We start from the raw sequence: 72,089 nt of genomic DNA on the forward strand, positions 1-72,089 counted from the left end.
GAAAAGGCACATTGTGCTGCTGTAATAGTTTTTAAAAAAGTCTAAACAGTATCAGCTTATGTATGGGTTGTAATTTAAAAAAAGTCAAAAACCGCACTCAAAATGCAATTTAGCGCTTTTAGATACGCGATTCCATGTTTTTCTTTAATCCCTGGCGGGACCGGGCGTCCATAAGAATCAAGTTATAGGTTTCATTGCGCTTTGACAGAAACCAAATTATATCGTTTTTAATTTCTTTAGATACGCGATTCCACATTATATTCCCTATTAATCAAATTCTAAAAGTATGCTTGTTGACTCCGGTATCGAGCGTATTCGCAGAAAAGCTTAAAACTACCACTTTTTATACACGTTATTTCACGTTAGTTAAAGACTGCGATGCTTAAAATGTTTAGGGAGAAATGGAATACTGGTGTGTATTTTTTCTTTAAAGTACCGAGACCAGCCATATACAGTTTACATACTGTATGTTTATGTTCCAAAACTAATATCGTTTATGGATTTCACACACGTTATGGTAAAATTCCATATAAATATTCAATACTTAAACGGGCACAGTAAAGACATTAAATATACATATACATACTGTATACAGTACAGTATACATGTTCCTAAATCAATATCTTCTATGAGCATGTGAAAGGCATGGTGAATGTGGACCAGGGCAATACTTTGAGTTTACAGCTTGTCCAAGGTCATTCATTATACTGTAAATACTATTAGTAATATCTTCGGTAAAGACTTTGATGGCAACAGCTCAAACATGCTCCCCCCCTCCCTCTCTCGATTAATTTCAATTTAAGGTGCTTTATTAGCATGACAGATGGGTACAATCAGTGTTGGGTATTTACTTTGTAATCTGTATTGCTTTGAGATGCCACTTTTAAAGGTGATTTATAAAATCAATGCTTTAACTTCCTTTAACTCCGCAAGTCTGAGTTCTTGTGTCCGTCCTATCCGACCCCGAAAGTATCACAATATGTATCTTTATAGCAGGTGGTGTACAGCTTTTTAGTATAGATTACACTTTTCTAAAATGTATTTAAAAAATAAAAACGATTACAATCTAATCTTTCCACGTTTGATCCCAAGATCCCAAGAAAAATAAATCTAAACGTGGAGAAAGCTATGCTGAAAGTTTATTAAGATACTTAGAAGACAAAGATATCAATTTATGTTGCATTTGTCTGATTGTGAATCAAAAAACACATATATTTAAACACGCGTTTGCGATTTAAATCAAAACGCGATTTAAATCAATATAAATGTTTATATTGTAACGCATAGGTGACTATTCATTGTTATTAAAATGACTTAAATTCGATCATGTTGTGATAGTTAGAAATATAAAAGTCAAATAATTGTCCATAATATTGCTATTCTATTTTTTCAAAGAAATGTTTGTTAAAAGAAAAGTCGCAGCACCAGCTGGATTTGATCACACAACCTGCAGGTTTAGTAATCAGGCTCATAGACCAGTGGGCTACTAGGGAAGTCACATGAAGAGAGAGGCGAAACAGCCCTACACAGCCCTGTCGCAGTACACGAATATAATCATATCATTATTAATTTTTTTAGATGCGCGATTCCATATTATATTAGCGGAAAAGCTTAAAACTACCACTTTTTTACACGCTATTTCACATGTTAGTTAAAGACTTCGATGCTTAAAATGTTTAGAGAGAAATGGAATACCGGTGTGTATTTTTTCTTTAAAGTACCGATTCCTGGAATCTGACTGGCTGACACCCTTCTGAAGTGGTTCCATAATATCTGGTATACGGAAAAGAAAGTGTTGATAAAAAAGCCTGGATTCTCTTGTATCTGATACAAGTATCTTTTAATACAGTCTTTGATGTGCTCTTGAGGATCCTTGTGATATTTTGAGCTCTGGTTGAAGGATAAGTGTCGCAGTTTAAATAATTTTCGTAGTTAGAAATTATGAAACGCTCTGTTAAAAGCAAGGGAGTTTTTATGTCCGTTGCAGTAAAAGAAAATGCCTGACAAAGTAGGGCTTGGACAGATTCCAAGTGCTTGTACAAATGTGCTAAAGAAATTAGCAAAAAAAGTCATTCCTTTATCGTATTGGCTAGCTAATGTCCTGTCCTCGTTAGTTAGATCCACGAAATGCTGTGGTGTTGGTCAAAGATAAAACTAAAAGTATTTTCGTTTAAAATGACGGTTAAAAAGAATGTGGACCAGCGTAATACTTTGAGTTTACAGCTTGTCCAAAGTCATTCATTATTAATACTATTAGTAATATCTTCGGTAAAGGCTTTGATGCATAAATATTTCTGATAAAGGTAGGTTGTGTACTTTTGTCCAACTGAGCAATCTTGCTTTCATTAAAATATACCATCTTTTTAATGACTGATGATTAACATGCTGTAATACACAGTTTAAATTTAAAAGCTCAAATGCTGTACATGAGAGGTTAAGCTTTATTGGCTCCTCCTGGTGGTTTTACAAGGTGATTCCAGATACTTTCCGGCATGACATCAAATGACGCGATATACAGCGTGAAACTGGGTTTTGATGCGACACACCCACCGGTGTATACCGCGAAATACCCCACCCATTTTGAATGGCTGCATCTGTAGCATGAGACAATTCATACTAGTTAAATGTAAAGATGAATGGACAATGAAAAAAGTATGGATAACGAAGTATCATTAATTTAAAAGACTATGGAACAGCCCAACAATTGAACAGTCGTGTATTTGTATCACATTATAAATGAATGTGACATTTTTTATATGCACTTTTTGTCACCAAAAAATTGCTTGTGAAGAACTGAAAAATAACAGTGGAATAAGTCACAGAAAAGTCATAGTGATGCCAACATACTCTCTGTAGAGGTTGCAATAAGAAAAAGAAGAAGAGAGCAAAACCTTGAAAAGTTGTATGTTAATTATGTAAAAATTCAATTTGTGTGGTACTTAAAATGTATGTCCACCTTTGTTTTGTACAGTATGTATTTGAAAACAGACTATAATGGAAGCCTTAGCAGCCTAGAGATGCCAAAAGTAGTCATCACATTCAGCTGCTAAACATGGACTCCATTGAGAACATTTGAGTTACTTTGTCCAATAGCTGTAAAAGCATCACAGTAAAATAATTTGTTGGAACATTCTTCCACAGATTGTACACCTGTAATGGGCTGCCATTCTGTGTATCAGTATTTCTAATCTATTTCACAGAATTCATAAAGCCTTTAGGACTAAAAGGGTATGCTTTTGCTCTTATGGCACAAATGTTTGCTCAGCAAACACAGCAATGCTATCTCTTAAAGTTTCAGTACCACCATTCTAACTCGGGCTTTTGAGCATAAAGCAACAGCTATAGATTGTCTTTTCTCTGAACTGTTTTAAACTACCACATGGCTGTATTGGCTGATTAAATTGCTTCACAACATGCATGGTTGATTTCTTTAAGTGGGACCTTAGAGAGGCAATGTAGCAGATGATGCCAAATTAAAATCTAAAACATTTTTAAATGGGGTAGGTAAAAAGTTCAACACTCAATCAATATCAGGTAAACTGCTATTATATTTTTCTGATTGTCATAAAACTGCATAATTTCCCAGCTCTCTATAAACTTTGTTTTTTTAATAGAAATTGCAATTGATGCTACAGATTGTATTGCTTGAGTTACTATTTTATTATTATGTACTGTATTTATTTAACTAATGTATAGAATGTGAAAAAAATATAAATTCAGTATATCCCAAAGTAAGCAATACAAACATTTAATGAGCAATACTTAATTCCGTATTATCAGGCACTAAAAAAGGTGATCCAATGTAGGATAGCTAGGAGCTGCATGTTCTGTAGTCTTTTAATATTAGTTATTGCTTGCTAATGTGTTTAGCAATGTGATCTGATGAGGTGAGAAGAAGAATGATGAATAATCATAACCTGAAAGTGTTTGTAAGTTTGTTTTTCTGAATATTTTTCTCTTTTTTTCTCTGCTACTTGTAACCAATCTATTGTTAAGATGAGCTCATCGTCAAAACTAAATTTCAATGTAAAATAGGGAAATATAGGAATATTTCCCATAAAAATGCCTCCCTCATTACAATGTACTAAATTAGTGTTTTAGAATCACAAGATACTGACATTTCAGAGATAAATTAAAAAGATACTCTATAGAGTTATGAAAAGTGGAACCATATTTCATTGCCGAAACTGGCATAAAGAGTTTGTAAACTAGAATGCCTTACATCCCACTGTGCAGATTTTCAGCCTGTTAATTGTTCTTCAAAGATGAAGATTACACTCCTTCGACATGTTAATAACATGCTGTCAAACATATAGTACATAAACAACTGCATTGAGTGTTTTACTGTTTAAAAACAAGCAAACAAGTGATTATCATATAATTATTTGTTGCAATATGACAACTCTTGTGTTGCTAACATTTTGGGCTTTGCACCACCCAGGATAACTTCTCCCTGTGGGTTCATCATAATCATGGGAATATTTACATGTTAACCTCCAAGCAGTCGCTATTTGGCTCCAGAAATCTCTTCCAAATGAGCTATTGAAATTTGTGGGAAGCCAGGGCAGAGCTTGCTTCCTGGTAGACTCCAAACAATTAAGAGAGGGACTAAGATGAAACACCCTACTTGCCTGGCTTGTGAGTACACAGCATGTCTGCTTTTTGAAAGCCATTAATAATCGGGTCATTGGGACTCCACCCAACAATCAGACTTTCCCCATTATTCCTAAAAGATAATGGAAGGACTAGAGAAGATTTTCTTAGGGGTTTTCCAGCTGTAGTTTGATTTGTAACAGGTATTGTACTCTTAATAAACTAAAGTTTCATCCAAAATCCACAACTGCAGTAAATTTGAAATAAACGGCAGTTTTAATAAGTTATTAAGTTTTAAATAAAGTTATTTTTGTTTATGAATAATGGTTGTGTTATATCATGGATAAATTTAGCAAAACATTGGATCTGCTGCCTAGTATACAAAGGTTTAAGGACTTCTCTGGGACAGTAATAAAGAAGACTTTATAAATAAGTATAAAATACTATTATACTAAATTATACTAAACATACAGGATTTTTTATTGTGATAAATCTATGACATTGATGACGTAAAAAAATTGGGTACTGGAATAAATTTCTCCACTATTGTATGCATGTCTTTATGTGCTTTTTTTCAGTATTTCAAAGAAGAAAAATAAACTACACAGATGCTTGCAGCAATATAACTGATATAATTAATGATTTTAAAAAAATGAATTGGAATTTTTAGATGATACTCAGGTGTCCTAACTGCCACCCAGTGGTGATATGGTGAAATGTAATTGCTGATTTCAGAACATTAGAACATAAAAGCCAGGGCCATTTAGTCCATCTAGCTCATTTGATTGCTAGCAGATAATTGATCTGAACTTTCTGATTACTTCTAATCCACTGCATTAGAATTGTTAAAAAAAGCATTAGAATTTTGTTAAAATTATGATTTTTGTGATAAATGTTACTGTTAACATGACCACATTATTTCAGAAGTACTAAGATTCACATCAAAATACATGCATCTCCAAAAGCATAACAATTTGGAAGGAAGAAAAAAATCGATAATACAAATTGTACAAACTTCATACATTCAACAAAATAAAATGTAACCTTAAAACTGATTACCATGTATTACTGCTAAATAAAGAATGCTGAGAGTGAGAGTGTGTTTGTTCTAGTTATTGATCCTAGTCATTAGATTGATTTCCATGTTACATTTACATATTATGTTTTTATAGTTTGGCCCTTCTTGTGTATGAAATGCCCCTTGTTTTTGTTATGTAACGACCAAATATAGCCTTACACCATTTTTATTACATTTTGTAGACTGAGTCAGGGGTACCATCCACCTGTCTATTCTGGCTGCTTGATGAGGTGTATGCATGACGGCTTGTGTAAGAATGATGGCCAATTTCAGTGTCATATCGAATGGCAAGACATGGGGACAATATTTTAAATTAACCAATGCAGCAAAATCCAAATTTCTGTCATTCTGTAGAAAATGAACACCAATTTGTTCTACATCTCATTAGACTAGACATGCCTGTGAATAAAACCTATGGAATTTTAAGTGGGACTGTTATTTCAGTTCTTCTATTGCTTCATGTTTGGTTGGGTGTTTTACTGTCAATCAGACATTTTCTTGTAATTGTGTGAAAAATACGGTTCTATGTATAATATTTCCTTGTCCTTGTGTGAGCATTTGGTAGAAATTCACATTCACACCTCTACATGCTTATAATCTCTAGTGTGCTTGATTCCATAGAAACTAGAATGAGCTCTGGACTGATAAGATGTTGTGGCTCTGGTATGGACTTTTCCTTTTAACTGCATGCTTATTCACTGCCATTCTAAAGTACTGTAGATTAAAATGTGCATGAATAGACTTAAATGTTTGCTTATTGCCTGATTAACTCTGCACTGAATTGGAAATTTTGCATCTTAATCAGAATATATGCTCACCTATTATTTGAAGATATATGCAATGTTTTATTGTAAAGAAAGATCTATCTACTCACTGAAACATATAAGACTTCAATTTCAATAAAGCACTTATATATAATCAAAGCGAGAGGCTGTGTTTTTTCAGGTTTTTATCTTAGTCATGAGTAAAGGTGAGAAGAGTATTTCAATACAGAGTACTATACTGTTTGCTACTGTAGCTCACCAATCTGGTACTGTAAAAAGCCTAAAATTCATTAAACCAAAAATGGATGAACCTATTAAGAAAGTATTATTTGACTGGCAGATATACCACTATTAAAAATGTTCAATAAGGAGGAGCTGTATATAATCTCACTGTATATGCCCTTCAGACCATATTCTTCCCATAAGCATTATGTTAGTATTAGACACTTACTGTAAATTCAGACTGCTGGCACTGGTGTAGGTTTTGTCAAGTAAATGTTAATGAAATAGAAATTGTCCATGCAAGAAAGAAAATTTAAAATATAAAAATGCACTGTAACCTGCCTGTTGCCATGTGAAAACTGGACTGCCATTGGCCCAAGCACTGTACATGTCATCTGTAAATAGAATTTGCCTTTCAGAGAAGGTGAAATATAGAGTAGGACTATGCATAATAGATTTGTCTGGGAATTTACATCATTGTGTTTACTGGCAGTTCTTGTTTGTCATATATGAACCTCTGCAGAATGTGGCCTGACTTATCCTTATAAACAGATAATCAAAGAAGCACTCTCTAGGAGCTGTTTGATGATCTGAATGCAAGAAACTGTGAGAACTAAATTGCTTGAATAAGAGTATCATTATGAACAAACAGTGACAAGATACCAAGAACCCATTCTTCCTTGCAATTTTGGTACATTTACTTATAATAACTTGTAATAAGTTTAACAATACAGTCATGTTCAAGGTATGTATAAAAAAGAACTTCAAAGAGAAAGCATTTTATTGTTACAACTTTATAAACCAACAGCTTAATAATCAATAAAATACATCAAAGTAAATCTGTCCATATACTTCAGTGGATATTTATTTCCTCTTATTTAAAAATGGTGAGACTGCCAATTTAAACTAAATGACTTTTGTTAAAATTCACAGTTTTGGTATTCTGTTATTGAAACTGAGATTAAAATGTATTTTAGTCATCTAGAGTAAGTCCATTGGAAAACAGCATTTTATCATTGTGTTACCTCATCTGGACCAACAAAACAAACATACACACATGATAACTCATTTCAAACAGCTGCAGTTAATACAGAACAAATAATGGTATCAATACTTAGCACAGTTATGCTGTTGAAAATGTTGATCATTGTGGCTCTTAGATCATCAGAGAAACAAATTTCTTTATGAAGTTCAGTAATCAGAAAAAAACATGACAGTGAATGTACAGTAACTTTTATTTTATTGACTATAAAATACACCCACTTAGCCACTGAATGATTGAATACAGCCACTCAGGTGGTGATTTGTCAGAACCCAAGTGCAAGAGACCAGAGAGCGAAAAGTGAAAGGTGATTATAAGAATTAAATACTGGCCGGCCCAGGCTGGTCAGTAATTGGTGGAAAAAGTTATCCCAGGAGAAGCCAGGCTAACTGCATCCCTAGTGAAAAGAAGCCCTTCCGAAATGAAGTCTCGGGTCCAGAAGGGACACAAATAGCGAGACCCCAGGAAAAAACAAATGGACCAAATTGACTTAGAAAGGCAGCCCTCAAAAGGACCAGGGGTGCAGATTGGCCAACTCAAGGGTCGAATCAGTGAATAGCGAAAAGAGAAGTGAAGATTTAAGGTGCTAGCTAGAATAGAGACTGCTGCCCCAGGCGATGCGGGGCACAGGCTAGGAGCTGCTGTAACAGGGGATGCTGAGAATGGCTGAGAGTGTGTGGCCGCAGACCATTTTTTTGAACTGGCGCGCAGCAAACTCAGACGGAAGTAACAAAGAAGCAGAAAAGATTATGATTGCGACTGTGAATGTTGGCATTTTCCTGTTAATGTTGACCTTCATGTGTATCTACGGTTGTGGCTCTAGTCTTACAGTACTTATTTACTGTCTTTGACATAAGTTAGCGCACTATATTATGCTTTCATCATTTCCTGTTTATAATGTGTAGCGTCATTGGGAGGCGTTGTGTAGAGAGACAATTGTATAATATTTCTGTTCCGTTCCGTTCATGTAATTTCAATTTATTTATTTTCGTTAATCACCGTTATGTCTAAATGTCAGTTAAGCTAACATTCAATGACAGCGCCTGCGAAGAAAAAGTGTAGCCTTTAAAATGGCTGAATAAACTCATAAACATGGAACTATGAAATTCTTCGTCAGAGAAGAAGGTGAAGCTGAGTGACATTTTTACATATCAGGACAGTCACGACGATGTTGTTTGCGAAATCTGTCTGAAACTAATGCAGGAGGCGATATCTGTACTGGGAAAAGATGGGAAGATTGGAAGCTGATTCAGTCTGATGAACATTATAAAAACGAAGTCTCGAAACTGGCTGGAAGACTTACATTAAGACATGCTCATGAGAATTAAATCGTACCAAAACAATGGAGAGAATATTAATCTTAACAAGGTGTGCACACGATGGTTGTCATTGAAAGATAGACGCCAGAAATGATAACTGAACAATATGGTTGTGTACAGCACGAGTTAGATTTAAACTTCAGGATAGAAGTGAATAATTTTCAGTGACATACTGACTTGCTATCATTTATAGTGATTAATGAACTGTTGAAATTAAAGATATGCAATGCATGATTTGCATTATAGTTGCAATTTAGTGAATAAAAAAAGTCCATAGTAAAAATGTTTGCATTAGCATGCACGGTCCTAAGTAACTAAGTAAGTGGTTTATTGCAATTCACATCAATCAACTGTTGAACAAATATCAAATGAAATATCAGAAAATAAACATTTGCACATTGTAAATGGAATCTTCAAGATCTTCATCAAAGTTCTTTTGGGAGGTGCGTTTCACACATAATTAATGACATTACTGAACAGCAAACAATCAATAAAAAATTCAGATAATTTGGCAAAACAAAAAGGCCTTCATGGGAGTCGTTAAATAACACAATTTTGAAATAAATTATTGGTCAACTTAATAGGTTGTACTTGAAAACCTTTTCTACATATTGTAGGTACTTCCTTTAGTTTAGCTGGCAAACTATTGCAAACTTTCACAAAATCAGCAACAGCAGTACATGTCATTATGCCCCTTGGGCCATGCCTTTGGCCTTTTCGGTCGATCACTGAGTTCTCACATGGGACCATTTGAAGCTGTTTGACGCCCTGTGGATCCTGCACTACAGCTTTTTTATGCCACTCAGGTTATTAAGTCATCCGCTTAGCAGGAAAAAAACAGTGAGGGAACATAGGGTGCCATGCGACACTGGAGCACAGAGCAAAGACTGGAAGCCGGGGGTGCTGCCAAAATGGAATAGCCAGTTAGAAAACAGGGAGTCTCATGTATGAACCAAAATGCTAGCTTCCTGGGAAAGGTGTCAGCCAGCTTGAAGGGCAGACTTGAGGCCCCTGAGACTACTGTGCTGAGTGAAGGCTGGCTGTGTGCGCTGGGTGATGCTGGAGAAAAGGCTGGGGCACAAGTGACACTGGAGCTGAAAAATCCTGCACGAAGCAAGGACTGGCTTGATGTACCAGGCAATGCTAAAGTAGAGGCTGGTGCGCCAGGCAACGCTAGAGCTGAGAACTACTGTGCAGAGCAAAGGCAGAAAAAAATAAAAGGAATATAAAGGCTTGGGTATGGAGAAACCGAATAGCAAGCATCGAGAAAAAAAATACAGGGAGCCCCGGGTTCGGAGAAATCGAATAGCAAGCATGCAGAAAAAAAATACAGGGAGGCTCAGGTACGGAGAAACCCAATAATGAGAAATTTGTGCATAGTAAAGTGCAGGCTTCAGAAAAAACTGCCTGGCAGCCTGTGGGTTCGAATAAATAAAAGGGAGATCCGGGTATGGAAAAACCGAAGACCGAACCTTGGAGATAGGGAAAAAAGATTAAGCAAGGCTCGAGTATGGAGAAACCAAATAGCGAGCCTTGTAAAAAGGGCTGTCATGGGGCTGCAACATCAGTGCAAACAAGACTGTACAGTATAGCTCAGTAAACAAAAGAGTGGAGTGAGACAGAAGTGCAAATGAAAGGGTGCTTGTAAAAAAAATGACAGAGTGCTGTCAAGCGATGACTCGGCTATATATAGAAAAGCGAGAACTGAATAATGGACTAATTAACAAGGATCATGGAAACGGGATCCACTCAACACAGTAAAAACCTTGGAAAACTGTGAGCCCTCGTGAGAATGTGATGGTTTCCCAGGGCAACCACTAGCCGAAGGATGCCGTCATGACACTCACATGTTAAATTCCCATTCCATACTAGATGAATTAGACAATAAACAATAGATTAACATATTGTCAATGCTATAAACAGTCCTATACGGTATATGCATATCCCTGTCCCTATGGTTAGGTGTGTGGCTGGTGCAAAAGTTAAGATTAGGTTAATAATTGTGGTTTTTGTCACTTTCGTCACTGAATCTACAGTAAAGGTTGGTCATTATAATTTATTTGTTGATTTATTAATAATATCTATTATTTTATTGACTATATATCTATATATGACATTGATATACAGTATATATCAATCCAGAATTACAGCAAAAAAACAAATAAAATTGATTTTTTCTTATATATAAACTATGGCAACAATTCTTGCTGACAGACCAAATTTTTAATTTTACTATCAGTTGCACTCTTTCAGTACCTTCTTTAATCAAAGCACAGAATTACAGTTGAATGCTGCACATCTACTGTATGTGTCTTTTATTCTCATATCTTGACATCTTGGCCAATGTGTGTATTATCATCTTATCAATGATACCACACAAATATTAAATTGAAAAAAAATCGAGAAAGTGTGAGGTTTAGAAGGGTATACTCAACTTTGGGAAAATAAAATCATCTAAATCAGTTGCATGCTCAGCATTGTAGCAAAAATTATATTAATGCGTGTCTTGAAAATGTCCATGTAGAACTCAATGCAATTGCTTTAGTTTTCAGTGTGCTGTTTTTTCCAAATACAGTATGTTAAAAAGGGTTGTTCAGCAATCAGTATATAAAAATGACTAGTTCCCTTAAATGTACAGTATATACTGTACAGTATTTTAGGTGAAGGAGGTTGGAATGAGGGATAATTTTAATTTTTGGTGAATTATGATCAACATTTAAGGTTGAAAATCCTTTCTTGTGTAATAACACACTTCTAGGTTTGTGGAGTAATTGAAATAATAATTGGATGGGTTGCTGGAGCAAAGTGCTTTGATCTCATTATACAGCAGGAGAAATGGGTCACAGTACAAATTATGTCTGTTCACTCAACATGGGCATACAGCTATGTACAGGTATGTGTGCTTGACCAGATTATGATGAGAAATGAAAGATGTTAGCGTTTAGTTGTTGAATAAATGACCTATAGTTCTGAGTGCTTGCAGAATCAAAATGACATAATTTAGAGTTGTCCAAAATGCTTTATTTTTTGCTTCTGAGAAAGCATTAGGGATTTTACAAATTGACTAGAAAGAAAGAACACCACTAAGTATTTCAGATTTACTTTTACATAGTTGTTGTTACACATACTTTTGAGGAGAAATATCTTAGATTTTCTGTGAAAATATCTAAATGGAATAATAAACTGATTTATTTAACCTTTATTTCAAAAGCTATGGGCAACCCAATTGGTTTGAAGGTTGACTCCTTAGGCAAAGGAATGTGGAAGTTTGAACCTCTAACCTGTAACCTGTAATAAACTGTTAATACAACTGTGAGGAATCGTGAAACCAGGGATTAGACCAGACCAACACTGGTGTGATTAATTGCTTGACCCCAACACAGCCCATAATAGAAACACTGGACATTCACCCCTAAACATATGTTTTTTCTCTCTACATAGAAGAGAGCAAATGGTGGTTTCCCCCTATGGTACAGTAAATCCCTTTTTTCCCTGTTCTAACCATAAACCTCATATTAGTCTGACTCCATGACTAGGTGACTTCTCCTGTGTTCTTCAGTTCTCTTCATGTGACTTCCCCAGTAGCCTGCTGGTCTACGTGCCTGACTAGTAACTCACAGGTTGTGTGTTCAAATCCAGCTGGTGCCGTGACTTTTCTTTTAACAAACATTTCTTTGAAAAAATAGAATATCAATATTATGGACAATTAATTGACTTTTTATATTTCTAAATATCACAACATGATCAAATTTAAGTCATTTTTAATAACAATGAATAGTCACCTTCTTTCCTTCTGACAACTGTCCCTGCTTCTACTTCCTGCTTCTATCGTGTGTGTGTGTGGGGGGGGGGGGATCCCTTTAGATCTCCCTTCAGATTTAAAAGGTTATTAATCATATCTTCGGTGTCGCATCTTCCCAGTGTAGCTGATCTTTTGCAGCCTGGGTAAACTATCACAAAGCTTTAGAGATCTTAACATTTTTATTATCAACAAATTGTAAATACGACGTTTACATTGGCATTATTAATTTTTCACTTGGGTGTATGGAGGATTGTCAGCTGTCACTGAGAGTAGACCCCCTCTTAGGCTGCGCAAACGATCTTTTAAATTTTTATAGAGAAATGGAGGCTGTACAGTATGCGTTACAATATAAACATTTATATTGATTTAAATCGCGTTTTGATTTAAATCGCAAACGTGTGTTTAATTATATGTGTTTTTTTATTCACAATCAGACAAATGCAACATAAATTGATATCTTTGTCTTCTAAGTATCTTAATAAACTTTCAGCATAGCTTTCTCCCCGTTTAGATTTATTTTTCTTGGGATTTTGGGATCAAATGTGGAAAGATTAGATTGTAATTGTTTTTATTTTTTAAATACATTTTAGAAAAGTGTAATCTATACTAAAAAGCTGTACACCACCTGCTATATAGATACATATTGTAATACTTTCGGGTTCGGACAGGACGGACACAAGAACTAAGACTTGTGGAGTTAAAGCTGCCTTTATTTTTCTTCTCCGTCACCACCTGCCAGCCCGGCTCTCCCGCGCCCCCGACCAGAGACAGACAGCCCCCGCCCACCAACAGCGCGAGCCACCACACCGCCCATGCGCCCGAGAGAGAGAGAAAAGAGAGAGAGAGTAACACCAGGGGTGCAGAAGCAGGGAACTATTTACAAGGAAAACGGATATCTCCCCAGACTATACGCCCTCTTCACCCTCTGAATGGGCGAATGCACTGCAATATGTTTAGATATTTAGATATTTAGACCCGGTGCGGCACCAAGAGAGCGTCTGCATTTATAACTTAGTTTTTAAAATTAGTCAAGCAATATGAAGCATCTCTTTTTACTTTTAAGTCCCTTAGTTATCATTTAGCACAGCTTTCTCACCACTTAGACTACTTTTTGATACCATCCTTAGACAAAGCAGAAACTTGTTGTACTTTCTAATGACATACAAGTGGAAAGATTACAGATTTTTATCGTCTTTAATTTTGTTACGTTATACATTTTAGAAATGTTTCATCTATACAAACACCACAAAACTATTCTCGATTGTATTTCTGAATGTTATGTTACACTTACAATAGTTCAGTGTTTTAAATACATCGAATTAAGAAAGTTAGGTGTTAGCATAAACTATTAGTAATCAATAATATTGAATTTAGCACTGTAATAAGTTGTTGCACTTTCCCCCGCATCTTGTTAAAATATATTTTCATTGTTCAAATATACATTAAATCTGACTATCATATAATAAGTTAAATACAAAACCAAAGAAAAAACAGGGTAAAATATAATTCAAAATATTTTGCTAACAATGTTAACTGTTTATAAATAATAAAATGTATTAACTAAGGAGTAGGATGGCACATTTGTTAGTATGATTTTTGCTTTGTTTCTTTTTCATAAATACAACAGTAGTACCTGATGTCTCAGTGGCTTTCAAAATTAAATTATGCATGCAAACCTGTGAACTGGCCTGTGATACTGGCCATGTAATACTCTGCATTGTGAGAAAGCACAGAAAACAGGCAGTTAGATTGATCAGATTAGTATGAAAAGCCATTTAGCAAAGAGGGAATGAGAAGAGTGACAAACTAGTATACTTTAGATCTTTTTTTCTGAACCAGGGAAAATCTGATCATGTTTCTCTATAACAATAATAAAAAACTTTATTTTACATATCACCTTTAAAAGTGGCATCTCAAAGCAATACAGTAGATGTAAAAACAGTTAAAAGGACCACAGATTACAAAGTAAATACCCAGACAAACGCAAACGTGTTTTTTAATAAAATGCTTTTATTCATTCAGCAGAGAGAGAGAGAGAGAGAGAGACATCCAGCAGAGATTTTCATTGATAAAAAGTATTTGTTTTTTTTTACATTCCTCTTGTCTCACAGGAATGTTTTGTTTGTGGACAGACTGTCCACAAACGTGAGACTGTCTTTATCAGACTCACGTTCCCGAATGTCCCCTGCCCAGGTCAACAATCCTAGGAAGAACACGAAACAGCCTGTTAATAAAATTGTTGCAATTTTGTTCGGTCGGTCTTCCTCCCAGAGCTGACACGTATTATGTGTGGAGAGAAAGCTGCTAAACAGCTCAACCTGTTGCCCCCTTCGAAAGACACAGTCACTCATAGAATTATTGATATGGCAGATGATGTCAAAAGTACACTGAACGCGTTAAGATGAGCAGATGCTTTTAATTGAAATTAGATATGTCTGTATGTGTCGAAGTTTAACAATTTTGCACATTTACTTTAGATACAAGTTTGAGGGCATGTCCCATGAGGACTTACTATTCTGTAAGCCATTACCAACAAGAACTACAGGAGAGCACATATTTCAGCTTCTGAATGAATTTATCGAAGAGAATGGCATCAACTGGATAAAATTCGTCAGAGTTTGTACAGACAGTGCTAGAGCGATGACAGCCGACACAACGGTTTCATCACACAAATTAGAGTTTGCTCCAGATATGAAGTAGACGCGCTGTAGCATCCACTGCAAGGCCTTGGCTGTCAAGGAAATGCCTGAGGATTTAAAATCTGTTAGACTCTGTTGTGAATTGTATCAAAGCTCAACCAATGTATTCACATCTTCTTTGCTCGACTAAGCAGGCTCACCCCTCTCACTGAAATGGTACAGATGCAGCCATTCAAAATGCGCGGGCGATACCGCATTATTTTCCGGTACGCTGTACGCAGTCTACCGCGAGTTACCGGTAAATACCGCAAGTTACCGGTAAATACCGCTAGCAAAATAATAGTATCCGGAATTTCCGCAAGGTGGAGCTAATAAAGCTCAACCTCTCATGTTTGAGCTGTAGTCATCAAAGTCTTTAACGAAGATATTACTAAAAGTATTAATAATAAATGACCTTGGACAAGCTGTAAACTCAAAGTATTGCCCTGGTCCACATTATTTTTTTCATTGACCGTCTTTGTAAAAGTAACACCACAGCATTTCACAATCACGCATTTTTTTCCAATCATGCAAAGTACAGTAATTTTTGAGAATCGATTCACCATGCCTTTCACATGCTCATAAAAGAGATTGATTTAGGAACATAAACATATTACCGTATGCAAACTGTACTGTATACAGTATGTATATGTATATTTAATGTCTTAACTGTGCCCGTTTAAGTATTGAATATTTATATGGAATTTTACCACTGAAGGGAAATCTTAGTGCCTGAGCATAAAAAGAATAGGAGCATACTGCAACGCGTGTGAAGGCCATAAACGATATTAATTTTGGAACATAAACATACAGTATATGGCTGGTCTCGGTACTTTAAAGAAAACATACACGAAACATGGTTTCATTATGACCAGAATCGGTCTTGAGATATTTTTAACTTGATTTACAGTATTTGAGAGGTATGTCTTGACACCGATACTACGTAAATACTGCTCACGTACTGTATATGTTTCTAGGTTTATATTATGCATTTCATACGGTCAAATTACTTTTGAGCAACTGATAAGAAGCGCGAAACGGTATGCCCAGGGCGTTTTAGTTTCGTTTTGTGCGGGGACTGCTTTAACTATATCGTCGTGGATTGATTAGAGATATCAAGTACATACAAGTCATTTTTTAAATGTTGTAGTTCGTCTTGTAAAAATGTTACGAGAACATCATCTGTCAACAATTACACAGGTTCTGTTTCCATATTGCGGATTTTGGTTACGTTATATTATTTTCTAATTTCACGTTGTGAATATATGATTTGGGCAAACAGAGCCGCAAAGAAGTACATTATGGGTTGTTGTTTTTTTTTGCAGTTTTATCTAGAACAAGCGATGCTTAAACCTTTGTCTGATTCTTGTGAAACTATCCACACGACAGTGACCTACAGTAGGAGTTGACTTCAGTGATGTCACTGATGGGATATTTCTAAAAATCCATCCTCTGTAAAATGTCTTCTCTAGTTGTCCTGCATATGTATTCGCTAATGAAGCTGTGTGTTCTGAGCCTGGTTCTCTACATTTCTGTATGAACCAGCTTAGAGGGCTAAAGACAGCTAAATGACTTTATTTTTTAACAAACATTTCTTTGAAAAAATGAAACGTTTCCCTTGGTCAGAGATTAAATAAAACCTCACTCGCACCAAACAAATTTATATTTCTAAATATCACAACATGATCGAATTTAAGTCTTTTTAATAACAATGAATAGTCACCTATGCGTTACAAAATAAACATTTATATTGATTTGAATCGCGTTTTGATTTAAATCGTAAACGCGTGTTTAAATATATATGTTTAAAGGCGATATACTGTATAAAAGCGCTGATTCTTATGGAATGTGTTCCGCCGGGGATTCAAAAAATTTATTTTTTTTAATCGCGTATCTAAGGAAAATTGCAGTATAACTTTGATCATGCACAAACAATGGCATGTTACATTATAATTTGGGTGTCTCCTCTTGCCAGAAAGCTCTAAATTGCATTTTGAGTGCGGTTTTTGACTTTTTCTAAATTGCAACCCATAAATAAAGCTGATACAGTTTAGACTTACTGTATTCTAAACTGTATTACAACAGCACATTGGATAATGCAACGTAAATTGCACAAATGCACTTGGAATCTGTCCAAGCCCTACTACGAAAATTATTTAAACTGCGACACTTATCATTCATCTTTAAATAAACTTTATTTTATATAGCGAATTTTAAGCGAATAGGTAATTAGATTGCTCATAAACCTAATCGCTTTTTCCACATAAACACAGCGTGATTGCTCTCTGAAAATGCTTTTCCTTTATATTTAGGCTCAGATTTCAACTATAGATCGTATTATTATAAACTTTCTTGGAAAAATGTCTTTTATGTAAACCATGTTTGCTATTAATTCATTTAGGGCTAAAATACGTTCAATGTCTTCAAATGAAAGAAGGGTTCCTTTCGCCGTGGTCGGGTTGACATTGGAAGCTTGCCACGCCCGGACTGTTACACCAACGCATTAGCATGTTAAAGCGATTTCAGTGAAGAGCCTAGCTACTAGTTAACACTGTACTTCCTACTTTGAAAATACCTGTGAAACCGGTTTAATTCATCACAGCCAGCACTCTGGCAGAGAGGGGGTTGTACTCGTTAATGTCCGATGACATACAAGTGGAAAGATTACAGATTTTAATCGTCTTTTTTCTGAATCAGGGAAAATCTGATCATGTTTCTCTATAACAATAATAAAAAACTTTATTTTACATATCACCTTTAAAAGTGGCATCTCAAAACAATACAGTAGATGTAAACCACAGATTACAAGGTAAATACCCAGACAAACGCAAACGCGTTTTTAATAAAATGCTTTCATTCATTCAACAGAGAGAGAGCGTAAAACCTGGGAGTAACAGCTGTTCCTTTTTCTGATCACTCGCTCTCTGAGATACATGGGAATCCAGGCTTTTTTTATCAACACTTTCTTTTCCCTATACCAGATCTTATGGAACCACTTCAGAAGGGTGTCAGCCAGTCAGATTCCAGGAATCGGTACTTTAAAGGAAAAATACACACCGGTATTCCATTTCTCCCTAAACATTTTAAGCATCGAAGTATTTAACTAACGTGAAATAGCGTGTGAAAAAGTGGTAGTTTTAAGCTTTTCTGCTAATATAATATGGAATCGCGTATCTAAAGAATTTAATAACGATATGATTATATTCGTGTACTGCGACAGGGCTGTGTAGGGCTGTTTCGCCTCTCTCTTCATGCGACTGTACCAGGAAGAGGATTTCTTTCTATTCGAAACGTGTATTTTAAAAGTTTAAGAAGTAAAAACCTTACAGCGTACACAGATTTCTAAACTGATCAGGATCGTTATCTTTGTCTTAGGCATAATAATGTTCACCGCTCTGTCCAGCAAATTAATAATAAACTTTATTTTATATAGCGTTTTAAACGAATAAGTAATTAGATTGCTCATAAACCTAATCACTTGCTTTTTCTTTTTATTTAAGCTCAGATTTCAACTATAGATCGTATTATTAATAACCATAATAACAACCAACCAACAAAAACAACCATATAAACATAATACCAACCAAAAACATAGATAACAACCACAATACAAAATCAAATATATCAAACCATTATACTCTCGCAAATTCCTCCAATTATCATAATCCCGCCCCTTATGCAAAACCAAGCCCTCCTCCCATCCCAGTTTATCCTCTTTATCATAAAAAAAATCCACCTCAATTTTCAACATAAAGCATTACACAAAATCAATACCTCAACACTCCATACTCAACAACGATAATTCACAAACAGCCAGAACATGTAACTCCACATTCCCAAACAGACCTTATTTCCATAGCCCCGCCCCTTATGCAAAACCAACATCCCTCCCCTGTTCTCTCTCTCCCCTGGCGTTTGTAATCGTTTTTATTTTTAAATTAATTTTAGCAAAGTCATGTATTTTAAAAATCTTAAGATTTCTATATTTATGTCTTTATTTAGTGGTTTCATTAGTGACAAAGGCTAAACTTTCTTGGAAAAATGTCTTTTATGTAAACCACGTTTGCTATTAATTCATTCAGGGCTAAAATATGTTAATTGTCTTCAAATGAAAGAAGGGTTCCTTTCGCCGTGGTCGGGTTGAAATTAGAAGCTTGCCACGCCCGGACTGTTACACCAACGTATTAGCATGTTAAAGCGATTTCATTGAGGAGCCTAGCCTTTCTTAACTAGCACTGTACTTACTGGGTTTTTGAGGGGGGGGAGGTGTCTTTCGCTGTGAAACCAGTTCAGAAAAAAGACGATTCAATTTAATAAACGATTAAGGGTATTTACCTTGTAATCTGTGGTTTACATCTACTGTATTTTTTTGAGATGCCACTTTTAAAGGTGATATGTAAAATAAAGTTTTTGATTATTGTTATAGAGAAACATGATCAGATTTTCCCTGGTTCAGAAAAAAGACGATTAAAATCTGTAATCTTTGCACTTGTACAGTATGTCATCGGAAAATACAATCAGTTTCTGCTTTGTGTAAGGATGGTTTCAAAAAGTAATCTAAGTGGTGAGAAAGCTGTGCTCCTCAAAGCGCTTTACAGGATAAAAACAATAACAACAATAGTGGCTGGGCAAATGATTTTTTTTATAGAAATACAAAATGAGATACTGTATAATGATGTGCATGAACAAAGTTATACTGCTATTTTCCTTAGATACGCGATTAAAAAAAATAATTTTTTTTAATCCCCAGCGGAACACATTCCATAAGAATCAACGCTTTTATATATCGCCTTAAAACACATATATTTAAACACGCGTTTACGATTTAAATCAAAACGCGATTCAAAACAATATAAATGTTTATTTTGTAACGCATAGGTGACTATTCATTGTTATTAAAAAGACTTAAATCTGATCATGTTGTGATATTTAGAAATATAAATTTGTTTGGTGCGAGTGAGGTTTTATTTAATCTCTGACCAAGGGAAACGTTTCATTTTTTCAAAGAAATGTTTGTTAAAAAATAAAGTCATAGTTCCATGGGATTTGATCACAGACCGTGTGACATGGGAGTCAGGAACCTAACCCACAGCGCCACCGGTGCAGTCACGTGGAGAGTGCTGAAAAAGCACTACAGAAACATTATCGACAGACAATGTACAGCGTGTACTATTCTTGTGTTGCGGTACATGAATATAATTATATCGTTATTAATTTCGTTAGATACGCGATTCCATATTATATTCCCTTTTAATCAAATTCTAAAAGTATGCTTGTTGACTCCGGTATCTCTTTAGTTAAAGACTTCGATGCTTAAAATGTTTAGGGAGAAATGGAATACTGGTGTGTATTTTTTCTTTAAAGTACCAAGACCAGCCATATACTGTATGTTTATGTTCCAAAATTAATATCGTTTATGGCCTTCACACGCGTTACAGTATGCTCCTATTCTTTTTATGCTCAGCTACTAAGATTTCCCTTCAGTGGTAAAATTCAATATCTACAACGGGCACAGCAAAGACGTTTACTGTAAGTCTTTCTACGACAGACCAACGGACCACGAGTGCCCCTGTCGGTCAACCAATCACGTACCGCAGTACCGAGCGTCATCTTGCGTCACAATGCGCAACGCCACCTGCGGTACGTGTCTGTAACGCGCTCTTTGAATGGCTGCATCCGTAAGTGCTTTTTTATTGTTTTTTTTTTAATTGTTGTTGTTCCTGTTCTCATTCTGTAAAGCGATTTGAGAAGCCACCTTTAAAGGCGCTATATCAAATAAAGTTTATTTTTATATGTATTATATGTGTGTGTGCACATACTCATGTTGGTCATTGAGATTTTCTGTGGTTCCTATGAGAAAATGACTTGCAGGTGGTACTTGGATGCTTTGGTTTGATCAGGGGTGGTACTTTGTCCTAAAAGTTTGAGAACCACTGATCTAGAATATGTCAGTATACACGTCTATATATATGTAACCATATATCAGATCTATATGTAACTATAATAGTATATTATGGCCAGCAGCCACATCACCCCACAACTCACAACTGGGAACTCACTGAAGCTAAGCTAAGGTGAGACCTCCTGGGAATCCTAAGGTTTCTACTGGAAGACGTGTTAGTGGGGCCAGCAGGGGGTGCTCACCCTGCAGTCTGTGTGGGTCCTAATACCCCAGTATAGTGATAGGGAAGGCATCGTCCTTCGGATGAGTTGTAAAACTGAGTTCCTGACTCTCTGTGGTCAATAAAATCCCAGGGTGTTTCCTGCAAAGGGTAGGAGTGTAACCATGGAATCCTGGTTAAATTTCCCATTGGCCTTTACAAATCATGGCCTCCTAATAATCCCCATCTATGAACTGACTTCATCACTCTGTTCTCCTCCTGATAGCTGATGTGCTGGTGCACTATGGCTGCTGTCACATCATCCAGGTGGATGCTACACATTGGTGGTGGAGCGGAGTCCCCATTACCTGTAAAGCCCTTAGAGTGGAGTGTCCAGAAAAGTACTATATGAGTGTAAGGAATTATTATTATTAATATAGGTTTTAAAATATTTTAAAAATGACATTAATGTTTGTTTTTTTTTAAATCTAGAATGCAGTAACACAATTTCTGTCAGCTTTCCCTGTAATTAATTTCTGTTTGGTTCTGTAGTACTCATACTATATACTGTATTTCCATGCAAGCATAATAGATTTCAGACACCTCTGTGCACTCTATGAACAGTGATAGGAAAGCATATTTCCTCTCTGCTCCAATACATAAAGCAACAGCGTGAATATAAAGCTCTCAGCTAATGTGCAGTACTGGCACATACTATGACATTTTTGACAGTGATGTGCTGTCTGATTTCATTGAATGCTACGGTGAAGGACCTTGCTTTTACCAGAATGATAACTGTATTTCCATACTCTTGTGTCAACAAGGCAGTATTTTGTGTAAAATAATGTTCAAAATCTGTAGTTAGCAATTGAGATCCATCAGAATATACCAGAGAATTTCTAGAATAAAACCTTAAGGACAATAAAGAATGACAAAGAAAATCTGTGAATTTCAAAACAATCTGAATGAATAGCATGAAATTGCATGTAAAAAGTGACAAATTTCTGTCTTTTTGTTAAAATCTGTTATCTCTGCCAAATAAGCCCCTACAGCCAAATCTTAAGTGCACTACATTTATTTTTTTCTAACATCTTTGATAATACACCATATTACATAACACGGTTTACCTTTTACAGAATTAGAAAATTGATAGAGTATAGGGGAAACATTAAAAAACAGCACAGATTATTATTTTTGAAACAAATATCTCCAGAAAGTTCTTTAAGATGGTCGTTTAATAAAAAGCAATATTATTATTTATGTATCTTGGACAAAAATGCTAACATAGTCTATTTATTTGAGTGCACATTTATCTTTATCTTGGCATACAATTCACCAGTGAGGACTCAATGAGTACAGCAACTGGAATTCTTTAAAATGGCCAAACAAACAAGTTCTAAAGTTTATGTTTTGCTAGGGGAATAATCTTATTTATAGTTCCCGAAGAGTGCAAATTTGATTTTTCAGAGGCCAGGGACAGCATATATGTTTGCATCTGAACAATCAGTATAATTAGGTTGCCTTAGGGTGGAAGGTTGTAAGCCTTATGTAAAAAAGGAACCTACATCTTTCTAGTAAGTAGGCTGCCCCCTCTGAGGATTACTTTTATAAAACAGGATCCGTTTTCTTGTATACATGTATTTAATAAGCAATTTTTGGTTTATTCCCTTGTAAGTGTAGTGAATATGTTTATGTACGGTATTTATTGCATGTACAGTACATTGCATTAATATACATGCTAAATAAAATTTAGAAATGCCTATATTTTAAAAAATTGTAAGCAAACAAGTGTTTTTTCAGGCTCAGAAAAGAATTAGGAAATACCATAATTCAAGCATAACAGTAATTTTAGAATTGAAAACATCATATTCCAATAATCACAGTGCAACTTGATTATTGTTACATTCATGGCTTAGTTCTATATACATTTACTGCTCTGCCTAAGTAAAGTACCAGGTATCAACAATCTTTACAATTACATCTGCAATGAAAATTAGAACATTTCCGTTTTCATGATGTAGCCAAGCTGCTGTCCGAGAAAGGCATGAAAAGGGAAATCGTAGCAGAAAATTTGGGAGAAGTCAGTCACACAGCTTTGATTTTTGTTACCTTGTAAACAGATTGTTGACTATACATGCGCTGTAATTTTAGGGCTAGTTGGTTGTTTACTAAAATAAATTCCAGGGAAGGATAAATGGTCTTCAGTACAGAACTATATATTAGCTTGGATTCTGCATTAAAGAAAACGGACCCAGTCCATTTTATTGTTTTCAAATACAGTACCATATATTTTCATAGTATTACGTTGATAAAGATGTGGTGATAAAATATAAATGGCTTTTCAAGAACTGCAGTACACAGGAAAACTAAAGAACATTATTTTCTAAATGGGCATAACAGGAATATTTCAAAGGAGCATTGAATAACAAATAGCAAAACAGAAAATATAATATTATTTTCAGTTTCAAACGTTTCCTGAAACTAATGACAATGTTTATTTATCAAGCTGGGAAAGAAGGGAGATAATTTCTTTTTTAGATTTTGGTAAAAAAAACAATTCCTACGTATCTTTATCTGAGTTCCAGGTACAGATTGTTTATGTTAAATGAAATATTGAATGTGGCTTTGCAGAAAGTTCTGGAAATAATAAACAGCACTGAAAGAAAGCTTTCTGGTTCCATATGTGAATCAATGAATCCTTATTTCAAGACTGCCAAAGATAAATTATTAATCTAGATACAAACTACACAACAGATAGTTTTAATATGACAGAGTGTGATTAAGACAAAGATGTGGAGAATGCAGTTTAGGATACTGCATGAAAAAAAACTTCATTATAAACAGGGGTCTCAAATGCAGGTGGTAAGCATACAGTAAACTGGCCTGCATATTTTTAGTGACTAAAGGTTTCTGACCCAAAATCTCCAAAATAGTAGCAGCAGGTTTGTTTCGTAGTGAATCATTGAAGTTTGCCATACAGTAGACAGTTTTGTTCGCAAACAAAAATGGAGCATGAAAAAAGAAAGGACCAAGAATGTGACCAGTACTTTCCCTATGACAGTACCTCACATACTGCACAGTACATTTTACCATTTACCTTACTATTCCTGAAGATTTCTGTGGTTTTAACATTATTTTGCTGTATTCTAACATCCTGAACCAAGATTAAACTAGAACAATTTTATTGTTAAAACCACTTAAAAGTATCCATTATAGCAAACATTGGTATACTCCACCGCTTACTGGAGCAAAGCTCAGGGAAGGCATATTAACAGAGGCTATAGAAAAATTAATATTAAATGATGATAATAATAAAAAATAGATATATTGCTTTAAATTTTAATAAGGGTTAATATTTTGGCTACCTTTGCCTGTTCTAAATTATATATTCATTACTTACACAATTTCTACTTTCTTTGAGTATTACTTTTCTCTTAAGGTGTTAGTGAACACAATGACCAAACATTATTCAAAACTAAGAAAGTCCATGTACATGTTCTCAATACATAGGTGATATCTTCATGGACATTTAATAAATAAACTGACATTAGAAGAGAGGCTTTCTCACAGCATTGTGCTACATTACAATTTCCAAAGAGTGGAAAAGAAAGACATTTTTCATCTGATTTCAATCTCCCAGTGTGAATGGAATGGAATACATGTGTTTTTTTAATGAACAATGACCTCAGGAGGTGCACCCCCATCCTCACAACCCTAGAACAGTTACTGAATTTGGAATTGGAGATGCTCTTGTGCAGCTTCTGCTGAGAATTTCATATTTTACAAAAACATATTTTTAGACACTTTAACTCAGAAGTTGGGTTCTTAGTCTATATAAAAATTCAATTTTTCAATGGGGTAATACTTAATATTATTCATTCTGGAAATAAAGAAATAGGAATTCTGACATACACTTAATGTATTGACTTGAAATGAGCAAAGTATGATATATAGCTATACTCATACATTATTTATGCGACCTCCGGTTTGGGAAAATGATGGAGGCAATGACAATTTTCAGTAATACTGTACATGACCACAGAGGAAACTGCCAGTCATTTCACAGATGCTGCAGTTTGTTTTTTAAGCCTCAGATTTTTTACCAGAAAACTTACAAAACTGAGCAGAGATATGCACAAAGAGACTTGATTACTACTACTAACATAGAATTACCACTGTATAGCTTTGAAGTGGCTTATCTTCTGTACCAACTCTCTTTACCATTATGGTGCTACTTCATATTTATTTGACATTTGCTATAGAATGGCCAATCCCAGTATATTCAACCTTGATTTACAATGCTCCTTTTGATATTACATTGCCATCTTAAAAAATAGTTTCTGTATCTGCATGATAAATAGTGGCCTGCTTGATAGAAGTTGCACATTGACTGTGACGTTCAGCTTTTATAATTGGTAGAGTCATTCAGAAAATCCAGGAAAGCATTGTTGCAGTTTTATTTATTGTGTGAGGGACAGGCCAAAATCTAAAAGGCAGAGGGTCACCACACCAGTTGATGGATATCATATGTGTCTGATTCAACTACATAATCATCTTCAGATGTCAGTGGTTACAGTATGAGAAATTCCAGGAAGCGTACACATCAGCAAAATGACTCTAGTTCACCATCTGTATGACAATGATTTGCATGTTTGGAAGTCATTCAAGGGTAACATAATGGCAGCTGCAAGGCAAAAACTACAGATGCAGCCATTCAAAGTGCGCGTTACAGACACGTACCGCAGGTGGCGTCGTGCAGCGTGACGCAAGATGACGCGTGGCACCGCAGTACGTGATTGGTTGACCGACAGGGGCACTCGTGGTCCGTTGGTCTGTCGTAGAAAGACGTACAGTAAACGTCTTTGCTGTGCCCGTTGTAGATATTGAATTTTACCACTGAAGGGAAATCTTAGTAGCTGAGCATAAAAAGAATAGGAGCATACTGTAACGCGTATGAAGGCCATAAACGATATTAATTTTGGAACATAAACATACAGTATATACAGTAGCTGGTCTTGGTACTTTAAAGAAAAAAATACACACCAGTATTCCATTTCTCCCTAAACATTTTAAGCTTCGAAGTCTTTAACTAACGTGATACCGGAGTCAACAAGCATACTTTTAGAATTTGATTAATAGGGAATAGAATATGGAATCGCGTATCTAAAGAATTTAATAACGATATGATTATATTCGTGTACTGCGACAGGGCTGTGTAGGGCTGTTTCGCCTCCCTGTTCATGCGTGTTGTCCTGTAGCCTACTGGTCTACGTGCCTGGCTAACAACTAGCAGGTTGTGTGTTCAAATCCAGCTGGTGCTGGACTTTTCTTTTAACAAACATTTCTTCGAAAAAATAGAATAGCGATATCATGGACAATCAACTGACTTTTATATTTCAAAATATCGCAACATGATCGATTCTAAGTCATTTTTGATAACAATCAACAAACAAACAAACATTTCTTTGAAAAAATGAGACGTTTCCCTTGGTCAGAGATATAAATATGTAATATATAAATAAATTAAATTTAACTAGCATGTGAAATAGCGTGTGAAAAAGTGGTAGTTTTCAGCTTTTCTGCTAATATAATATGGAATCGCGTATCTAAAGAATTTAATAACGATATGATTATAGTCGTGTACTGCGACAGGGCTGTGTAGGGCTGTTTCGCCTCCCTGTTCATGTGAGTTGTCCTGTAGCCTACTGGTCTACGTGCCTGGCTAACAACTCGCAGGTTGTGTGTTCAAATCCAGCTGGTACTGGACTTTTCTTTTAACAAACATTTCTTCGAAAAAATAGAATAGCGATATCATGGACAATCATCTGACTTTTATATTTCAAAATATCGCAACATGATCGATTCTAAGTCATTTTTGATAACAATGAATAGTCACCTTCTTCCCTTCTGACAACGTTCCCTGCTTCTGTTTCCTGCTTCTATTGTGTGTGTGTGTGTGTGCAACAGAGTAAATTTTTATAGGAGAAATGGAGGCTGGACAGTATGCGTTACAATATAAACATTTATATTGATTTAAATCGTGTTCTGATTTAAATCGCAAACGCGTGTTTAATTATATGTGTTTTTTAATCATAATCAGGCTAATGCAACATAAGTCGATACAGTATCTTTGTCTTCTAGGTATCTTAATAAACTTTCAGCATAGCTTTCTACCCATTTAGATTTATATTTCTTGGGATTTTGGGATCAAACGTGGAAGGATTAGATTGTAATACGTTTTAGAAAAGTGTAATCTATACCTGCCCAGACTGTACGCCTTCCTAAACTAGTGTCCTGCCCTTCCCCGCGCACCCCAGCCGGGCGCTCTTCGGCCTGTGCCCGGGACGAATGTATATTTTGATATTTACACCCGGCGCGGCACCGAGGGAGCGTCTGCATTTATAACTTAGTTTTTAAAATTAGTCAAGCAATATGAAGCATCTCCTTTTACTTTTAAGTCCCTTAAATACATTGAGCACAGCTTTCTCACCACTTAAGATTACTTTTTTGGTATCATCCTTACACAAAGCAGAAACTTTCCGATGACATACGGTACAAGTGGAAAGATTACAGATTTTAATCGTCTTTAATTTTGTTACGTTATACGTTTTAGGAACGTTTCATCTAAACAAACACCACAAAACTATTCTCGATTGTATTTCTGAATGTTATGTTACACCTACAGTAGTTCACTGCTTTAAATACATCGAATTAAGAATGTTAGGTGTAGCACTTTAGATCTTTTTTTCTGAACCAGTGAAAATCTGATCATGTTCCTCTATAACAATAATAAAAAACTTTATTTTACATATCACCTTTAAAAGTGGCATCTCAAAGCAATACAGTAGATCGAAAAACAATTAAAAGGGACCAAAGTAAATACCAGACAAACGCAAACGCGTTTTTAATAAAATGCTTTTATTCATTCAGCAGGGAGTGAGAGGGACATCCAGCAGAGAGAGACACACACACCGGTTTCCATTGACAAAATTGTTTTTTTTTCAATTCCTCTTGTCTAACAGGAATGTTTTGTTTTTGGACAGACTGTTAGACTAGAGGAAAAGAGCGCCTCCTCGTACGAAGCATTTCGTTGATCCGATCACGAATTCTTTTCCAGTCGCACGAAGTAAGGGTTGAGAATCTCCGATTCACCATGCGACTAATGGTTTCCCGGAGATTGCAAGGCAAGGCACTTTTGCCTCTGGACCCATCGAAATTTACAGACGTGGTCCACCCCCAGTAAATTTCAAAAGTCACAAGATTTCGAAACACGGCTCTTGCTTTCCCATCTATGCCGATGCACTGCAAGTACAACCCCCCCTCCATCTCCTGAGTGATGGGTAGCAGTTGGATATCTGGGAGAATTATTCGTCCCACTGGCGTCTGTGAATTCTGCTCTGTGAACGGTGCTTCCTGGGGGGAGATAGACGGCGGGGACAGCATCAACAAATTCCTGCGCGGTGGTGAGTGGAGAGGCCGGGATGGAGTGTCCTGAGGCGGTGTGTGCTCTGTGGGGGGCAGAGCTTCTGCCAGGCATTGCAACCTGCGCGGCGGGGAGAGGCACTTATCAGGAGACAGCTGCTCAACTGTTTGACTGCTGGAACATACTGTCTCCTTCCTCTGCATTTTCAGGAGTGTCTCTAGCCTCCCAATCCTCCCCAGTAATGCATCATGCTGCTCCCGTTGCTGCCGAAATGTCTCCACACAGATGCTGCTTCTACATGTTGGCACCCTGGCCAGTGGCCGAGAGCAGAGACCCACAGCCTGTGGCAAAATAACAAAATTCATGTAAGAAATAAAGTCACACAGTAGTATTCATCAGTTGCGGAACAGACGTCAAAATAAACTTTTTTTTTTTTCCATCTTACCGCTTTCTTTTTTACTGTCCTGGTGGTAGATTTCGAAGATCGTTTCGCCCGTGCGGTGTTTTCTTGAAGAACAGGCTACGAAGAAATAATTATAATTGAATTTAAAATTCAAAACGGCAATAATACCTTGTAATATGCGCTGTAATCGCGTATTTCAGATGAAGTCTGCTGTATTTGCTTACCCTTCGCTCTTTGGAAGCTGGGGCGGCAGAAGCACCCCGTCTCTTCCCGTAAAAGGTCTTGGTCTCCATACTGTACTGTGGTCGCTGTAGTGCAGGTTCGCAGTTTTTTTTGTGATGGGAGCTCACCCAATCCCTTGGTGTATTTATGCTATATTCACGTGTACGGCTAGAATGTTCATTGTCTTCCAATGAAAGGCGGGTGCCTTTTGCCGAAGTCGGGAGACATTAGAGGCTTGCCACACCCGGACTGTTAAACCAACGCATTAGCACGTCAAAGCCCATCGAGGACCCGGGCGCAATAATTGTTTTGTCTCTTGATTTACTGATCTGCATTAATTATGGAAATCGAGTTCCTGCTCTGTGCGGACGACCTGGTCCCGCTGTCGCCCACAGAACAGAGGCTGCGCCAGAACCTGGCACTGCTGGAGCAGCACTTTCAGACCTGGGCGCCGACAGTCAAACTGAACAAAACCAGAGTTATGGTTTTCCAGAAAAAAAGCCAGACCTCAGGGACACAGGTACAAATTCACACTTAACAACACATTAACACCTAACAACGGGAGCAGGGACGAATTAGGCCAGTACCCACTATTGTTAAACATACAGAAAAGGATATTAAAGTATTGAATATTAGTATTGGCTTTAGTATTAGCCATACAGAACATTAAAGTGCCCCTTTTCCATTCAGCGGGTGCCTGAGCCGCTGTGTCCTATCTTCTGACAGTCGCCGTTGTGAATGTCTGTAGAGTGTATCTTATTTTTAGTACTATATTTTTGTATTATATTCCCTATTAATCAAACTCAAAGAGTATGTATTGGCTTGTCAGTCGGGTCTTTTTTCTCTATTTGTATTGTCGTTCACACCTCGCACGACTTTAAAAGCTAGCAAGACAGGTTTCGATTCACATTAGCTGGCGAGCCTTGTTAACAAAAAAACTAATAATAGTGCAACATGCCACTGTTTGTTCATGAACAAAGTTATACTGAGATTTCCTTAGATACGCGATTAAAAAATAAATAAATAAAAATTTGAATCCCCGGCGGAACACATTCCATAAGAATCAGCGCTTTTACAGTATATATCGCCTTTAAAGGTGGCTTCTCGAAACGCTTTACAGGATAAAGACAACAAGAACAGCAACAACAACAATATTGTATTTCATTGCACTTTGAAAACCAAGTAATAACTTAACTATATGTGCAAACGTTTCATATGTTGCTGTTGTAAACAGCAACATATGCTGTTCACAACTCTCCCCTCTCTCCCTCAATTCAATTCAATTCAAGGTGTTTTATTTGCATGACAGATGGGCACAATTAGTGTTGGGAATGTATATTTCGATATTTACACCTGGCGCGGCACCGAGGGAGCGTCTGCATTTATAACTTAGTTTTTAAAATTAGTCAAGCAATATGAAGCATCTCCTTTTACTTTTAAGTCCCTTAAATACATTGAGCACAGCTTTCTCACCACTTAAGATTACTTTTTTGGTATCATCCTTACACAAAGTAGAAACTTTCCGATGACATACGGTACAAGTGGAAAGATTACAGATTTTAATCGTCTTTAATTTTGTTACGTTATACGTTTTAGGAACGTTTCATCTAAACAAACACCACAAAACTATTCTCGATTGTATTTCTGAATGTTATGTTACACCTGCAGTAGTTCACTGTTTTAAATACATCGAATTAAGAATGTTAGGTGTAGCACTTTAGATCTTTTTTTCTGAACCAGGGAAAATCTGATCATGTTTCTCTATAACAATAATAAAAACCTTTATTTTACATATCACCTTTAAAAGTGGTAGTACCTTTTTTAGTACTATATTTTTGTATTATATTCCCTATTAATCAAACTCTAAGAGTATGTATCGGCTTCTCAGTCAGGTCTTTTTTCTCTATTTGAAATACTGAGATTTCCTTAGATACGCGATTAAAAAATAAACGTTTCATATGTTGCTGTTGTGAATGCCTGTGGAGTGTCTCCTATTAAGCTCTAAATTGCATTTTGAGCGCGGTTTTTGACTTTTTTTAAATTGCATTTTGGGCGCGGACAGCACATACAAGGGTTAATGAACTGCGCCAAGAAATTTAAAATAGTATTCTTTAGGTGTGAGGGTAGGAGTGGACCGCAGCAGGCATAATCAGCAAACCAGGAAAACAAAGAACAGGACAGGTGAGATGTGTATCCAGAAAGCGAGTGATCAGAAAAAGGAAATGGTGTTCGACCCAATTGTTTTAACTTGCTAATGCATCAGACACATTTCCTGGCGTATTGTGTTTTAAATAAAATAGGAGTGTCTTTCCCTGGCATTAGCTCATCGGTATGGTGTAAGGTTTATCTGTACCATACCATACAGTATATAGGTACAGAATTCAAGCTGCACCACTGTATCGCTTTGGTAAGGAGACGGACAATGGCCAAAATCACGAAGACTCTCTCACACCAAATAATGAAGATGAAAAGAAACGGGAAGTCAACACGGGACATTGTACAGCAGTTGGCTTCGATGGACATCTTCGTTTCTGAAAGCACAGTGAGACGGCATTATAAAGGGGAGAGGAGGCAAAGAGAATCTAAACCGAGGACGATTCAAAGGTAAATAAATTTCTAAAAATACCTTTCTTGCATGTGAATACAACTACGCACATTATTTTTAAAACTAACTGCTGATCTCTTTTTTTCAAGTCCTATTGTGCGAGCTATCGACAAACTGACTGATGAAAATCATGAGCTACCGGCGATGCAAGTCCAAAGACGGCTATGGGCTGACCTCGGTGCGAATATTAGCCCGACATCGATAAGAAGAGTACGCAGGAGGCTTGGATGGAGATACAGAAAAACCAACACATGCCCCATGATAAGGCTAAAAAACAAAGAGGAAAGACTCAAGCAAGCTCTCCAATGGATTGAACAGGGGGAGGCATTTCAGGATGTACTTTTTACCAACGAAACAACAGTGGATCTGGAACAGTTTTCAACAATGGCATTTTGTAAAAAGGGGAGACATGTGGACAAGCCAAAGCCCAAACATCCACTGAAGGTTCACGTCTGGGGGGGTATATCTAGAAGAGGCCCGGGACCACTTCTTATTTTTGAAGGAATTATGGACCGTGTATTCTTCGAGGACGTCGTGGTCACACAGCATGCTGCCCCATATATCAGGGAGCAGTTTGGATCTAGGCACCGTCTCTTTCAAGACAACGATCCGAAACACACAGCAGCAAGGGCGAGGCTTATAGCAGAAGGAGTGAACTGGGTGAAAACTCCAGCCGAATCCCCAGATCTAAATCCGATAGAGATGGTTTGGCATTCGTTGAAAGACTACATTCGGAAAACCGCTAAGCCCACCACAAAGCAGGAACTGATCAATGCGATCTATAAATTCTGGGAGGAAGAACTGACCGAACAAAATTGTAACAATTTTATTAACAGGCTGTTTCGTGTTCTTCCTAGGATTGTTGACCGGGGCGGGGGACATTCGGGAATGTAAGTCTGAGAAAGACAGTCTCACATTTGTGGACAGTCTGTCCACAAACAAAACATGTGAAAAAAACAATTACTTTTTGTCAATGGAAACCGGTGTGTGTGTCTCTCTCTGCTGGATGTCCCTCTCACTCCCTGCTGAATGAATAAAAGCATTTTATTAAAAACGTGTTTGCATTTGTCTGGTATTTACTTTGGTCCCTTTTAACTGTTTTTCGATCTACTGTATTGCTTTGAGATGCCACTTTTAAAGGTGATATGTAAAATAAAGTTTTTTATTATTGTTATAGAGGAACATGATCAGATTTTCACTGGTTCAGAAAAAAAGATCTAAAGTGCTACACCTAACATTCTTAATTCGATGTATTTAAAGCAGTGAACTACTGTAGGTGTAACATAACATTCAGAAATACAATCGAGAATAGTTTTGTGGTGTTTGTTTAGATGAAACGTTCCTAAAACGTATAACGTAACAAAATTAAAGACGATTAAAATCTGTAATCTTTCCACTTGTACCGTATGTCATCGGAAAGTTTCTGCTTTGTGTAAGGATGATACCAAAAAAGTAATCTTAAGTGGTGAGAAAGCTGTGCTCAATGTATTTAAGGGACTTAAAAGTAAAAGGACATGTTTCATATTGCTTGACTAATTTTAAAAACTAAGTTATAAATGCAGACGCTCCCTCGGTGCCGCGCCGGGTGTAAATATCAAAATATACATTCGTCCCGGGCACAGGCCGAAGAGCGCCCGGCTGGGGTGCACGGGGAAGGGCAGGACACTAGTTTAGGAAGGCGTACAGTCTGGGCAGGTATAGATTACACTTTTCTAAAACGTATTACAATCTAATCCTTCCACGTTTGATCCCAAAATCCCAAGAAATATAAATCTAAACGGGTAGAAAGCTATGCTGAAAGTTTATTAAGATACCTAGAAGACAAAGATACTGTGTCGACTTATGTTGCATTAGCCTGATTATGATTAAAAAACACATATAATTAAACACGCGTTTGCGATTTAAATCAGAACACGATTTAAATCAATATAAATGTTTATATTGTAACGCATACTGTCCAGCCTCCATTTCTCCTATAAAAATTTACTCTGTTGCACACACACACACACAATAGAAGCAGGAAACAGAAGCAGGGAACGTTGTCAGAAGGGAAGAAGGTGACTATTCATTGTTATCAAAAATGACTTAGAATCGATCATGTTGCGATATTTTGAAATATAAAAGTCAGATGATTGTCCATGATATCGCTATTCTATTTTTTCGAAGAAATGTTTGTTAATAGAAAAGTCCAGCACCAGCTGGATTTGAACACACAACCTGCGAGTTGTTAGCCAGGCACGTAGACCAGTAGGCTACAGGACAACTCACATGAACAGGGAGGCGAAACAGCCCTACACAGCCCTGTCGCAGTACACGACTATAATCATATCGTTATTAAATTCTTTAGATACGCGATTCCATATTATATTAGCAGAAAAGCTTAAAACTACCACTTTTTCACACGCTATTTCACATGCTAGTTAAATACTTCAATGCTTAAAATCGTTAGGGAGAAATGGAATACCGGTGTGTATTTTTCCTTTAAAGTACCGATTCCTGGAATCTGACTGGCTGACACCTTTCTGAAGTGGTTCCATGAAATCTGGTATACGGAAAAGAAAGCATTGATAAAAAAAAGCCTGGATTCTCATGTATCTCATACAAGTATCTTTTAATACAGTCTTTGCTGTGCTCTTGAGGATCCTTGTGGTATTTTGAGCTCTAGTTGAATGATAAGTGTCGCATTTTAAATCAGTTTCGTAGTTAGAAATTATGAAACGCCCTGTTAAAAGCAAGGGAGTTTTTATGCCCGTTGAAGTAAAACAAAATGCCTGACAAAGTATGGCTTGGACAGATTCCAAGTGCTTGTACAAATGTGCTAAAGAAATTATACTTTGAGTATACAGCTTGTCCAAAGTCATCCATTATTAATACTATTAGTAATATCTTCGGTAAAGGCTTTGATGCATAAATATTTCTGATAAAGGTAGGTTGTGTACTTTTGTCCAACTGAGCAATCTTGCTTTCATAAAATATACCAACATTTTAATGACTGAAGATTAACATGCTGTAATACACAGTTCAAAATTAAAGGCTCAAATGCTGTACATGAGAGGTTAAGCTCCCCCTGGCGGTTTTACAAGGTGACGCCGGATAGTTTCCGGCAGAGCGTCAAATGACGCGCGATTAACCACGTGACACTGCGTGACACCGCGTAATACCGCGACACGCCCACCGGGGTATGCCGCGAAATACCTCACCCATTTTGAATGGCTGCATCTGTACCATGCTCTGTAGGCCAGAGAACATTTGAGGTGACAAAAAAGAGAACTGTGAAGTGTTTTATTTAATGTTTGCCCTTGGCATACCCTTTGGAAGACAGTGTGTGGAGACATTGTGGTGATCATTATGCTGACTATTACTTGTTTAAGCTAACTAGCAGGGTATTGAACTGTGATTATGTGAAGGATCTCCTGCAACGTCTTTGATGCAGATTAAGGACAAGATCACTACTCAGAGCTACATCAATTAAGTTCATTAAAGAAGTTTTTCCACTTCCAAAAGCCATCTTGCTATGGCATCGTGTTCTCCTGATCTGGTAATAACAGAACATTTATTATACATACTGTATAACATTTATGACCTACTCAGCAATACTATCAACAGCAACCAAAATCCAGCTGGTTGCAACTACTTGGGAAAAGTGGTGGAGCATCCCATAGTTCTCTGTCCAGAAATTGACCAGGTGTACATATGTATGTCTGTGTCTATATGTCGATGTGTAAATGCTCAAGGAGGTCACATCACATCTTAGTTACATAATTATACTGAAATCATATTATACATCCTTACCTGTATCTGGATCTTTATTTATCTTTACATGTTCTATAATGTTGTTGTTTTAATATGTATGTTTAATATATGTAATTAAACCCTATAGATCAAATTTATTTTATACATCAGAAACAGGGCTATTAACAGTGTAAGTATTTGAAACAGTCATTTGATGGAATGTATGTTTTGACATATTTTATGTTTGTTCAGTCAATGAAGGTCCTTTAAGTACAGAAATGTTTTAAACAACATATTCTGTCACAAAAAGTAACTACAGTACTGTAGACTCAAGACATGAGCCAACAGTTTTGGGATGTTGAGCAAACAGAAAACCTTTTAGAAAAGTAAAACAGTAGTAAAATACAATTGACCCTAAAGATCATAACTGCTTCATAACAGTTATACTGTAGATATTTTTTTAATTTTGAAATGGATTTGTTAGAGCCATAATAATCACATACATTAAACTTTTCAATGACTGTCTCATTTTATAAACTCCACATTATTAAACCTATTTTATTGAATCACCAAAATAACTACTTCACTTTCCAGGAGCCATTTTTCCATTTATTAAAAGGCAACACGTCTTGTATGACAAAAACAAACAAACATTGAAATCAAAGTTTAAAAAAATAAAGGTTATTGATTTATGAGACAAAAGTCAAGGTGGTTGTTTTAAGCTATCCATCCCTACTATGTGAAATTTGTCTTGATTTTTACTGTCTCACCCACGTGCATGCAGACAGAAACGAAACACTTTTAAAGCAATGGTTTATATTTATATTACTCTGTTAAGGCCACAAAGACAGATGGATTTCCAGCCATGTGTAACACAGTGAGAAACAAGATGCCTCAGCCTTTCTCTTGTCTGTAAGGCCTCTTCACTTCAGGACAACCTGCTGTGCTGCTTGTTGTAGTTTTATTTATGTGGCATTGTCAGTTAGGAGAAAACATACTCAACAAAGGTATTCCTAAGCATGTACCACTTGAGTCGCCTCTTTGACAATAAGCTTCTGGGAAAAAAAGAGAGCTTAAGGCTCTTTAAACAGATTCACAGCATGAATCCATAGTTCAAAGCATTACATATTTTTAACATCAGGACTGAAACGATTATACATTTGCAGGATGTGCTGTCACTTCTTTAATAAAAGAGGGAAGATAATCAGTTAGTGCATTTGTTGATTACAAAAGACTTGTTTGTTCTTTTCACTGTGGGAGTTCTCTCCTTCTTATTCAGAATTGATTCCTGCAGCTATTTGGTGACCATGTTTCCTTAAGAACACTTTTCCTCAATGAACTGAGGGCTGGTGGTACACAAACAAATCTATTTTCGGGAAAGAGCTTATATGAATACAGATCAACCTACGGTCAGTTGTTTAGAAGGATGGTCAGACGGATGTTGAAGAACCTTGACATTTTATGTTATGTTTTGGCCCGATAACTGTATAATTAATTAAACTTTGATGCTCAGTAGGAAGACTTACAAAATCAAAAAAGACATGGAATACCCTTTCTATCATCCATAATTCTAAATAAATTTCAGGCAATTCTACTTTCTCCTTTCCCCATTGGAGCAAAAAAGGGATTCAATTTCTAGCTTATATTTTAATGAGCATGTTGTGTTGAATGTCTTGAAAGTATCTTATTATCATATCTTTTAGGATGCCGTTTTTCCTTTTGCACTTTTGCTTTCATTTTGAAGTCAGCACAGTGGTACTTAAACAATTTCCAATGATTTTCTTTTGAAGATTTTTAGCAGCGTCTATAATGAAATTAAAAGTTTTCTGCATTCATCTAAATGAAGAGTAACTGGAGACTTTACATTTTGAATTTGACTATGATGCTTCTACATTTATATTCATAATAATCCATTTATTTAACATGCAGATTTACTGATTATTGTATTTTTTAAATGCTTAATTGAACTGAATCTTGCTAAATTTAATGTTTCACACCATTTTAGTGCACAGATTTCATTGAAGTAACAGAAAATCAAAGCCCAATAGACGTTCTTGTTCATTCTTTGACTCTTTCTCTCCAGTGTTCACCGCCAATTCTGCTCCTTTCCAACTCACTATTAGCCACTAGAGTGAATGCCACAACAATTCAGATTGGATGCATTTAAGCATGTTTCAGTAATTTTCTAACACACACTCTCATAAATACAACTGTGAAACAAAGACTCAAACCCACCACAAATCTCAAATTGCTATGACAGATCCCAACTAAATTCATCTGATAAGAGGAATTAAATGCTAACTTCAAACTTTCTTGCAATGAACACTTCTTAACTTCATCAAATGCAAACAGTTTTTTTTATTCAAATGTCTGTTTATAATGATCAATAGAACTGATAAAATCCTGAGTAAAAAAGGTTGGAAAGGACAGCAGTGCATCTGTGTTATTTAAGTTATGTGCTGTAAATCTTTGTGTAGAGTTGAACAATGTTTTTACTCCACAACAATATGCAATGAGAAGTATCATTACAAATATGTTGAAAGAGTTTTGAGTTTTTTGAGGACATATCTCCATTAGAAAAAAAGTCTTATACTAAGAGATTAAATTAATCTAATGGGCAAATTCATAACTAATAGAGAAAATTAATTTCAATAAATAAAACAATATTGAAAAAAGAGGAAAAAGTTTCCTTTGGAATTAAGACTAAAAAGTATATTTATTATAAATCATTTCAAAAGGTTTCAAAAAAGTCTAAAATCTGTAATAATACATCATTAAACTACATAAAGGTAATAATAACTTCTATTCTATGATTATTTACAATGTTACTAACACAACAGTCAAATTATTCTCATATAATATATATTCTGTATATACTCTTGGAAAAAAGAAACACAACATTTTTGGAATGACAATACTACAGTTATAATTATGTACTTTCACAAAAAGTTGTCAATTTGTTTTAAGCCCACTGACCAGCAATACAGCTTGTGCAGTGAGGCATTGCAACTTGCCAAACGAAAGCTCGTTCGGTACACTTTTACCCAACAAGGTCCAGGTGGAACAATGCCTGATTAGGTCACCTTTAAAAAGGCTTTAGTTCAAAGCTTAGGTCACTGCAAGAAAAAGGCCACACTTAGTCAGGCAGGCATGTCATGTGCTGGTGTTGCCAGACACTAATTGAGTAAGCTGCTCCACTGTGTCCCAACTGCAGAGAAGGTTTCAGCAGACCGGCAGGACAGATGACCGTCCAAGATCCGGTCACCTTCGAGTGACCACACCAGAGCAGGACCAACACATTACACTGGTCCATCTGAGAGATCTGTCACCCGTACTGCTGCTGAAACTGCCAGCAGACACAATGCCAACATCAGTGACAGGACAGTGAGGCTCCATGCTGCTGGCCTTAGAGCAAGGCAACCTGTCAAAGGCCCTCTACTAGCACCTCCTAGACATCACACCAGACAGAGGCTGTGATGGACTCGTCAGCAGTGGCATCAGGTCCTTTTCACGGATGAGTCACTCTTCAGCCTGTTCCACGCAGACGGGAGGGCCAGTGTGGAGGGAGAGGTGTTGCGTTTCTTTTTTCCATCAGTATATATATATAGCTTTATAGTATATTTTTGATTGTTAATAGCTTATTTGTTAGGTATTCATAAAGTGTCATTTGCAGTCCCTGAAGTGTTCCCAATATTTATCATGACATTTTACTGATAAGATTTTTGGGAAGTACTGTAGCTTTGTCCTTTGCCAAGTGTTACAGATAACACTGAGCAACCAATTATCAAGGAACATTGACAGTTAAAATCTTTGAAAACATTCACCATTAGAGAATTGGTTCAATTATGAATTCAATTTATTCATGTTTACCATAATGTCTTTTTCCCCAAACTACATCGTGCCACACTGGTGTGCCGTAAAATCAGAAGATAATATTTAAAATAGTGTGGTTCAGGTTCTTCGTGTAGCTCCACATTAAACTACATAACTACATAATTCTGTTTATTGAAGCAAGCTCATATTTCTCATTGAATTTCTAGTAAAAAAACAGCCCTTTCATAGTGCCATGTCAGCAAGGAAGGCACAGAACTAAAATAGAGTACTTAACTGAAATATTTTCTAAATGTTCCACATTAACATTTCAAAGTTTGCGTGTTTCAAAATAAGTTTGAATATGAAATTGCTGTAGTACAATTACATTTTATGGTATACTGCATTATAGCTGATTTGACTTTTTTATTTTCTGATTCTAATGTATCATTCAATTTTAGATTTTAGAATTATTAATCTACATTTGTTTTTATTATTATATGTTATTTTAGATATATTGTGTTTATTATTCTGTTTATAAAAATACATTTGTTTTAAGTATTTCTCCTTCTCCCTGTTTTTTAATAATATAGAAATACGTATTGTTATAAATGGGGGGTTACTAAACTGGTGAAAATAATGTTTTGACCGAGCGGTTTAGTCAATAAGTGAAATAATTGTTTATAACCCCCAACTTATTCTTGTTTCTTCGTCCTGCTTCTCTTCTCTCCCCTGTGCTCTTAAGGTGAACTTATACTTTGTCTTTCTGCCCTGTTCCTTTGCAATCATTAATCCACAACTTGCCTAGGCATACTAAGATAAACTTTACTATTGTGTTAAGTGTTAACCCTTCCCAGTGTTACAAACTTTATCTAAAATCTAAGAGACACTGTTCATGTCACCCAAAGCTGTAACAGCATTTTAGGTGTAATAGGCAAAAGCCTATTTTCAGCGCATTATTTAAAGCAGTGAAATGTTTACGGTTCCCAATTTACAGCTGGATCAATATCAGCTTTACAGATATTTCAATAGATAAACCTATTAACAGAGTAAACCTAAAAAGTCTCTGGTCAGTGTTTGGGGGTTAAGATATCTGTGAGAAGTACATTGTGGTCTATTTCACATACTGTAAATTGTGTTTTAGGAACACAGGAGCCACCACTTCAAACTGTTTTGTGTGACTGGGTACTCCATTATCTAATCACCTGGAAGTTGTGGGATATCCAAATGTACAGTAAGCACACACACATCCATACAAACAATTGACTGTCTGAAGAAACGTGACAATCTGGAATCCCGGGGATAGCATTGTTTACTTTGTGGGTGCACATGAAACACCACTTTCGCCTGTAGGACCCAAACCATGGTATGGCAACAGGGGATGTCTTAGGCCACTTCCCAATTTTCTCACTGTGTCCTAAACCCTTTCTCTGAGTCTGCACTTCTGTAACATAGCACAGGTGTGGACTTAAAGTGTGCGAGGATTTGAAGACGCACTGTTATAACAAGGGTAATGGGACAGCCTCGCCGGACAGCACTCACTGGTTGTATGGTTCAAGGTCAAAATGCTTCCTGTTATTGACGCTTCTTTTCCAGGTGCTAAGTGCATGTTGGATGACATTTTAAAAAAAATGTCATTCTCTGCTTGCAGTTTTAGAAAATTGAATGTCATCTTATTTATCCCTGCACAAAAGTAGTGACACGTCTTTGTCATGTTCATTCATGTTCAACAGGGTCGACTCAAAATGGGCAAAGTAAACTTATGGAAATCTTGGAAATACCACTCTCTGTTTCTTCAAAGAAAGTTTCTTCAAAGTTTTGTACTACTAAGTACATTTTATCCAGTCTATCCCATGATCATAAAGCGTTAATTCACGTTCATTCAAAGTAAACTACTTAAGGTAAACTTGGCAATATCTCAAAGCTTTGAACTACTAAGTATATGTTCTATTAAATATTGTGTGTACAAAACGAATAGGTAGACGAAAGGCAAATGAAAATTCGTCATTCTTCATTTGAAATAGGGTGTCAAAAAAGCTTTATGTCAGAACTTCATACATAGAATACATAAAGTATGAATCTAAAGTACTCTAATGATTTTTTTAAACATTTTAAATAATTTGTTTTAAAATTTGACTAATACATGAATATTTTATTCTCCGTGACAACTTCTGTCTGTGTTGATTGGCTAGAACATGAAATGTCACCAGTCTGCAAGGAATTGAGGGCAATTCCCTTCAGCAGAGTCCGCAATAATGCAGACTTCAGAAAAGGGCACATTAAAGGTACTTTGCATATGAAGGGTGAAAGACCGCAAGTGTGCATATTGGGACACAGCCTTAGTGGTGCCTGTCCTAGGGCTGTGCATGCATGGTTTGCTATGTGAGAAGATACCACTTTGTGGAGGTAGTATTTTGATTACAAATTATGTACATAAAAGTTAATGGTATTAAGTTTTCTGCAAATAACATTTTTATCTGTATATTTATTGGGAAAAGCATCAGAACTCTGATCATTATTTTGTATAATTCTTTATTTTGCTTTACAATGGAATCTTCTAAAAGGAGGAGGTTTAGCTAGAAAGGGGATCCTCTGAAAAGGGAGGAGAAATAAGATAGGAGGAAGCTTCTGTAATAGTTCTGGTTTGGAGCTGTGTACAGCCAGTTACTTTTTCAAAATAATCAATGTACATACTTTTGTAAATATAGATTTGTATTTTTTTTTTCTTTGGTTGATTATTTTTCACATAGCTTTTTTGTGGATGTTGGGAACACAGCTTTTCACAATTTTTGTTTCCATTTCTATGCAACTGTGGTTGTGCCATTATTATTGTTCCGCTACATCTGTGCTTCCAAACTATTCAAGACTGTAACACTTTGATTTGCTTAGGTAACAAGGGTTGAAGAATGGTAATTAAATTGAAAAGGTGATTATACCAAGCAAAATGTGAAATGTTTCTGTACATTGGTAATAAAAGGAGTAATAGCTAACATCTTAAGGTGCTGTTTATAAATATTTTACAAAGGTTTAATGCATTTCGTGACATGTATTTCATAGGTTGAGAAACTCTTTCCAATTCAAGAGTTAAAACCATTCATATTAAAATATTCATTTTCTCGTTAAATATTTCTGTATTGCCATTCATATTACAAATAAAGCACTTCCAGAGTATATTTTATATTTTTATGATGGAATTGTAATCTAGAAAGTTAAAATGGGTCAAATCTATCACTGATAAGAGGATATCGCAAAGGTTGAATGTCTATGTCCAGCATTATCTTGTGACATACAAGAGTGATACATACGAGTAGCAAAAGCAATTGAAAATGCCATTCCATTAACTTCTGACAGACGGAACAACTGGAAAGGCACTACAATTGGATGGAGGAAATAGAGGTTCAGTTGAGCCCTTCCTATATTTCTAGTGTTGCTCACTTTAAGAACACTAAATTGAATTGTGTTGGATTTCTCCAAGGGTTTTGACACCCATTTTAACAAAAGTGATTTTTTACAGTATCAGTCTAATACTGAAACAATTGTGTTTCACTGTCCTGACATACGTTTCCATGTAAACAATTAACCACCAAGGGCTCTTCTTACAAGTAAAGGTGGAATGGAGTGCACTTATTGAGAAAATATGAATTTGTGAAATTCTCGATCTGAGGGGGGAATGGCTGTTAAGTGACAGCTTGAAACAGTGAGAAGCCATAGAGAATACCATGTTGATGCACTATGTTACTGTATATGTCAACCACTTAACAAGGGTTCATACAAGGCCTAAATTACAAGACTGGTGGTAATTACATTGAAAACCCTCTCTTGCTCTCAGAAAGGTATTGCCTGGGCTTTGCTGAAATTGACTACTGTCCCAATTATTGTGTATACTCAAGCAATTTTCCCACTATCTCACCAATGCAACATGTGTACCAGAGAAAATATTGAGATGCCAGATATTCACATAATGATGCTTATTATTTATATCTATATCTATAAAGCACTTTCAGAAGCCACCTTTAAATATCCTATAATAAATAAAGTTTATTATTATGTATATATGTTAATTAAAGAAGTGTTGCCTCCCCCCTTACTTTATAAGTATACATTTCATGTATATTTTGCTACTGTTAAACAAGTATCTGCTTAGTAATCAAATGTACAGAAGCTTATTAGCACCACAGAGAAAAAAACATTGACATGAGAAAATTATTGCGTTTAAACACAATAGTTAATTTGTGAACAATGTTGCCTAATATATTTACTGTATATTGCATTGTACTGTATATGCAATAATATTGTCCCATGCAATGTTGCATTGACTTTAACAACAGCAGAATATGGTCACACTCTTCTTTTTTGGAAAAAAATAATCTAAAGCAGCTAGATCTAAAAAATGTTCTATCTTTTGTATATACAGATGCAGCCATTCAAAGTGCGCGTCACAGACACGTACCGCAGGTGACGTCGCTCAGTATGACGCAAGATGACGCGTGGCACCGCAGTACGTGATTGGTTGACCAACAGGGGCACTCGTGGTCCGTTGGTCTGTCGTAGAAAGACTTACAGTAAAAACGTCTTTGCTGTGCCCGTTGTAGATATTGAATTTTACCACTGAAGGGAAATCTTAGTAGCTGAGCATAAAAAGAATAGGAGCATACTGTAACGCGTGTGAAAGCCATAAACGATATTAATTTTGGAACATAAACATACAGTATATAGCTGGTCTTGGTACTTTAAAGAAAAAAATACACACCGGTATTCCATTTCTCCCTAAACATTGTAAGCTTCGAAGTCTTTAACTAACGTGATACCGGAGTCAACAAGCATACTTTTAGAATTTGATTAATAGGGAATATAATATGGAATCGCGTATCTCAAGAATTTAATAACGGTATGATTATATCCGTGTACTGCGGCAGGGCTGTGTAGGGCTGTTTCGGCTGCCTGCTCATGCGAGCTGTCTTGTAGCCGACTGGTCTAGGTGCGTGACTACCAACGGGCAGGGTGTGTGCTCGAATCCAGCTGGTGCTGGACCTTCCAGTTTTATTTATTTATTTTTTAATCGCGTAACATAAACATATTACCGTATGCAAACTGTACTGTATACAGTATGTATATGTATATTTAATGTCTTAACTGTGCCCGTTTAATTGAATTTAAAAAAATTATTTAACACGAACATTAAGCTGTTTACATCTTCCGCCTGAGAACAGTCACCCGTTGCTACCCAACGCAGAATGGTGATTGGCTGACACCATCTGACACCCCTCTGATTGGAGAAAAAAGACGTGCTGGTTTGCTATGCATACTGTAACAGGAAGAGGATTTCTTTCTATTCAAAACGTGTATTTTAAAAGTTTAAGAAGTAAAAACCTTACAGCGTACACAGATTTCTAAACTGATCAGGATCGTTATCTTTGTCTTATCCATAATAATATTCACCGCTCTGTGCAGCAAATTAATAATAAACTTTATTTTATATAGCGTTTTAAACGAATAAGTAATTAGATTGCTCATAAACCTAATCACTTGCTTTTTCTTTTTATTTAGGCTCAGATTTCAACTATAGATCGTATTATTAATAACCATAATAACAACCAACCAACAAAAACAACCATATAAACATAATACCAACCAAAAACATAGATAACAACCACAATACAAAATCAAATATATCAAACCATTTTACTCTCGCAAAGTCCTCCAATTATCATAATCCCGCCCCTTATGCAAAACCAAACCTTCCTCCCATCCCAGTTTATCCTGTTTATCATAAACAAAATCCACCTCAATTTTCAACATAAAGCATTACACAAAATCAATACCTCAACACTCCATACTCAACAACGATAATTCACAAACAGCCAGAACATGTAACTACACATTCCCAAACAGACCTAATTTCCATAGCCCCGGTTGCAAAACCAACATCCCTCCCCTGTTCTCTCTCTCCCCTGGCGGTTGTAATTGTTTTTATTTTCAAATAAATTTTAGCAAAGTCATGCATTTTAAAAATCTTAAGATTTTTATATTTATGTCTTTATTTAGTGGTTTCATTAGTGACAAAGGCTAAACTTTCTTGGAAAAATGTCTTTTATGTAAACCATGTTTGCTATTTATTCATTCAGGGCTAAAATATGTTCATTGTATTCTAATGAAAGAAGGGTTCCTTTCGCCGTAGTCGGGAGCCTAGCCTTTAACTAGTAAGTACTGTACTTACTGGGTTTTTGAGGGGGGGGGGAGTGTCTTTCGCTGGAAATCTCGCCTCCTACTTTGAAAATACCCGTGAGACCGGTTCAATTCGTCGCAGCCAGCACTCCTGCAGAGAGGGGGGTTGTACTTGCAGTGTATGCAGTACACGCGTTATGCTCTTCGTTAATGTCTAAGCCGGAACATATCAGATAGATAGATAGATAGATAGATAGATAGATACTTTATTGATCCCGTGAGGGAAATTGCAGTGCAACAGCAGCTTAACACACACAACACAGCCACAATGTAACGAATTATATAATAATAGTACAATACATACAATACAATACAAGAGTTACTCACAGTCCAGACGCACAAGAACAAAATAGAACAGAACAGTACACAGAAAATCATATCACACTCATATCACACATATGGATATAAATATAGATGTATTGCACAGGTCCCTGGCATATATTGCACAGAAAGTGGTTGTAAACGGGAAAAAGAAAAAGAAAAAGAAGAAGAAGAGAACAGATGTAGCAGTAGATGTGTAGATGCGTTTAATCCAGATACAGGTCACTGTCGATGTTGCCTCTGCCAAGACGCAAGGTGGATGCGTTGTACAGTCTTATGGCAGACGGCAAGAATGACCTCCTGTAGCGCTCCCTGTTGCACCGTGGATGAATCAGTCTATTGCTGTACGTGCTCTTCATTCCTGCAAGCCTGTCATAGAGGGGATGGGAGAAGTTGTCCATGATGGCCTCTAGTTTGGACATCATTCTCCTCTCAGCCACTACCTCCAAGGAGTCCAGGTCAGACCCAATGACAGAGCTTGCTCTCCTGATGAGCTTGTTCAGCCTTTTGGAATCTACAAAAGGCTGAAGAGATATCTCATTTTGTATTTCTTAAAAAAAATCGTTTTCCCAGCCTAACAGTATTGTTTTTAACCTGTAAATTTGCTGGACAGAGAGGTGAACATTATTACACAGAAGACAAAGATAGCGATTTACGTGGCATTGTGTATCGTGCTGCTTTAATACAGTTTTAAATAATTGGAAGTCTAAACAGTATCAGCTTTATTTATGGGTTTTAAATAAAGGTGATTTAAACGCGATTTAAATCAATATAAATGTTTATATTGTAACGCATAGGTGACTATTCATTGTTATTAAAATGACTTAAATTCGATCATGTTGTGATATTTAGAAATATACATTTGTTTGGTGCGAGTGAAGTTTTATTTAATCTCTGAGCCATACTGATTCTTCTGGAAGCCAGTTTCCGCCAGGGAGTAAAAAAAAAACACACTATGGTATTCTCTCCAATGCAGTGCAGTTAAAAACATACCTCTGATGCTGCTCCTAAATGAATATCGTTTATGACCATCAGAAGCTTTATGCTCCTTTTCTTTTTTCCAGTGGATTGAACAGGGAGAGGCATTTCATGATGTACTTTTCACTGATGAAACAACAGTGGCTCTGGAACAGTTTTCAACCATGTCGTTTTATAAAAAGGGGAGATATGTACACGTTACTGAAGCTAAAAGTTTAGCCTTTGTCACTAATGTAAACACTAAATAAAGACGTATAGAAATCCCTACGTTACAGACTGTATATGGCTGGTATTGGTAGTTTAAAGAAAAAATACACACCAGTATTCCACTTTCTCCCTAAACATTTTAAGCATCAGAGTCTTACATGTGGTTATTTATTGCATAATTTAATTTTGAAAGCCACTGAGACATCAGGTACTACTGTTGTATTTATGAAAAAGAAACAAAACAAAAAACATACTAACAACTGTGCCATCCTACTCCTTAGTTAATACATTTTATTATTCATAAACAGTTAACATTGTTAGCAAAATATTTTGAATTATATTTAACCCTATTTTTTCTTTAGTTTTGTATTTAACTTATTATATGATAGTCAGACTTAATGTATATTTGAACAATGAAATGAAAATATATTTTTACAAGATTTTACATTAAGCACTTAAAATTAATATGGTTAATAAAAGTAAACTGTAACATGCTGTAACAAGATCGGTTAAACTGCGAAGAAAATGCTTTCAGAGAAAATGTTTCAGGTGTGAAGAACATAGATCTCTAATGCAATTTCAACCAAACCTGTTCCCACACACCCTGCCCCCACTACCATTAGAATATACACAAACATTTTAGCGTTTCATTCTGAGCAGAAGACCCTCACACCTGAAGAGTGCTGGCTGTGACGAATTAAACCGGTCTAACTGGCTTCAATCACAGACCATGTGACATGGGACTCAGTAAACTAACAGCGCCACTGGATTTGATAATACCTAACCAAAATCCGCAATATGGAAACAGAACCTGTGTGATTGTTGATAGATGATGTACTCGTAACATTTTTTCAAGACGAACTACAACATTTAAAAAATGACTTGTATGTACTTGATATCTCTAATCAATCCACGGGTCCCAGCACAAAACGAAAGTAAAATGCATACCGTTTCGCGCTTCTTATTAGTTGCTCAAAAGTAATTTGACCGTATGAAATGCATAATATAAACCTAGAAACATATACGTGAGCAGTACTTAAGCACTGTAGTATCGGTGTTAAGACATACCTCTCAAATACTGTAAATCAAGTTAAAAATATCTCAAGACCGATTCTGGTCGTAATGAAACCATGTTTCGTGTATGTTTTCTTTTTCATCTTGAAATAACTCATTTCTAAATACCTTTTTCACTGTTAACATCTTGCAGCAACTTTGCGAGCAAAATATACACTCTGACAGTTCATCCTGCTACCAACATTAAATAAAACAAATCTTAAGATTTCTATATTTATGTCTTTATTTAGTGGTTTCATTAGTGACAAAGGCTAAACTTTCTTGGAAAAATGTATTTTATGTGTTGCAGAAAAAACTGACCTGCTTTAACAAAATATGTTTACAAATCCTTTCACCTGGCATTTTCGTAGTTAGAAATTATGGAACGCTCTGTTAAAAGCAAGGGAGTTTTTATGTCCGTTGCAGTTCTTTGCAACATGAATATAATTATATCGTTATTAATTTCTTGAGATACGCGATTCCATATTATATTCCCTTTTAATCAAATTCTAAAAGTATGCTTGTTGACTCCGGTATCACGTTAGTTAAAGACTTCGAAGCTTACAATGTTTAGGGAGAAATGGAATACTGGTGTGTATGTTTTCTTTAAAGTACCGAGACCAGCCATATACTGTATGTTTATGTTAAGATTTCCCTTCAGTGGTAAAATTAGATATGAATATTCAATACTTAAACGGGCACAGTTAAGACATTAAATATACATATACATACTGTATACAGTACAGTTTGCATACAGTAATATGTTACGCGATTAAAAAATAAATAAATAAAACTGGAAGGTCCAGCACCAGCTGGATTTGAGCACACAACCTGCCCGTTGGCAGGCACGCACCTAGACCAGTCGGCTACAAGACAGCTCGCATGAGCAGGCAGCCGAAACAGCCCTACACAGCCCTGCCGCAGTACACGGATATAATCATACCGTTATTAAATTCTTGAGACACGCGATTCCATATTATATTCCCTTTTAATCAAATTCTAAAAGTATGCTTGTTGACTCCGGTATCACGTTAGTTAAAGACTTCGAAGCTTACAATGTTTAGGGAGAAATGGAATACCGGTGTGTATTTTTCCTTGTGATATTTTAAGCTCTAGTTGAATGATAGGTGTCGCATTTTAAATCATTTTCGTAGTTAGAAATTATGAAACGCCCTGTTAAAAGCAAGGAAGTTTTTATGCCCGTTGAAGTAAAACAAAATGCCTGACAAAGTATGGCTTGGACAGATTCCAAGTGCTTGTACAAATGTGCTAAAGAAATTATACTTTGAGTATACAGCTTGTCCAAAGTCATCCATTATTAATACTATTAGTAATATCTTCGGTAAAGGCTTTGATGCATAAATATTTCTGATAAAGGTAGGTTGTGTACTTTTGTCCAACTGAGCAATCTTGCTTTCATAAAATATACCAACATTTTAATGACTGAAGATTAACATGCTGTAATACACTGTTCAAAATTAAAGGCTCAAATGCTGTACATGAGAGGTTAAGCTCCCCCTGGCGGTTTTACAAGGTGACGCCGGATAGTTTCCGGCAGAGCGTCAAATGACGCGCGATTAACCACGTGACACTGCGTGACACTGCGTGATACCGCGACACGCCCACCGGGGTATGCCGCAAAATAACGCACCCATTTTGAATGGCTGCATCTGTATGAAGTACAGCACCTTATCAGTAAGCATTCCCAGGTTAAACAGATATTGTTTTCACCGTTTCTCTAACAAGTAGAAATGACACGGCTTTTGAAACGTATGTTCTTCTTGATGTGAAGCTGCAGAAATGTGTCCTGTGCATAGATTTTTGCCTTCTTTTTAAAAACTGAACGGAATACATTAATGATGACTTGATAGTAAGACTTATACCAACTGTAGTTCAGGTTGGTAGCTGCATCAACATGTGTAGGCTGCAAAGGAACAAGTAATAGTTGTATTCCATGCTGAAAAGAGAAGAAAGAAAACACAACATTTTGGCTGTGGAGCCTTTTTCGGGTGTAAGAAAGATAGGGCAGTCAGAAAAGATTCTGGTGCCCATGGGACCCATGAACGGGACCCAACTATGCCAATATTTTTGTCGACTGGTTAGAAGAATGCTTCTTTGCTTCCTACACTGGCTTTGTCCCGGACCTCTACAAGCCATACATTGATGACTGTGTTGGTGCCGCAACATGCTCTAATGACCAGCTAGAGAATTTTCTGCATCACTTCATCAACTTCCACCCATCTCTCAAATATACAGTTAACATATCCTCTGCTACTCTTCCGTTTCTAGACATAAACCTATCCATTAACCATCCCCAACTCTCTACTTCTGTCTATTACAAACCCACAGATTCACACAGCTATCTTCTGTACAGCTCATTTAAACACACTAAAAATGCTCTCCCTTTTTCACAGTTTCTTTGGTGACAATGACTCTACAGTGATGACATTGATTTCCAGAACTCAAAATGCACTCTTTTTTCATCAACAGAGGATACCCCACCCGTGTTATTGAGAGGACCCTCACCCGAACCAAAAACAGCCCTTAGACTATCAACTCGATCAAGAACTCCCGATCTAACAACCGCATTCCCTACCACCCCAACACACTCTCTATCCCCAGGACCGTTAACGACAACTTTCCAATCATACAGGATGATCCCTCCATTGGGGACCTCTTTCTTGACTGCCCTATCATCTCATATCACCAACCACCTAATCTGCGTAACCTTCTTGTTCACAGCTCCCTTGACTGCCCTCAGCAATCATCCACACCATTTACTTTCCCCTGCAACAGAGCTCGCTGTATCACTTGCAAGTACAAATCTAGCACCACACTCATTCAAGGCCCCTCAGGACAATTCCAGATCACTCAGATGACATCTTATATCTCCAGCAACTTTATTCACTGTTTCTCTTGCAGTAAATGCCCAGCCATCTACATTAGGGCAACAGTAAGGAGACTCGGAGACCACTTCAGAGAGCATGTTATGGCTGTGAAGATTAAAGATTTCTCCAAGCCTATAGTTTCTCATTTTACCTCTGACAGCCATGATCACATTGATCTCACCGTCTGCATTTTCAAAGTAGGGTTTCTTAACTCCTATAGCAAAAAGACATCAGAAACTAAAATTATCCTGAAACTTGGTTCACACCTCCCTCCTTCTCTCAACGACCATCTTGTTTTCTTCTAATTCTCTCTATTAATTTGTTAAGTTTCGTTTCACACCTCTCCTCACCTCTCTCGACCTCGCACCACTTGATTGGCCACTCTGCCCCTCCCCTACTCCTGCCTCCTCCTCTCTACTGGCTTTTGTTTTCCCATGCTATATTATCTTTGCTGACTGCCCTATCTTTCTTACACCCGAAGAAGGCTCTACAGCCATTTTCATTCTTTTTTCAGCATGGAATAAACCTATTACTTGTTCCTTATTGCTGGTAACAGTAAACGGCAAACTAACAGCGTACAAACTGTTGTGTGCCATCCTGAAATTCTTATTCTTTTTGTTTGGCATTACCTTATCTTTTTACATTTATGTTTATGCAACTGGATACACAAATACTGTTTCTTCTCCCTTTGAAATACGTGTTTCCTGCATTTTGCTGTGTAATTCCAAATTCAAATGCATTTGATGTCAGCATAAGGTAGGCTAAAAGCTTTTGAGGATTTAACAATTGACCAACAATAACAGTAACAGTAAACCAACAGTAGGTATAACGTCTGACTAGTTCAGGTGGGTAGCTGGTCAGCACACGTAGGCTGCAAAGGAACAAGTAATAGGTTTATTCCATGCTGAAAAAAAGAAGAAAGAGAACACAACGTTTCGGCCATGGAGCCTTCTTCAGGTGTGAGAGACAAGGCAGTAGGCAAAGGTAAAGTAGCAGGAGAACAAAGGTTGGGAGGGAAGAGGAGTGAGAGGCGGGAGCAGGGGACAGAAAGAGAGGCCAATCAAGAGGTGTGAAGTCAGAATGGGTGTAGAGAGGTGTGAAATGAAACTTCCAATGAATGGAGAAAATTTAAAAGAACAGTAGTCTGTCGTTAAGAGAAGGGAGAATGTGTGATCCTAGCTGCAGAATAATTTTGGTTTTGGTTGTCTTTCTGATGTATGAGTTCGGAAAACCGTCTTTGAGAACACAGATGGAGAGATTAGAGTGGTCGTGGCCGTCAGAGGTGAAATGAGAAACAATTGGCTTGGAGAGATCTTTAATATTCACAGCCCTGATGTGTTCTCTGAAGTGGTCTCCGAGTCTCCTTCCTGTTTCTCCAATGTAGATGGCTGGGCATTTACTGCAAGAGATACAGTAAATAAAGTTGCTGGGGGTACAAGATGCTGTCTGGGTGATCCAGAATTGTCCTGAGGGGCCTTGAATGAGTGTGGTGGTGGATGTGTACTTGCAGGTGATACAGTGAGCTCTGTTGCAAGGGAAAGTGCCTGGTGTGGATGGTTGTTGAGGGCGGTCAAGGGAGCTGTGAACAAGGAGGTTACGCAGATTAGGTGGTCGGCGATATGAGATGATAGGGCGATCAGAAAAGAGGGCCCCAATGGAGGGATCACCAAAGGAATGCGGTTGTTATGGCGGGAGTTCCTGATCGGGTTGATGGTCTGAGGGGTGTTTTTGACTCGGGCAAGGGCCCTGTCAATCACACTTCTGGGGTATCCTCTGTTGATGAAAAAGAAGTACATTTTGAGGGCTTGGTTCTCGAAGTCGATGTTGTCGCTGCACAATTGTCGTAGCCTAAGGAACTGTGAAAAAGGGAGAGAGTTCTTAGTGTGTTTGGGGTGAAATGAGCTATACAGGAGGTAGCTGTGTGAATCGGTGGGTTTGTAATAAACCGAAGTGGAGAGTCTGACTGTCAAGTCATCATAAATGTATTCCATTCAGTGTTTAAAGAGTCGGCAAAAACCCATGTACAGTATACAGTATGTTTCTGCAGTTTCACAAGAATAGTATACGTTTGGAAAGCCGTGTCATTTCTACTTGCCAGAGAAACAAATTATAACCAATTCACATTGATAGCAATTTACAGTATAAATAAATTCACACCCATTGATGACGGTTACTTACATATTATTGCCCCTGTCAAATACTTTATTTTAATGTTAAATACAAACTCACTAATTAATTGATTAATGACAGATTTTTGTTGTGTCCATTTCACAGCCTAACACAGGTTTCTGTGAAATAGTTATTTCTGTGAAATATATTTTATGTGAACATATGGTGATGATATGAATGCAAGACAACCATTCTGTACTAGGAGGCAAAATGGCTCAGGAGAATTAAATGTATCATATAATTTATCAAAATGATAAAATAAATATCTAACAAATGCTGGCACACACTACAACGCAGTCTTGCCAGCACTGCCGGCATGCCATTTTGGTTCTATGTATTTAATGTGTCCTGTCCTGTTATTTTGGATCCCACTCATGGATCCTAGCTCTTACTTTTTGGTCTCTCTAGGGGAAGATCTTCACGGTCTTCTTCATTCTATAATGGTCTTCCCTTGGCTCTGCTCACACACATGCACATCACACTCACTATATCTTCTCAGTCCTGAATGGTAACTTTTGTCATTCTTTCGCAGATTCCAATGAATACATGCCACATATTACACAAATTTGACAAATTTGCTGAACTAAAAGATATAGACTTTAGACGCAACACATTTTAGAATATGACATTTTGACCAGTTATCTGACTTTCATTAGAGATAAAAAGCAAAAAATAATCATCAGGAACTACACTTGTTATAAAATGATGTAATTAATTTGAAATAAAATATGCACCTGTTTCTAATTAACATTGAATTACATTTAAATTACATTAAATCATTGTATCTATAGGTTACAATAGAAAACTGCTATGAACATCATTCAGCATATTAAAGATATTGGTGGAGTTTTATGCTCATTCAATAGTAGAATCACATTGTAATGTAATGTAAAAATACATATAAGTATGATAGCTATATCAAAAAAGTGGACAGATTGACTGCACAGTACAAAAAAAGAGACGTGATAACTGTAATAATATAATTTCCTATACTGATTCTAAACTATTTTAAAAGCTCATGCATGTCAAACAATTACTACATTTTAAACCGTAGGTAAATTTTTGGAGATGCAACATTTGAAGTGCAATGGAGTGCAATTACCTTTGAGTCACAGACTTAAAGTACATTCAGATGCAGCCACTCAGGAGATTACGATAATATTTATTACTGTGTTGGAGCTGCTGCAGCACAGTGTGGTGTATTTGGCTGTGTGGTTCACTGGCCAATCGATAGGTGGCGCTTGTGGTGTATTAGATGTTAGTAAAATGATTAGTAGATGTTAGGAAAATGATTGTTTCATTTAATTTTTCCCTACTGTACTTCTTTAAATCCACTCAATATGGAATATTAATATGGAATTATGTAACTAAAGGGACATTTTGGTGGCTGAAAATAAAAATAGCAGAAGTATCACTTCTGAACATTGCTGAACCTCATAAATGGTATTAAACAAAAATCGCAATAGTGATGCATATGCATATTTTAAAGCCACTGTGTATACTTTTAAAATTTTAAGTGGTTGGAAAATGAATGAATTGGTGGGTTTATAATTGTAAAAATGTTCCAATTTAGATGCAATATGGAAGATACTTTCTTCAGTATTTGTTAACTTAACACATCAAAATATTTTCAAATATTACTGAAGTCTGAATGTGTGATATGGTAGTGTTTCCAAAGTTGATATTCAGATTTGTTATTAAATAATGTTTAAATGCGTGGCTCAACGGACTGGTTGTAACTTTAAATATTATGAATTTCACATTGAAAAAATATGCATGTGCTGTGTTGATGTCAGTGGGTTTATAATAAATAGGATAATCATGGTACTGAATATGGCAATTATAGTCATATTCAGGGTAAATTTGTCTTAAATATGGTTAAGTCACATTGTTTTTGGAAATACTTTCCAAACGTATTTTGCATACAAACACAATCGTTACTATTCCTACCAATTGAAATACAGTATCATCATATTTAATGAAATACAGTATGTAAAATACTTAGTGTAGTGTAATCCACATGCATTTTATCATATTAGTCATTTTCAAATGAAAGAAAGGTGGTGTATTTGTTATAAGCAGAACTTGCACATTAACTGGAACTGAGCGATCTGTGTGGCTGAGTGAGAATTCTACAACCAACCCAGAAATCTGTTACTCTGCTTGAACTAAATAGAAACTCCAAACATTTATTTTTCCATTACACTACAAAGAAGCATTATTTATTAAAATATATATATTAAGATATATTATGATCAAGTATTAATTAATTATTAATGATTACTTATTATATCAAATAATTAAAATCACCAATGTTATAATTGCTTACAGAGGAAGCTAAACCAAAGGGACATATTTTTAAATGAAACAATATAAACAAAACCCTGAATGAAAAAACAGCCCATTATAAGTCAAAATATTTAATCATAATTATTGCGGTGTTGTTATGTCGAAAGAGTGATTTCCTTAAAGAAAAACATTTATATAGTGCAGAGTTGTAAAATATCAACTCCAATGCAAGTGTACTATATACAGTAGTAAGTCATTCAGTCCCCACTACTAAATTCTACTATTATACTAAATTGGATACAATATGTTTTTAAATCCACTATGTATAATATATTTTACAATCAAAGTCTAAAATAAAATGTTGTTTTCTACTTACTGTTTATTCACACGTACTAATAATTCTGTAAACTTTATTTAATGAACAAAGTGAAAAATTCTATTAATGTTACTGTACTGTATGATTAGCTCAGCAAAGCACTAATGGTTTAATACACCTTTAATTTTTTATTGTTAAAATAGCATTTACTGTACATTATGTTACACACACAATGTTAAGTATTCACTGCTCCAACTTGTGGTTTTACAAAGTAGCATCAGATTATTTGAAAAAATAAAAGGTGTTTTCTATTATTTTGTAGTGTAATATGCACTATAAACTTTGTACTGTGCTGTGCAGTATACCTCACCCATTCTGAGTAAGTGCATCTGTAAAAGTCATATTAATAGGTTTAATAAGTATAACAATAGAAAATGCTTATTTTCACTTGATATATGCAACTGATAATTACAAACGGATCTTTGAAACTACAGCAATAACAGTAACGATCCTTGTTTATCACACTAAGTAATTATGGATTTATAATGAAGTATAGCATATGGGAAATCTCTTTTATGATCTGGGTGTAAAGTTGTTGGTTTGTTGGTTCAATGTACCGTACATCTTAAAATACTACATGAATTCAACAGTTTGTTACCTCTGCATGTCCTGTTAAAAGATCAAGTGGAATCTGCTGACATCATACGTAAAACCAGTCTTTCTTTTCCTCTTTTTATTACTATTATAGGTTTAACCACATAATTTAATAATGTACACTGTTTTTGAAGGAAACTGTGTTTGACACAATAAATATAGATTAAATCACATTCCTTTTCATAATGTACAGATTTAGGCTAGTGTGAAATAAGATAAAGTACTGTAAAGAATATGCCCCTGCGCATAACAGGGATCTTGGCTGTCCAGGCTGATGAAAGTCTTCTTTAGCTTAGCCGGCAAGACCCCTGTTGAGCAATGCCGGAGACCCGGGTTCGTGCCCATGCGGTGAAGAACGAACTGTGGCGGGAGCAGCGAGGGCACAAGCCCAAAGAACCTGAATCCATTACAGTACATTGAACACATCGTATTTTTTATTTTTGAAAACAAGGTGGTAAAAATTGTAAGAGAGTCTCATCTGTAAAAAGTGAGCCTGAAAGTTTCTAACTTTGATTCTAGCTCAAATTCTTAAGAGTTAGCTGGTGCGTCTTTACTTTTATTTTAAAACCATTACATCACCTGTTCTCTGACAGCACTAAATATCTGCTTATTCATCGATTGATTGAATCAAAACCCTCTACCTTAACACAGCCTGCAAACTATATTCCTTTTGCATTCCTGGATTATGTTTTTTAAAAAAGAAACAATGCTTGCTGAGGCATGTTTCAGAGGACTTGTGTTTTGCCTTCATCTCTCACAGGCCACAGCAGGGTCACTGTGGTAAACTGGGTGGAATAACAATTGGAGGGCAGAAACGAGGAAAAATAATATCCTTATCGAAACCTTATTATTTTTTTTATTTTCCAATTGAGAATGCTGTCACATGCTTCATAAAGATGTAGACCAGATTAGAAACTCAGGGTTGTTTAAAGTCCATTTGGGATTGTATAAACCAAGATTTGTAGAACTTCAGAAAATAGCTGTTTCAAAAACAGAAAATCATGAAGCTCAAAATTCTATATAAATTGAAGAAAAGGTATAGTTTTCTTTTTCAAATGTTTAGTTAAATATTTTTTGATTGTCTGTTTTATTTTGAGTCATATAATTCATCTTTGCTTAATTTTAATATAAAATCTTATTTTGACCTACATTTCTGATTTATAAACATAAGAATATGCAGTTCCTAATTTGAATTGCATTCTTGGATAAATACATCCACATAGAATCGGTTTGTTAATAATATTGTCTAATCTTAACATGGGGCCTGATTAAAAATATACTAGTACTGTAATCCTTGCATTTTCTAATACAAAAAGTATGATGTAGATCTGTGTTTGTAGGAAAATTCACTTCTGGATTCTATTTAACCATATTTTCCATAATAGAAATCACAAAATCTGATTTATGAAGCACAAGTTTAGTATGGTATTAGAACATAAGCATCTAGCTCTTTTGGTTGCTAATAGGTGATTGATCCAATAAACTTGAAAAGATTTGATTGTTTCATTTGTTCTAGACCTCACATCCTTTTTCTTTAAGAAGCGCCCCATGATATGAGTCCTAAACACACTTTCCCTTAGTTTTTACTTGTATCCTCTGGTTGTGCATTGATTAGCAATTCTTTGCATTTGTACGGCAATTTTTATCCCAAAGGTCTCAAAATGCTTTCCATATACTGTACATAAGGGGGGACCCACTTCATCCACCACAGAACTACAACAATCACTATGTGTCAGCGGCCTGACAGCAGATCAGGTGGAAAAGTAAGAAATTATTCAACCAAGTGAATTAAAGGGAAACTTTAGCACGACCAGACTGTACAAATCTAGAGAGGACTTTAGCTAAAACAATGGGGTTAACACCCCTACTCTTTCTAAAAGGGCCCTGGGATTTGTACCAATTAAGTAGTCAGGACCTCAGTTTAACATATCATCTGAAGAATGCTATCTCCTACAGCACCATAATTGAGTGCTGGGCCATTGGTTGGAAATTCTGCTCCAAACAGAAGAGTGCTACTTACTGATCCATAAACACAACTAACACACTTTGGTTTTCCAAGGTGTCTCCTATCACAGTACTCATGAAGCTCATCCTTTTTAGTTTCTGAAATTACACCACCAAGCTGTCTGAACCCACATTCGTATGGTATAGTTTTTATCAGGAATTAATTCTCTATATAAAGTATATTCCCTACATATTCTTAGAGACATCAAAATCATAGCATATGCATTGGTTGTTGCATTTTCATACAGTACATTTCTTTATTACACAGAACTAGCCAGGGAATCTTGTGTTATCTGTCCAAGTTAGCTATCGGTCCACTTTGTTTTGTACTGTACATTATTATTTTGTGTGTATATTATATATATTATATATATTTAGCTTTCTCCAATTACATGTTGACTCCATTGATTAGTGTTGTAGCGGCAATTTTATTAATAAGACAGAATTAAGCGTTGCTTGTCTTTCCTAAATGAGGCCCCATCTCTCTCTGTGGTGCAGCCACAGAGAAGCTATTCATGCAGGCTGATTTAAGGTGTTTTCTTTTGATAAGGAATAACTCCCAAATGGGGATGCACTTAGCTAAGCCTGGCTATCATGATCAATGGTCATCCCTGCCACCTATCTGTCTAGGGAGTGCCAGATGGACATCTGGACTGCATTCCTAAGTGTCAGGAGTAAGTGACTCATCTCTCACCTTGATCAACCAATCAGGGACTGTCGGGCGTGGTAACACCATGTGGGTCTCCAATGCCCGCCAAATTCTCAACCAATAAGCACACATCTGTGTCTTGGTCAAAAAGGTAGCACACGCTCAGGTCGGGGCTCTCCTTGGCCATTTTCGCGCACCCTCAGAGACAATCACGTGACAACCGGTGTTGTCTGCACTGGGACTTGGACTTTGTTCTAAGCACGAGGCCGAGGATCCCGTATGTACTCAGAATTCTGCAACAACCAATGTGAATGCTCCGCTTGATCAACGGCAGCCTACAGTTGGACCCTTGTCAACAACCTGAATAGCTTATTCAGAATCAGCGCTGGACCGGGAACGAACCAGTTTTCTTCCCATGCAAAAGAGTGACTTGCGAGGACACTCTGTGCATAGAGACTTTCTACTAGTCAGCCAGACTACTAGTAGACCCCTGGGAGCAACAAGTGCACTGGGCGCCGCAGTTAGATTCCTCTGCCCGTCCTACTCTGAGCTGCACCTCGACTGGTTGGCCGGTAGCCAGAGGACGCCGGGACAACGCCTATTGGACGACCGTTGGGACAGAGGTTGCAACAGAGCCTGTCAGCTGGTTTGGTGTTCGTGCCGGAAAATCTAAAATCCATACACAGTGGATAAGTAAACCCCATGTCCTACATTGCGTTTCGAGAATTTAATTGTTACTTCAACACAAGTTGTTATCAATTTAATTCATGAGAAATGTATTTACTTCCGAGTCTAGAGTAACAGTGGGTAATAACACTGATTAGCGATTTGGTATAGCCGAACGGTATATTGAAGTATATTCTCTGTTATGTATCTCTTTGTGTTTGCATCTCTTCGAGATTATATACCTTGTATTTTGATAACCCTCACAGTAAGGTCTGCCACCTGTATCCAGGCAGACTGATATATGTATGGTGCACAATTTATGTTTAATAACTGTATCTCGTGTATTGAATCCGTGTGTGTGCGTTGTTAGTTGTTCTGACGATTGATTGTCTAAAAGCCATAACGAACCACCTCGTGATTACTGCTACAATTAATAATTGGCTCAGTAAAATCACAAAACCCCTACAGTGTTAATAAATTCCCACTATGTTTCTTAGCTCTTACTTTGTGATGGACTGGCAGGATGTCTCCTCTTGTACCGCATGCTTCTTGGAAAAGCTTCAAGTTTCTGCGAATCTTACCAGGAATAATCAGCTTTCTGATATTGGTTGCATATACATCTAGACTGCAATTGCTGTTCTCTTTAAAGAAAATTGGCAGCTGTTTATAGTCATATAAGAATATGTAATGAATAAACATGTAGATACATTTTTTATATTATTAAAATGAAATGACAAAGTTGAAAATTAAAGTTTAAAGAATTCAATGTTACAGATTGAGCTATAGAGAAGCCACCAGCCCACTCCTACATTGAAGGAACAGCATTTAGCCAAAAAGCTGCCAATTGTGCAGAATTTTTTTTTCTCTAGAAAAATTCTGCTTGCAACATAGCCCCTGAGGATTTTATATACAGATATTTGGGGTCTATATTACAATTGATTTGGAGGCAGCAAGCTTAAAGATTTTATCTTGGTGATATATAACGGAACCTAGTAGTATTGTGAAAGATGATGTACTGTATGGGGTTGTTGTAGCTGCTTTTCAAATACAGCTTTTTCTCCCATAAAGGCTTCAAGCTGAAATGCAAGATTTCCTATTTTCCTTTCAAAAAGAAGTAACGATGCATTTTAGATAACAATGGTATTTCACTTTATTAAAGCCACGTCCCACCAGCAAGACTAATAGTTGTCATAATCTCAGTTTATGTTATTACTAAATGTCACTCAATAGCCTGATGCTACATGTGAGTATTTTACATTTGATAATTTGTTAATTATGGGACCTTTCTGACTATTGCAAGGTCATACTTACTGTATAGTTTTAGGTAGTTGAAGAAAACCTGTCTACATAGCTTCTATATGTTATGGTTTCTTTTTTTGTTTTTGGTCCTAAAGCACGTGTTATGTTATAATTATATCTAATCCCTTCTTTTAGTCTTAAGAACCTGATTTTTAGTGAACATGTGGGGGACTATGTAGTGATTTAGTCTGTAATACTTTTCTGATATTATAAGCATCTGTTAAGCATAATGTTTGCCTTTGCCCCTATTGAACTAAGGTTTTAAGATTACACATCTATAAAAAAGACTTTCTTGAAAAAGACTTGTTAAAATCATATGCTTGGTATTTATTAGATTTATGAACTAGGGTTTAGCAGCTGTTTACTTAAATGTTTACAAATTCAAATACAAATATTTATAAAAACAAAAGATACCATGGTTATTCCAAAGATGATGTCTCAAACTAAAAGATCTGGGAATGAAAGTCTTTGACATTCTATTCAAATTAATCATACACTACTTTGATGCAATGCTTGATTAAGTAGAATTCATACTTTGCATTTGTTTCTTATATTAGACCAAAGTAAGGAACAAGTCAAATCGTGTTTTCAGCAAGAGCCTAAAGAGGAGCTCTGTAATTTCTATGTGACGCATTTTCTATCTGCCATTTTTTCTGTCAGGAAACATTACTGGAATTTCCACAAGCTATTTTTATTAAAATAGTTATTATAAACACTTGCCTCATTGAAAAGAACATTACATACTGCTTCTTGAAATTTACTATTTAGCTGGTTAAATCAATGAAAACCATTACAGGTTTAATTGTTCGACTGAAACCCCCAAAATTTCAAATGTCTAATAAGCTTCAGTTTTTTGTCATACCTACAGTCATTTTCTGTAGGATCCAGTAGCTTTTGCATAGCTTCTATATCAAAAGACACATACATTTAAAAATCTCACAAGCATATTGCATAAATAGATTTTCCTTCTGTGTCTGAATGTAATGTTGTTTAGGCCTTTACATGTTGCTTTAAAACTGATATTCCATCCATATTCGGGCATTAAGCCTTCCTAGCAAATGCCATGTTAATTCACTATGTTATTACTGTACCTTTCCCCCACTTGATGGTCTCTTAGGATGCCAAAGACTGCCTTATAAGATATAAGACCATATTCATAAAATATTTAACATCAGGATAAGGTTATTGCACTGTCTAAAAAAGAAGAAAATGTTTCAAACATTGCAGGAACTGTCTGAAAGGAATATAAAATTATCATCCCAAAAGATTCAGTGACTCTTTTCAGTCCAACTTTATTTAAGATCTGTTTTGTTAGTTAACATATAGCATACTGTCCTTTTTTATATACAGTAGCTATATAATCTACACAGTATGTTACATTTTATAAGTTATTTTCCATCTACAGTAATAAACAAAAAAAATAGGAAAAAGGAGCACAATAAATTCATCCAATAATACTAAGAGGAAAAAATGTATATTAAAAAATAAAATGAAATGATAAGCATTTTACATATTAGTATTAATAATGTCAACAGTCATAGAGTCTCTAATGGATTTAGGCAATAGGATCCAATGATGTGGAGCTGCACATGAGAAGGCTCTGTTACTCATTGTGTGAAGCCTGGTCTTCAGTACAATAAGACCTGAATCAGCAGATCTCAGATTAAGTGCCTGGCCACACTCAAGCAATAAATCCTTAAAAGAATCTAGAGCTAGACCATTCAGTGCCTTATACGTGAGCTGGAGAACCTTTTACCTCATTCTAAATTTCACAAGTCTCATACTGATGCAGAACACTTTTAGTGAGCCACAGAATTCTAGACATACTGAATTATATAGACTAATTTAGTACATACATCAGTTAGTTAGATATTACTGTAGTATAATCATTGTTAAATAAAGGCATTATTATTTCTGCATCAGATAGAAGAAGGGTCGTGAGAAACATTATGTAGATGAAAAACAAAAAATGTACTTTACTATGCATTCTGTTCAAATTAGTTAAAAGGCAGTAAAGTGTTAAGTGTTCATGGATAACATGAACTCAAAGACTTGCCTCTATAAATATCTAATATGGTTAATGTATTGTAATACTTAAAATGGTTAATTAACTCAAGAAGATCTAATTGCATGTTGTTTGTGATTATACAGATGCAGCCATTCAAACGTTGCGTTACAAACCCGTACCGCATGCAATTACCCACAAGCCACAGCGGCGTACCGCGGTACGTGATTGGCCGGCCAAAATGACTGACAGGGGCACTCGTGGTGCATTGGTCAGTAGTGAAAAGATTTAATCATTTAATCTCTTTACTGTTCACATTTTAATCCACTTAGTATTGAATATTTATATGGAATTTTACAACTAAAGGGAATTTTTAGTAGCTGAGCATAAAAAGAAGAGGAGCATAACGCATCTGAAGGTCATAAACGATATTAATTTAGGAACATAAACATATTATGTAAACTGTATATTGCTGGTATTGGTAGTTTAAAGAAAAAATACACACCAGTATTCCATTTCTCCCTAAACATTTTAAGCATCAAGGTCTTACATGTGGTTATTTCGGAAACGTTTTTATGTGCTCCTTCTGACCATATTACTGTACGTTTATATACTTTGTGAAAAGTGATTGTTCTAACCTTTTCTGTGAATACGCTCGTTATCGGAGTAAACAAAAGCATACTTTTAGAATTTGATTAATAGGGAATATAATATGGAATTGCGTATCTAAAGAAATTAATAACGATATAATTATATTCAGGTACTGTAGCACAAACAGTAGTATAAAACTTTCCATTGATACGTATATTGCTGTTTCAGTGCATGTCACATGACTGGATAGGTATCGTGATAGCTTAAGTGACTGACTTATAAGCGTGAGGTCGGGTGTTCAAATCCAGCAATTGCTATGAGTTTTCTTTTTAACAAATAAACATTTCTTTGAAAAACTAAAATAGCAAATATTATGGACACTACAGTATCTTGACATTTTTTATATTTCTAAATATCACAACATGTTCGTACTGTATGCACACAGCGGTACCGCAGGGTGTAGGGCGCAAATCCGCGTGAGCTGAAAACGCTACATCATTAATACAGTAATATCTTCCGTGTCGCATTAACAAGTTTAAAAGGGGGAGACACTTTACACTTTAACTCTTCAGTTCACAGAGAAATTTCACCAGAGCCTCTTCTCTTCTTGTGTCTAATTTTTAGTTTAGCAGGATTCAAGCAGGATTTCAGATGAAAGGCAGTGACATCAAGAAAGCCCAAATCAAAGTTTAACCTGTTCAGAGCCTACATTACATTTTAGCATTTCATTTGGAGCTGAAGACCCTCACGCCTGAAGAAGGCTTCACAGCCGAAACGTTGCGTTTTCTCTCTTCTCTTTTCAGCATGGAATAAACCTATTACTTGTTCCTTTGCACACTACGCAGGCTGAAGTAGTCTTGTACAGTGATAATAGACGTGGGTAATGTCATCCTCATTAAACAATGTGCTTATCGTGCAAATCCTGCTAAACTAAAAGTGTGTATTGTCTGTTTAGGGTTCTTTGTACTTGCAAGAATACCAATTACAAACATTAAAGTCATACTTGCTTTATACTGTCCAACTGAGCAATCTTGCTTTTATAAAATATACCCACTTTTTCATGTTTAATGTGTACAATGCTGTAATACAGTTTAAAATAATTAAAAGTCTAAACAGTATCGACTTGAATTCTTATCTCTATTATTAAAACTATCAAGTGGTATTAAATAAATACAGCTTTTTAGTATAGATTACACTTTTCTAAAATGTATTTAAAAAATAAAAACGATTACAATCTACTCTTTCCACGTTTGATCCCAAGAGGAAGTACAATACGCTCCTGCTGGAACAGCATCCCCCTACCCTTTCGCCAAAGACAGGCAGGAGACATTAGAAACTTGCCATACCCGGACTGTTACAGTAAAGCATTAGCAAGTTAAAGCAATTCCATTGAAAAGCCGGGCGTGATAATTATTTTCTTCCTTGATTTGCTGATCTGTAAGGCCATTGGGCGCAGTGAATGTGAATTCTGTCTTGCATTGTCAGATTGTAAAAAATAAAAGTATTTTATGAAACACACGTTTGGATGGGGGTAAGGGAAAATCTCTATGACACTCTCCCTTATAAAATTAACATGAAACAAAAGAAAAACTAAAAATAAGATACAATCTACAGACATATTACAGAGATTTTCAACAAAGACATATCATAAAACATTTACATATATTGTTAAATTATTACTTTAAATATATACTTTAAATTGCTGTACATATATTACTTTATTTTATATACAGTAGCTGATATGATTTGGATGCTGTTGTGGTTATTAACTATCAAAGCCTGTTTTTATAGTTTTTAAAGTCATGCAATGTCTAAGCAGGAACACATCATTATATCTAGTTTTTTATTTATTTTTTAAGAATTAAAAAAATCGTTTGCCCAGCCTAATTTTAAAGACCTCTACTTGTGAAACTTTTCACAGCCTGTACATAAAACTATATACACAATACTGCTGACAGCAGGAAAATTCCTATTCTTTACTCAGCAGCTTATTAAAAACAGCACCCACGGTGTTCAAGCCAATTTTCTTTACACAGAAGACTGACACAGGTTCGCGTTGTGAATCTGCTTTTCTAAGAAAACGTGTCAATCTGCCCGTGGGGGGAGGGTGGACTGTCTTTCATTGGAAGACTTGCCCTATTCTACTTTGAAAATGAAAAGGCTGAGGAAACACTTGTGAAACCGGTTTGCTTACAAACAATGTAGACACAGAGACTGAAATTCGGCACAGCCAGCACTCCCGAGAGGGAGAGAGCAGAGCAGACCAGACCAGACACAGGGGTGCGAAAACCGGGTGATCTCCCCAGACTGTAAGCCTGTTTCAAAGTGGGTCAGCTGCACTGGTCAGCGGCTTTCCTAATCTTCGCACTGATCACTACCACTCCTGTCCTGCCCCTCGCCGCTTACCCCAGCTGGGTGTTTTTCGGCCGCAACACCAGGCGAATGCGCAACATTAATGTAGGACTTGTGGGTTTGTGCCCTACACCATGCGGTACCACTGTGTACATACAGTACAAACATGTTGTGATATTTAGAAATATAAAAAATGTCAATATACTGTAGTGTCCATAATATTTGCTATTTTAGTTTTTCAAAGACATTTATTTGTTTGAGAAATAATTATTTATTTGTTAAAAGAAAACTCATAGCGATTGCTGGATTTGAACACCCGACCTCAGACTTATAAGTCAGTCACGTAAGCTATCACCCTACTGATCCTGTCATGTGACATGCACTGAAACAGCAATACACATATCAATGGAGTTTTATAATACTGTTTGTACTACAGTACCTGAATATAATTATATCATTATTAATTTCTTTAGATACGCGATTCCATATAATATTCCCTATTAATCAAATTCTAAAAGTATGCTTTTGTTTACTATGATAACGAGCGTATTAGCAGAAAAGGTTAAAACGATCAATTTTCACAAAGTATATAAACATACACTAATATGGTCAGAAGGAGCATGTAAAAACGTTTCCGAAATAACCACATGTAAGACTTTGATGCTTAAAATGTTTAGGGAGAAATGGAATACTGGTGTGTATTATTTCTTTAAACTACTAATACCAACCATATACAGTACAGTTTACATACAGTAATATGTTTGTGTTCCTAAATTAATATATTTTATGCGCATGTGAATGGCATGCTTTGTATGATTGGAAATGAATGCATGATCAGATTAATGAAATGCTGTGGTGTTACTTTTTCTCAATGAAAAAATAAAGCATTTTCGTTTACAAAGATGGTTACAAAGAATTTGGACCAGGGTAATACTTCTGAGTTTACAGCTTGTCCAAGGTCATTCATTATTAATATTATTAGTAATATCTTCGGTAAAGACTTTGATGCATAAAATATTTCTGCATAATTAAAATATTTATGATAAAGGTGGTAGGTTGTGTACTTTTGTCCAACTGAGCAATCTTGCTTTCATAAAATATACCAACTTTTTAATATATAATGATTAACATGCTGTAATACACAGTTTAAATTTAAAGGTCTAAGGAGTATACAACTTAAATTCTTAATTGAATAAAGATTGTCCCTCAGCAGTGATCAGGATTCGAAACCAGATGTTTTCTGGTGACAGCTCAAATGCTGTACAGGATTACAGGTTAAGCTTTATTAGCTCCACCTGCCAGTTTTACAAGGTGATTCCGGATGCTATTAACATAATCTAATTTGCATACGGTATATTGGGGTATATTGCGATATGCCCACTGCGTTGAACCGCAGCATACCCCGCTAGTTTTGAATGGCTGCATCTGTATATCTGCCAAACCCAAATCTGAAGCCACAGCTATCTTCATAAACTAATTAATATAGTTTTTATCAACAAAATGCAAGTAACTAATTATACTCATACCATACATTTTCATGAAAATAGACTTTTCCAAAGGCAATACAAAATCACTTTTTCATACTTTTGAAGACCTAAGAGCAGTCAGCTTGCAATGCATTGATATATCAAAAATATTTAGTATTTAAAGTACAAGTGGTTCCTTGAAATCTTGTTTTTATGTATTACAATAATACGTTATTAATCTGTATTGAAAACAAAATGATGGTTCATTTTCTGACTTGGGTTATTGACAGTTTGAATATAATCGTAGAAATGTAGAAATTAGGACAAGAACATCAGTAACAGTTCAAAAGGTAGACTTATTTTAAGATGTATTAAATGTAGTTACCAATTACATCTCAGCAAAATGTTATCTATTTGTAAACAATATCAAAGCATAAGCAATATGAATCACCCTAGAATACAGTATATGCACATTTTAGTATTATGATGTGGTACAAACTGAAGGATGCAGCGCCCTGATGGGCTGAATCCGTGCACTGAGCTCAGTGATTAAGAGACAGGTGGTAATGAAAGAGAAAAGTATGGAAAATCCAGAATCATGATCAAGCTAGCAGTGTCAAAGCCAGGGAGACATGAGGAGACAAGCTAGTTCTGGAATCTGGAATCTGGAATCACTCTCAGGAAAACGCAGCAGGTCAGTGTACGGCAAGCATAGTAAAAACCAAGCAAAGTGACATAGAGATCACTAGCACAAAAGCAAGGCTGAGACAGTAGAAAACCCAAGGTAACATGGCTTGATAATATTGGGTATAGGCCATTCCAGTGGATCATTTAGCTTGTTGCCGTAGCAATATGGTGTTGCAAGCCAGCATTTACACAGGTATTAGATTTTATTATTTATGGAAGGGGTTTACACAGATTCTTAAACAAATCACATATATATATATATCAGTTAAACTAAATCATATATTGTCATGTTTACAAAACAGCTTTTTACATTTGATTTTTTTTCTCCCAAAGATTACTCTAATATGGCTTACAAAACAGAATAAGGTATAGAAGGTACACACTGTAGGTATAGAACTGAAGAAAAATAGCTACTGTATATGTACACCATTGTTCTCAGCAGTTCCTTAAATTAAAAATGACTAAAACCTGAAAAGTAAAAGGTTATGGAATGATTGGAGTTAGTAATTTCTCATTGAAAATTTTACTGCAATAAAAGATTACAAATTTCCCAGATTCTAGAAGATTCATACAGTACCATTTATAGTTTAATATACAGTACCAGGGCTGGGTCAGTCATAATAACTGATAAGTGGTGAGCACATCTTAACAAGCTCACTTAAAATAAATGTATACCTTACACTGTAAAGCAATGCACAAATGTTGTTGCTTGCGATACAGCTCTAAATGCAACATATTGAAAGGTCATGAGGCCATTTTAAATCCAATATATGGAGGCTGAGATGAAACAGGTCAGAGAATTTACTCAGTGAGCACCTCAGGGTTATTGAATGGAGCTATTGGTTAGTGAAGAAGCACAAACATGACCTTTAGGTCATTTTACTCAAGATATAAGAAATGTATTTCATGTATGAATTAGAAATCTTGGTTAGCTGTACTGTAGGGAGAGAAGTTCTGATTGTAGAAAGCTGCGGTATTCTTTGCTTGTACTGTATATGCTGTGTTATTTTCCTGTACTGTTATGTTAAATGTTCCTCCTTGCAGTGGAAAGAAGAAAGGTAAGAAAAACATTCTGTTGTCAGTTCTGAGTCATGCTTCCTAGTTTGCCATTCTTAGCACACAAATTCTTAACACACATAACACATTACAGGATTTTCAGCCTTCCAAAAACATAAGTATTGAATTCATCCTTGACTGCTGAATTAGCCCAGGTGCTACAGATCATATCAACAGATTAGCTAGAAGAAATACTTGCAGTGGCATGGAACCTGGAAGCCAATGCTGACATTAGCTGGACAGCAAACCTATATTTCCGAGAAAAGAAAAAGAAATAGAAAGCTATGTTACTGCACTTTAGAAAAAAAAACATAGGGCAAAGTTTTCACACTTACAGGAATAGCAGTGTTTTGATTTAATACAGAATAAGACAGCACAAAATATCAGTGGAATTATTTCTAGCTAATTAATTGTAAATGTGATTTGATACATTTTACATGATTAAGAATTGTTGTTGTTTATATTTATATTTTGACCTCATTTCAATGTGATCTTACTAATGCTTGATGCTTGAAATATGAAAAAAAAAGTTTTTTTTTCTTTATCTAAGGCTTTTTTCAATACAAAACAAAATACAAAATATACTTATTACTGCATCTTGGTTTATGAAGACACAGATGGCATAAACCTTTTATGGGAAAGTATTTACTGTATGAATCATTGATGACAATAATTGATGGCACCTGAATAGGTGTTGAGCTTGTTTGCAGGTGAACAGGGCAGATTTTTCAAGAGTGAAGGAATGGAATGTCAGTAAATAATAAGAACTTTCTGAGTTAATGGGTGATGATTTACTGTACAAATGTAAGCATTAGTATGCATTAAATGTTATATTTCTAGGAGGTTTTAAATTTTTAATATTTACTTGTCTCCAAGAATATTAATGTGATTTAGTTATAAGAGACTGATGAAACCTACAAATGAGACTGTACCACATTATAGTCAATGCATACTTTCATTCTGAAGTTATTAATTCTGATCTAACTGAATAATCAGCCATTTGTGTTCATAGCAGATTGTTTCACATATATATATATATTCTATTATGTGGTTGGTTGTTATGCATATTTTGGTTATATCAATAAATTGTATATTTAGAATATGTGTGTAAGACTGTTAATTATTATGTTTGGTACTGTAGGTTCCTAAAAGTCTTGCAATTTACTGTTACATTTTCTGATTTTCACAGCAAATTAAAACTCCCTACCCACTACATCTACAGTACAATGCCTTGTGTGGAATTAACTGGGTTTCAAAAGCCAGCAGAATTTCCTGATTTGGGGCACAGTGCACATGTACTGTACTGAGGAGCACATAGGTGGAGAGAGAAAAGAGCTTTTAGTTTATGACCAAGGGTTACCTACAAAGTTGGAGATAGGGTGGGGAAGGGATATACAATTCTTCTCTTTGCACAGCATTGCTACTTTTATTATTAATAATAATTTAGTATATCACACTGTGATATATCAAATTAATCAAAAGTCAAAATAATATACACATTATTTTTTAATTTAATTATTAGAGAAAGAGTACTTATTATTTGTAAGAAGCAATTTTTTAAAAGTACAACTTGTGCATTGGCAGGAAATTCAACCCTGGGCACTTGCACTGCAACTTAGAGTTCTACCACTGAAGCACCTTCTGTTTTTTTATGTGCTTATTTGCTCTTAAATACAATACTTGTAAAGCCACAATGTATAATATATTTTAACAAACAAATCTAAAATAAAATTATTTGTTTTTAAGAACTATCTATACACAATTCTTAATAATTATACATACTAAATGTCATTAAAATGAAAAATTCTGATAGTGTTTGTTGTACATTAACATGATTAGCGCAGGACAGCACTAATGAGTTAATGAACATCTAATTTTTGTTATTTAAGATAAGATTTGTGTGACAGCCATGCAGTTGTATTTGCATGCAGTGGAGGGCAATCCTGCATCAGATTATTAGAAAAAATGAAAACAATATTTTTTGTTGTTTTCATTTTTGTTGTGTGTTCCCCATAACACGGCAATTGTTGCTGTATACTGTACTGTATGACACCCTGTGCAACTTCCATCCATCCATTATCTAACAGCTTCTTCCTATTCAGGGTCATGGAGGAGCCAGAGCCTATCCCATCATGCAACGGGCACAAGGTGGGTAACACCCTAGTTGAGACACCAATCAATTGCAGGGCACACACAGACAGACATGCACGAACACATACTCACACCAAGGCCAATTTTCCCAGGAGCCAAACTGGGAGGACTGTGGGAGGAAACCAGAGCACCCAGAAGAAACCCATGAGAACACAAAGAGAACATACAAACCTACACAGACAGAATCCCAAATCCAGAATTGATCCCAGTGCCCAAATGCTGCAAGATGGCAATGCCAACCACTGTGCTACCATGCCACCTCATGAACA

The sequence above is a fragment of the Atractosteus spatula genome, chromosome 11 (genome assembly GCF_055471065.1).
Source record: "Atractosteus spatula isolate fAtrSpa1 chromosome 11, fAtrSpa1.hap1, whole genome shotgun sequence".
In the NCBI taxonomy this organism is placed as follows: domain Eukaryota; kingdom Metazoa; phylum Chordata; class Actinopteri; order Semionotiformes; family Lepisosteidae; genus Atractosteus; species Atractosteus spatula.